The 60,948-nt window shown below is 45.7% G+C and overlaps 4 protein-coding genes across 5 annotated transcripts; all 4 read left to right on the forward strand.

The window, feature by feature from the left end:
- Positions 1-14,351: 14,351 nt before the first annotated feature.
- On the forward strand, positions 14,352-23,551 carry LOC149307836 (arylacetamide deacetylase-like 4). The gene is made up of 4 exons (XM_089536958.1): positions 14,352-14,525; positions 18,337-18,553; positions 21,555-21,618; positions 22,771-23,551. The coding sequence occupies exons 1-4, from the start codon at positions 14,352-14,354 to the stop codon at positions 23,549-23,551; spliced, it is 1,236 nt and encodes a 411-aa protein (XP_089393084.1).
- A 10,879-nt stretch (positions 23,552-34,430) lies between these two features.
- LOC149307837 (arylacetamide deacetylase-like 4) lies at positions 34,431-44,220 on the forward strand. Its single transcript, XM_089536959.1, has 4 exons — positions 34,431-34,607; positions 38,888-39,107; positions 41,102-41,165; positions 43,093-44,220. Exons 1-4 carry the CDS (start codon positions 34,431-34,433, stop codon positions 43,862-43,864), a joined length of 1,233 nt encoding a protein of 410 aa, XP_089393085.1. The 3' UTR covers positions 43,865-44,220.
- Positions 44,221-45,639: 1,419 nt separating this feature from the next.
- Positions 45,640-53,267, forward strand: LOC149307838 (arylacetamide deacetylase-like 3). Its single transcript, XM_089536960.1, has 4 exons — positions 45,640-45,906; positions 49,665-49,884; positions 51,007-51,070; positions 52,338-53,267. The coding sequence occupies exons 1-4, from the start codon at positions 45,730-45,732 to the stop codon at positions 53,110-53,112; spliced, it is 1,236 nt and encodes a 411-aa protein (XP_089393086.1). The 5' UTR covers positions 45,640-45,729; the 3' UTR covers positions 53,113-53,267.
- A 1,718-nt stretch (positions 53,268-54,985) lies between these two features.
- Positions 54,986-60,732, forward strand: CFAP107 (cilia and flagella associated protein 107). Of its 2 annotated transcripts, XM_089537011.1 has the most exons (4): positions 54,986-55,253; positions 56,849-56,962; positions 57,701-57,878; positions 60,294-60,732. In XM_089537011.1, the coding sequence occupies exons 1-4, from the start codon at positions 55,143-55,145 to the stop codon at positions 60,497-60,499; spliced, it is 609 nt and encodes a 202-aa protein (XP_089393137.1). In that variant the 5' UTR covers positions 54,986-55,142; the 3' UTR covers positions 60,500-60,732. The 2 variants fall into 2 exon arrangements, with proteins under 2 accessions (XP_089393137.1, XP_089393138.1); XM_089537012.1 differs by lacking the exon at positions 56,849-56,962.
- The last annotated feature ends 216 nt before the right edge of the window (positions 60,733-60,948 follow it).

The following is a 60,948-nucleotide window of genomic DNA, read 5'->3' on the forward strand; positions in this document are numbered from 1 at the left end:
ACGCAATTTGGGAGACTGGAGTATTTTGGATTTAAGATAAGGGAGACTCAACCTTTTCTATTTGTCAAAGAAGGGGATGCTTTGGAGAAAGTGGGCGACGGTGATCGATCTGAATTCTTTTAACAAATTGCACATAGGATACCACTGTAGAGACAGTGACAACCCAATGTACCTGTGAGGCCAAAAGTCGTACTTGGGAGGGAATGGGATAACTCCGAAAAGGATTCGGCCGACATGCGCAAGTTGCATTCCGAATACCAGAGTGATGGAATAACACCGACGCAACGCCTTGTGCAGTCACAAAATGGTATGACCAGCTTGGGTATGTATTACAAATGTGCAAATCGTCCCATTGCTTTAACTTGTTTCTCCCAGAAGCCTCGGCAGTTCCGGCTCATGCTCCGTTTTGTGCTTTGCTGGTGACAAGCTTGTATGACAGTGCCATCTGATAATGCTTATCATTTCCACACGCCTTGGAATGTAAGGAGGAACTTGCACCTGCCACCTGTTAAGGCACATCCTCAACCGATTAGACATAAATATAGATAATCAGTTATCAGAATAACCATTATTAATCAGTTTGCACACAGTAGGCACACGTGCCATTGATCAGAAGTACGTGCCCAACGGATAACAGGTGCTATTGATAGGGACTGCAAGAGATCTTGTGATCCAGAGGGGTTTCTGTCTATTAAAATGTCTATAGAATTGTACTATGAGAGTCTTAAGCTCTGGCATGATGTTGCACATCATTGGCCTGGAGTATCATCTCTGTTCCTACTCTGGGTTCCCAACAACTGAGTGAGACCTGAGTTGCTTTGGAGACTTGTTTAGGATACAGATTGTACAGTGTGCCCGCATCATTTGCAGGCGTGGCATATGCGGCTTCCAGCATATGCTGGAAGCCACACCAGAAGAAATGCAGAAGGAGTAATGGGGCACGCGCCCATTGCGCGTGTGCTCCGCCATGCCGCCGCAAAGCATGACTCCTATTGACTTTAATGGGGCTCGAGTATACACAGAATTTCCTTTATGCGGGGGTCCAGAACGGATCCGCAATGTAAGGGAAGAGACCGCTGTACTTTATTTTTTAAAACATATACAGTGCGCCCATGTTATACGCGGCTTTAAGCATATGCGCAAAGCCATGAGGGAGCGCATGGGGTGCAAGGGGCGGTGCATCCCATTCAGATGAATGGGGCATGCACCAGTGGCATGCGCACTGCCGCGCCGCCGTGCCACCACATGCACGAGCCCCATTCACTTAAATGGGGCTTGAGCACACATGGTATTTGGCTTACACAGGGGGCCAAGGGCGCATTGTATCAAATCGCCTCTGGGCCATGTGTATAAGGCGCATATGAAACACAAATGAATTTTGTGTTGAGTCTGGGGTCCCATCTCCAAGGTGGGATGCATATTATGGACGTACAGTGCACCCACGTCATACGCGGATGCACTATACACGGCTTTCAGCATATGCAGAAATCTGCACCAGAGCGTGTGGGGCGCAAGGGGCGGCACGTCCTATTTACATGAATGGGGCGCACTACGTAGACCAAGGGTGCACTGTATATTTTTATTGTTCATATTATAAAAACAACAGTGCATCATTACATCAGTTCTTATTCTATATGTAATTGATTATTTAAGTTGTGCTGGGGAACCTAGACGTTCCTAGAGGAAACACTTCTCTAGGCATGCGTAGGTCCTCCAGCACGATTCTATGGTCAACCTCTGCCCAGAGGTTGAACATAGAATCGTGCTGGAGGACCTACGCATGCCTAGAGAAGTGTTTCCTTTAGGCACTTCTAGGTTTTCCAGCACAACTCTATGGTCAACTTCTGGCAGAGTTGCATTGGAGGACCTAGCGATTCCTAGAGAGAACATATTAATCAAAACCACAAATAACCAACTGCCAAAGGTTGAACATAGAATCACGTTGGAGGACCTACGCATGCCTAGAGAAGTGTTTCCTCTAGGAGCGTCTAGGTTCCCCAGCACAACTTACAGCTGTCTAAACTCTTGTGATGATTGAATGCATGGTTGGAGTATGATCATTTTGTGTAGCGTCGTATACAACGCTACACAAAATGATCATGCTCCAACCATGCATTCAATCATCTCAAGATGTTTGGCTCTCTCCCTATCTGTCTGCCTTGCATGGTTTTGGTGATGCAGACACAGACAAGACATGAAGCAAGAGACCAAATCCTCTTAACGTACTGTTCCACCCACAACTCATTTGGAGGAACAGTGTGTTAGCATAATGTTTTCAAATCCTGGCCCCAGGTGCATATCCATGTGCATGCAGATTCATGAGCGCACCACTCCCGAATGGTCTGTTGGCAGTTGAGGTGGGGAATGTGCGTGCAATTGAAACGGCACACAAGGGCACCTTTGACTCCCGACGTGTGGTTTCCCACGGCGGACGAAGCATTTTCAGTGACAGCTATGAGAAGGTGAACGCAGTTCCACCTGACCTTCCATGATAAGGCAACATTATTCCAGGTTAAAATGTGATGCTCCAACTGGCCTGAGAGAGTCAGACAGTTTCTGGGTTTGCATTCTTCATTTGTCTCCCGCCGCCGTCCATTTAAAAGCCTGTGTTTCTCCTCCTCGTCTCACGCTGAAGTAAGTGTGCGCTGCCTTGTTGGATAATCTGGAAACAAGGCTTGCAACACCTTCAAATCCGAGCCAAGTGCTGGCTTGGCAAAACCAAAGACATTGCTCAAGCTTACTGTTTTGCATCTATTCAGCTCACAACAAGATTAAAATCTGACAGAGGCGGAAAACGATTAAGGGCAGCGAGAAGTAGTAAGCGAAAGGCAATAAAGTTGAAACACAAACAGATTATGCCATTAAACTTTGAATGGATTTCAAAGCAGTGTGAATGCAGGGGTGTGATCCTGTATCGCATGCATGGAGCATAACAGCTCCATGCATGCAGCTCTGCAGAGCCGCTGTTTGAGTGTTGGACTACAACTCTAGAGACCCAGGTTCAATTCTTTCCTATCAAATCCATTGGGTGCCCTTGGGCAAGAGACACTCTCTCAGCCTCAGGAGATGGCAATGGAAAACCTCCTCTGAACAAATCTTGCCAAGAAAACCTTGTGATAGGGTTTCCATATGTCAGAATTGACTTGAAAGTGCACAGCAACAAGAAATGCGCCTCTATGCCTCTTGCCCCTCTGCATCTGTCAAGGCCCAGGAACCACAGGTTGAATCTTCCTTACCCAGAATGTTTGGGACCAGAGGTGTTTGGGATTTCAGTTTTGTTCAGTTGTTGTTGCATGCCTTCAAGTCATTTCTGACTTATAACAACAAGAAGAATTAATTGGACCATTGCATAAAATGTTTAATGAAGTAATATAGGAAGGGAATCCCACAGTCATGGAAAGGAGCTAACATTGCCCTTATTCCAAAAGAAGAAAAAGATCTGAGCTTATAGCAACCCTAATATGACCCTATCATGGCATTTTCATGGCAAGATTTGTTCAGAGGTTTGCCATTGCCTTCCCCTGAGGCTGAGAGAGTGTGACTTCCCCAATGGTCACCGGCTGGGTTTCACGGCCAAGCTGAGATTCGAACCCTGGTCTCCCGAGTCATAATCCAACACTCAAACCACTCCACCACACTAGCTCTCTTGGTTTTGGATATCGGAATACCTGTATTGCATATACGTCCATAAGGTACATTTGCACCTATGTTCATAATGCATTGGCATATTCGTCCATAATATGCATCCAACCTTGGAGATGGGACCCCAGTCTCAACATTTGCGTTTCATATGCACCTTATACGCATGACCCGGAGGCGATTGGATACAACATCGTAAACAATTTGGTGCATGAAAGAAGTTTGTGTCCATTGAACCATCGGAAAGGAAAGGTGTCACCATCTCAACCAGCTGTCAGAAATGTCTTGGGTTTTGGAATATTTAGGATATCAGAATTCCAGATAAGGGAGATTCGACCTCTATTGCTACAGCTCTTAGATGGCTGGGGATAGGAAAGGGATTGCCGTATCTCTCTCATGTTCCAACCAGGTATATCTGTGAAGAAAGACAATGAGAGAAAAGTGTCTTCCCAGAGATCTCAAAACACGGACTCGTTCATATGGCAGAATACCTGCAGAGAAGGCAATCCCTGTTGCTGAAAGTGTTGGTTATTTTCAACCACGGTTAATAACTGCAAACCACTCTTGCAAGTTAAGTGACTGTGGTTGCAATCCATGCGGATAAGGTTATTGTACTATGAGGTTGTCGTTTGTATTGCACTTTAGGATACTACTGTATCATTTCCCTTTTGTGGTCAGGATTTCTGCTCTTCATTATGCCTCCTTATGTTCACCCAGTTCAGGGCTGGCACCTGAAACCACCAAGGAAGGCATGCCACTATTTCCAAGGCCTGACAGTGTCTATGGACAGAAGATGGTCTCTGCTATAGAAAATCACCCATAACGCAAAGGTGCACAATCATAAGTCGGATGCAAGAGTGTGAACCTAATGCGTTCATACTTGCCCTCTGGCCTTCCATGTTGTGTAACCAAGTTATAGAATATATATTACAGGGCTGTAGTAGCAGTCTTGTTTTGTGCTAGTTAAGTCATGGGCTGCATCTGCACTGCAGAAATAATGCAGTTTGATGCGGCTCAATGGTATATAATTTTGTGAGATATTTAGCCTTCTCTGTCAGAAACCTCGGGTGGAAACCACAGGAAGCTACCATTTCCACAATTGCATAGAATGGCATCAAAATGCATTATTCATAGAATCATAGAGTTGGAAGATACCCCAAGAAGGGCCATCCAGTCTGACCCTATTCTGCCATGCAGGAACTCTCCATCAAAGCATCCCCATTGACAGATGGCCATCCAGCCTCTGCTTAAAGACGTCCAAAGAAAGAGTACTCCGAGGAAGGAGTGTGTTCCACTGTCGAACAGCCCTTACTCTCAGGAAGGTCCTCCTAATGTTGAGCTGGAACCTCTTTTCCTGGAGCTTGCATCCATTGCTCCATTGTCTCCTATTCTCTGGAGCAGCAGAAAACAAGCTTGCTCCCTCCTCAATATGACATCCCTTCAAGTATTTAAACAGGGCTCTCATATCACCTCTGAACCTTCTCTTCTCCAGGCTAAACATCCCCATGGAGATCATGTTCCGAAGATGAACACAAGGAGGCATGGCAGAGACAAGGAATGCTGGAACCGGAAAGGCATGCATTCTTAGGAGTCACCGTAGGTGTCACCTAGTCACCTGAAAGGCATACGCTGGGATACTCTCTGATCGGCTCAAATTGCAGCTAATGCATAATGATAGGCTGCCTGAGCAATGCTTCTCAGAAGTAGCATCTTTGGGTGAGTTGTCCAGCATGATCGCTATAGGCAATTGTGGTTATCCACAACCCACGCTTCTCTGTTCGATACAGGACCAATTAGATCCTCTGACGGATGCAGGGACAGGATGTGAGGAGGTGGCAATGGCGCAGTGGGAGAGCAGGGTTCGAATCCCCACTGGGCCATGGGTGACACTCTCTCAGCCTTAGAGGAAGGCTTCGGCAAGCAGCCTCTCAACAAACCTCGCCAAGGAAACCCTGCAATGGGTTTGCCATAGAGTCGCCATAAGTCGGAAATGACTTGAAGGCATGCAACGGCAACAAAAGCTTTACAGTGAGCTTTATCACACTAGCGAGATCCCGCCAGAAAACGGGAGTTAAACGAGAGTTAAGTGAATTTCGAATTTAAACAGAACTGGCACATTTGAAGTGTTTATCACACTGAATTGCCGCTAAAACGAAACGCCGCGAAGTTCATCCGCAGTGAAAGCGGAGGAAACCAGCAGCTTTTTCAGTTCGGTTTGTTCCAAATCGGTTTCCTCCGCTTCAACTGCAGATTAACTTCACGTTAACTGCGACGTCGTGTGATAAACTTTGGGCATTTCAGGGTTATTCTCGCGTTTTATTGTATTTAACTCCTGTTTTCCCACGGGATCTCGCTAGTGTGATAAAACCCAATCTTAAGTAGACATGAACAAACAAAAACTGCTGATCCTGCATGAGAAACAGCATTTAATAATATGATAAGTGGGGCAACACCTGATTCAATGCTGACATAAAATAGGAATACAGTGGGCCTGCCGCATGCACTGGATTTAGGAGCACTTTCCCATGAAAGTGGGAAAGCCATAAATAAAAAACCACTACTTTTTAAATCTGAGAGAATACCTCTCTAGGAATCACCATGTCCTCCAATGCAGCTCTATTGTCAGCATCTGCCAGAGGATGAGCATAGAATTGGTCTGGAGGACCTACAAATGCCTAGAGAAGTGTTTTCGCTTGTATTCTGCTGCATTCTCCCCTCCTACTTGGATATATAGAGGATATACGTCTCCATTGGAGTAGAAAGTATATACAGTTGTCCCTCCATATTCGCTAGGGTTAGGAGAACAAGACCCCCGTGGATATGGAAAAACCGCAAATAACAAAAACACTGTTTTTACCTGAGAGGACACCTCTCTAGGAATCTCTAGGTCCTCCGGTGCAACTCTGTGGTCAATGTCCAACATACACTGACCATAGACTGGTACTGGAGTAGCTACAAAGGCCTAGTGGAGTGTCCTCTCTAGGAATCTCTAGGTCCTCCAGTGCAACTCTGTGGTAAATGTCCAACATACACTGATCATAGACTGGCACTGGAGTAGCTACAAAGGCCTAGTGGAGTGTCCTCTCTAGGAATCTCTAGGTCCTCCAGTGCAACTCTGTGGTCAATGTCCAACATACACTGACCATAGACTGGCACTGGAGTAGCTACAAATGGTCTTTCAGTGCAACTTTTAGTTGAAGTTGACCACAGAGTTTCACTGGAGGACCTAGACAGTCCTAGAGAGAACAGATTAATGAAATCCGTGAATAATCAAATCCGCAAATATCAAAGCCGCAAATATGGAGGTATGACTGTATAGTTGTGCTGCAGCAGTACACCTGATGTTACATGTTTTGGAATGTTGCTATATTTTGGTGCTGGCCATGCACCGTAATAATAAATGCATTCATTCATTCAGTGTTCTCCAAACCCTCTAGTGCAGTGGTTCCCAACCTTCCTAATGCCGCGACCCCTTAATACAGTTCCTCATGTTGTAGTGACCCAAACCCATGAAATTATTTTCATTGCTACTTCATAACTGTAATTAAATAGGCGTTTTCCAATGGTCTTAGGCGACCCCCATGAAAGGGTCATTCGATCCCCAAAGGGGTCCCGACCCACAGGTTGGGAACCACTGCTCTAGCGCAACATCTGGTGGACATTGACCATAAAGTTGTGCTGGAAGATCTAGAGATTCCTAGAGAGAACATATTAATAAAATCCATGACCAATCAAATCCGCAAAAGTCAAAGTCACAAATGTGGAGGGCCGACTGTAATAATAATAATAAAGATACATAAGCGTTACTGATCGCCATCCAAAGGAAGTACAAAATGGACATTGGGCAGAGAAAATGTTCAGGATGTAGTACCTGGGCGACAACTGCCAAGCCTTACAACTAGTGTACAAAGGCAACCACCTTGGGCTTTATCATACGAGGTTTCCAAAGCGGAATTACAGCAGGATAGTAGCATCTGTGGCTGTACCTCATTACATGATGTTGTATCTGTCCAGTAGCTGGTGTGTAGTTCATCCATTTCAGGGGTGCTCCTTCTCACGGATGGGCAAAACCCGCCAATGCATCCCAGTTGCGTTGCTTTTCGGCTGTTGGTTCATGTGTGATAAGTTCCTCCTGCTGCAGTTCCAATAGGCAGGCAATTGCTTGGTTCCTCTCCTTCTCTCCTCTCTCCTCCTTGCTATTCCCAATTTCTTTTCTCTCCTTTTTCCTTGGCCCCATTCCCACTTACTGATAAACCAGTGTGCAATCCGAATCGATGAATCGATTCAATAGCGGAGCGCGTTTCCCACTACATTTTCCCCTATCGCATTTTTCCCCTCCAAAATTATCCACTTGTGGTTCCCATTCACAAACGAATCGATTCAAAACGATTCGGTTCCAGCCGGCCGAAGGGGAAATTTGAATCGATTCCGATCCCCATGTTGTTCACACTTGCACAGATTTGAAGCAGAAAAAAACAGCGTCAAACAGACGCAGGTTAAATGAGTCTAGCGCATGGCTCCCGCTCTTGAAATCGCTTCAGCGATTCGGATTAAGTGGAAACCAGGGTTGTTGAACCAGTGCAAACCAATTCATGCTGGAATACACAAAAACTAGACTGGTCACTACTTCCCACAAAGCATTTACAGCCATGGCCCAAAAAGTATGGAATAACTTACCGGAGGAGATCCGTCTTATTACCACACTAGAAGCCTTTAAGAAGGCATTAAAGACAGATCTCTTCCAGCAGGCATATCCACCCGACCTGCTATAGTTGAATATTCCCACTCCGATTTGATAATACGGAAAACAGACGACGAGTTGGATGTGTTAATTCTCCTACAGCAACACTGTATCTGAAGGGATGCCATATTGATGAGGGAGCAAGCTTGTTTTCTGCTGCTCCAGAGACTAGGACCCAATGGAGCAATGGATGCAAGCTACAGGAAAAGAGATTCCAGCTCAACATTAGGAGGAACTTCCTGAGAGTAAGGGCTGTTCGACTGTGGAACAAACTCCTTCCTTGGAGATTGTAATGGAGTCTCCTTCCTTGGAGGTCTTTAAACAGAGGCTGGATGGCCATCTGTCAATGGGGATGCTTTGATTGTGATTTCCTGCATGGCAGAATGGGGTTGGACTGGAAGGCTCTTGTGGTCTCTTCCAACTCTATTATTCTATGATTCTATGAACACTGCTGGTTGATTAGTATTGTATTGTATTGTTAAATAATGCTGTTTTTATCCTATTGTGCACTTTGTGATTTGTATTGCTCATACTGTTGTGATCCCGCCTCGATCCGCAGGGAGAGGTGGGAAATAGAAATAAAATTATTATTATTATTATTATTATTATTATTATTATTATTATTAATATCCAGTTTAAAAGGTAGTGGGATGAGGCCTTAATAAATTGTTATGAGTACACAATTGAAAGTAATAATAAAAAATGCAGACCATATGGCAAGAAAGCTGGCATGCAGAAGGCAGGAGCCGGGACTGTAGCCGAACCATGCCACTTTTGAACAGTTGTACCAAAATGACTGTCCCTAAATGTTTGGGTTTCCTATGCGAATGTGGTTGTTGGCATCTTAGTAGCCTGGTGTGATGAAGTCCCTTGTTTCAGATCCAACAGAGCGATGACAGATAGGATTTCTCCTTTTCGTAACGCATTTGGAATTCAGGTGGTTCCTCCTGGATTTGCAATCCTCTCCTTTCTGGCAGTATGTTTTATCGCGGCTTCCAATTTCTTTATTTCAGTTTTCTTTTTGGGGGCGGTGATGTTGGCTCCTTCTTCAGTTTCGCTGCCCACAAATAGCATGGCAAAGGTCAAGAGACAATGAAACATGGCCTGACCGTGGCTTTTGCAGGAGTGATTCCTGCGGGGTTGTAACCTGTGATTAAAGAACCAGATGTGCCCACGATCATCGAACAAAGGCCTGAAGGTCATAAACAGTAATTAAGTGTAACCTGGAGTCTGTTAGAAAGTTGAACCGGCACAGATCCTTTGGATGACTGGTAATACATCTATATTATTATTATTATTATTATTATTATTATTATTATTATTATTTCTTACCTTCCTCTCTCCAAGGCTTGAGGTGAGGTACAACACACAAAACCATTTAAACATGTGGGTTAAAAAAGCTATCAAATCTCTCCCGGTCGGTCATTCGACAATCTAGGGATGTGAAGTCGAAGGCTTTCATGGCTGGCATCCATCGGTTTTTGGGGGTTTGGGGACTCTGTGGCCATGTTCTAGAAGGGTTTATTCCTGACGTTTCGCCAGCATCAGTGGCTGCCATCTTCAGAGAATGCTGGCATGAAAGATACCCAGCTCTCTTCCATGCCAGCAGTCTCTGAAGATGCCAGCCACAGATGCTGGCGCAACGTCAGGAATAAACTCTTCTAGAGCATGGCCTCATAACCCCCGAAACCCATAAGTATCCAAGTCTGCAATTTTGCAATATTGTCCCAAGGAAGATGGGATTCAGAAAACTTGGCATGTAAGAGGTGGAGAAAGATGGGGCATAAATAAACTAAAGCCAGTAGTAAATGAATATGTGGTTTTCATAGTTTTTTGTGGGTTTGGGGGGCTCTGTGGCCATGTTCTAGAAGAGTTTATTCCTGACGTTTCATCAGCATCTGTGGCTGGCATCTTCAGAGAAGATGGCGAAACGTCAGGAATAAAATCCACATATTAAGAAATATACACCGTATTTATATTACAATACGGAGAATGATAATCCCAGCAGCCTTTTGGGCTTTCTTTTTTAACACTATATACAGCATCTGAGACACTACAGCAGAGGCGATGGAGCATAAAACAATGGAGCTATGTTGCTGACATGGTATGCAACCATGTTATTGACTTGTGATGATGCACAGTGGGGCAATGTGCAAGATGTACAGCAGGACACGTTCCACATCAGGGCATGTTCTGTATGTTTTGTATCCGGAACAATGTGCAATGGGGCATTTGTGTATCAGGACCTGTTGTGCATTGGTAACATTGCACAACCGTCATCCTGATGGCTTTTTTTATTCACTGGTCCTGATGGGATGTGTATGTCTCCATTCTCCACCTGACGTTACAAACTTTGCCCAATGGCGTAATTTAATTTCATGAGATCATAAGTCCATTTACAATGATGTAATTTCCCAATGAGATACCAGCCAGTGTTCCTAGTGCTGGTAGTGTCTGTAGCAGTTAACATACATGGCGGACTGAGAAATCTTACCATCCTTTGCCCATCTCATATCCTGCAGGGATCATGCCAACCGGGCAAAAGGTGAATTGCCCGTTCCTTGTTTCCAATCTGGCATTGTCCTATTAGAAATGAGGCATGCTTGTGAAATTCAGCCTTTCCAAATCCGGAAATGTGCCAACCTGCCTTGCCCTAATGTAAGGTCAGGGATAGGGCATTACCAGCCCAGTGCAATGCAGATCCCTTGCCAATCGCCAGACAAAGAGGCAGGAATCTTGCTTTGCTGGCAGGAAGGAAGGAAATGACAGGCTATTTATCACACGAGGCGATAAAAGAGGGATTTTAACAGGATAAAAGCATCTTCGGATGGTACTTATTACATGACACCATGTCTGTCCTGCTGCTGCCTTGCATTTTTGTGCACCTTTTCATTGACGGGCAAAACCCATCAATAGGCTCTCAATCTTGGTATTATTATCCCACAACTGTTTTTATGCGATAGGTCCCTTCTGCTGCTGTTCCACTTTTCATGCATTCATCTGGTGTGAACAGCCATGATTCTATTTTCCTCTCCTTCTGCCCCTTCCTCCTTGTAGCAACTGTGGCGAACAACACCTTCCCAAAGCCGGCTGCTAAAAGGTTCTCCACCACTGTTCTAGAACATAGCCACATAGCCTGAAAAACCAACAGAACCCCCCCCCCCTTAATTCTTTGCCATCCCATTTCCTCAGCTGTTTTCTTCTTCTTGTCGGTTGCTGCAAACTGAACCCAAAGTCATTTAATTCAGTAGAAGGGAAAGGAGAGGGGGAAATCTTTCCCTTCCCAGGAGGCTCAGGCAAAAGCAAACTGCCACAGACTCTCTTAGTTGGTGTCTCTTGTTTTCTCAGTGTCTGGCCCCACCAAATATACAGGCAGAGGGTGAAAAAGGTTGCCCAGATATGTGCCATCCATCCTGGCTGTAGGCATGATTTGGAAATGAAGGGCTGTAAAAGTACCTCCAAGTCATTTTTGACTTAAGGCGACCCTGTCACAGGCTTTCCTTGGCAAGCTTCTTCAGAGGGGGTTTGCCATTCCCATCCTCTGAGGCTGAGAGAGTGTGACTTAACAAAAGTCACCCAGTGGGCTTTCACCCTCAATCAGAGCTTTGAACCTGGTCTCCAAAGAGGAGGGTTGGAGGTGAGTTTCTGTTGTCCCTCGCATTTGGATGCCGGATCCAAAATACATATGACATCTAGGACACATTACCACCACCACCCCACCCCTACACACACCTCTTATCAATTGCCAGCCTTGGATATTGGATATGATACAACTGTCAACCTTGCCATTAGAGGATGATGTGACGGCCTAGATTGTAAATCATGTGAAGCAGTGAGCTAATGGGTTGTCATTACCCGCTGAAGCCGTCTCTCATTACCTGTCGTGACGTAGCCCTGTGCCGTTCATGCAGGAGGTTTATACAAATTAGCCTTACATAAACTTAGCACCGCACAGCTCCATGGCATTCCTTGTGATGGGATTATTTACTCATGGGGTTTAGTCACTAGCGAGTGTGCTCAGAATGGCGCTGCAACCTTAAAGTATCCTTGCTAGGAGGCTTGTCCCAAAACCTTTTCCTTTCGCTGGTATGTGAGATTTTTTACCTTGTTGCTGTTGTCATTTGCTGCCTTCGAGTCGACTTCGACCCACCAGTGAGAGACCTCCAAGTTATCCGATCCTCAGCAGGTCTTCTCTGTGTCTTCTCTGGTTGATGGGGCATCTACACGGTAGAAGTAATGCACTTTGTCACCACTTTAAGTACCATGGCTCCATTTTACAGAACCTTGGGACCTGTAGCGTAGCACCATCAAGGCTACAGACCTTGCAAAACTACAAACCCTAATATTCCATAGGATGGAGCTACAGCACTTAAAGTGGTGTCAAACTGCATTGTTTCTAGGGTGTAAATGTACTTTGAGTCGATCCACTTGGAATGTGGTCTTCCTCTTTCCCTACCACCTTCTACATATTCTCCATCTGGAGCAGCGATTCCCAAACCTTGTTCCTCCAGATGTTTTGGACTTCAGTTTCCAGAAGCCCCAACAGTAAGGAATTCTGGGAGCTGAAGTCCAAAACATCTGGAGCAACAAGGTTTGGGAACCAGTGATCTATAGGGCATGGAGCAATGGATTCCAACTACAGGAAAAGAGATGCCACCTCAACATTAGGAAGAACCTAAGAGTTGTTGGATAGTGGAAGACTTTGCCTTGCAGCGTGGAGGAGTTTCCTCCTTTGGAGGTTTTGAAACCGATGCTAGATGGTCCTTGGTCAGGAAGGCTTTGGCGATGTCTTCTTGAACGGCTAAATGGGGTTGGACTGGGTGTCCTTTGGGGTCTCTTCCAATTCTTGGAGTCTATTCATAGTAAGGGGTTGGATTGGGTGGCCCTTGGGGTCACTTCCAGCTCTATGAGTCTGTGATTCTTAAGACGGATAAATAGATAGACATACAGATAGATAGATAAATAGGACTCTGGAGAATGGGGATCGATTACCTGCTTGGCCATGGAAACCCACTATGTGACACCCTCTCAGTCCCCCCCCCCAAAAAAAAACCTTAATAGGTTTGCTTTAGGGTTGCCATATGTCAGAAAAGACTTGAAGGCCCACAACAATGTCTATCTATCAATCTATAGACAGACAGATAGGCAGGACTCTGGAGAATGGGGTACGATTACCTGTTGGCCATGGAAACCCATTAGATGTCCTTGGGGAAGTTACACCCTCTCAGCCCCCAATAAACCCATTATAGGTTTACTTTAGGATCATCGTACGTCAGAAAAGACTTGAAGGCACATAACAATATCTATCTATCTATCTATCTATCTATCTATCTAGGACCCTGGAGAATGGGGTTCAATTACCTACTTGGTCATGGAAACCTATTAGGTGACTTTTGGTGAGTCACACCCTCTCAGCCCCCCTCCCCAAAAAACCATGATAGGTTTGCTTTAGGGTCACCATATTTTGGGAAAGACTTGAAGGCACACAACAATCGATACTTATCTGTAGATAGACAGACTGTAGATAGATAGATAGATAGATAGATAGATAGATAGATAGATAGATAGATGAGGGAAGTCCACAAAACAATTAAACAGCGATAGTAATTATTTTTAATTAATTAATTTAAGATGCACCAGCCTCTTCCCATGACCCTGCCCCATAATTGGGTATCTTCTCTCTTAATCTCTCCCCACATGTTTGTGTCATTCCCGGCTGCTCCTTATCTCCATGTGGGCGTTCCCGTGATGGGCGGAGGATAGGCAGCGTATCCTTATCAGATATGCACATATATATCCCTACACCTTTGGCAGCATGGCAGCACTGGCAAAAGCAGTTGTGGCAGCTGGGAAGCCCTGTCTCTAGCCACCTGCAGGACAAAGAGGGCATTGGCACCAGAGGAGAACCAAGTCCAAGGAGAGCGTTGAGTCAAAGTCAACCTTGGGTTGGTTCTGCCCAAGGCAAAGAGGGATGGTGATCTTTCTCAGGCCCATTGCAGGTGCTCTAGTCACGCTTGTCGTCTACCCAGTGTTGTTCCTGATCTCCCTGGGCATCCAATATGCCCGGTCCGTGCTGCCACCTGGCATCGACCAGCCTTTGAAACTCCGCTTCTACCATGCGACATTCATCTCCGTGTTCCTCTGGGTAAGTTGCCATGATTTCCAACTTTTTTTTTGGGGGGGGGGTGATATTTCAAAAGTCGAGAAGGTGGACTGATGGGGACAACAGGAGGAAAGATGAGGAAATCATCATCATCATCATCATCATCATCATCATCATCATCATATTTATTTTGTTGTTGTGTGCCTTCAAGTCGTTTCCGACTTATAGCGACGCCAAGGTGGACCTATCATTTAGGTGTTGCGTTGTTCTTCGCTTTCCTGGACGCCAAGCCAGACAGTTTTTGTTAGTGCAATAATCTGTATTGTAGTTATCTGCTGTTGTCATTGTGACCCTAAAACTGGGGTTTCCGTGGCAAGGTTTTTCAGAGGAGGTTTGCCATGTCCTTCTCCTGAGTCTGAGAGAGTGCGACTCACCCAAGGGAGCCCAGTGGGTTTCCATGGCCAAGCTGGGAATCGAACCCTGTTCTCCAGACTTGTGGTCCAATGCTCAAACCACTAGACCCTAAAATAAAAAGTATAATGACTTTAATTTTAATACGGCCAATGCTTCTCCCCCAATACACACTAGAGCTTTAACTTATTTCATTGCATATTGATTGATCTTGTTTCATTTGGTCGTCATTGTTAGATCCGTTTTCGGAGAGCGGAAAGGGAGGAAACAAATCAAATGCAAACCGCACTCATCCATGAATTTTTGCGAAGACTTAAGGTCAAAGGTGTACATTCATTCTAAAAACCAAAAATGAAAATGAAACGAACAAGTTCCAAAATAGAAAAGAATAGACACACAGACACACAAAAGAAACAAAGCAGTATTGCCCCACTTCGACTGCCATGGCCCTAGCCTACAGAATGCTGGGATGGTGAGATATAGGAGATCTCTAACAGACCAGGACAAACTACAAATCCCAGGATTCCACAGGACGGTGCCATGACAGTTAAAGTAGTCTCAAACTGTTTTATCTCTGTGACGTGGAAGAACCAAAAGTAAATTGAAAAATAAACACATGGGAAATGTCCTCTCCAAAAGAATTCTACTTTACGATCCTGGTTTTGCATTAGTTTCCATCCCTTTTCCATTGTTTTGCAAATGAACGATGAAAAGACGACCTTAGGTCTTTGCAAAAACGATCAATTCATTGATTGGTATGGCCTCCACTTGGTACGGTTTGCATTTGATACATTGCCTGGGACTCCAAACCAATGAAAAATTGATGCATAGGAACAAGCCATGTAGTTTAGATGGCAGTTGGGTGAATTTTTTACCCCGTGCGGCAATCAAATAGCGAGCCTCTGCGTGAAAATGGTGCAAATGAAAGGCAAAAAGATGGATTTTGCATTTGCGCGCTTCTAACCATGCATATTACTTGCTTTCTTAGATCCAGCCAAAGATTAGGAACCCCGTTGTTCTGTTTCACAGAGTAGCCTTAGGGAAATTCATCATGCGTCTGTGACATTGCTTGCATTTTTTGGCCAAGCATGAATGGTACATTGCTTCTGCATGTGGAGGCTCCGTTGGGCCTGTTAACACCCAAACAATGCAACCAGAAACTTGTGATAGTGAATTTGCAGCATTAATTATGACATGCATGAAGACATTGTCGCTGCTGCTTTGGATGATCTCAAATTGTGGTTATTTCTGATCTTCTGTTTGGATGATCTCCAGTTCTGGTTATTGAGCATGGCTCTTCTTCTAGAATACTTCTTGTCTAAGCCAGTCAAGAGTGGCATAGCGATTTGAGTGTTGGACTAGGACTCTGTAAACCAGGGTTCGAATCCCGGCTTGGACATGTAAATTCATTGAGTGACATGCTCTCAGCCTCAGGGGAAACCAATGGCAAAAAACCCTCTGAACAAATCTTGTCAAGGAAAACCCAGGATAGGTTTGCCTTTGGGTCGCCATAATTTGGGAAATGACTCGAAGGCACGCAACAGACTGTAGCGCACCAAAGGCCTGTTGCTTCTTCGTACGCCGCACCAATTGCATACTTTCAACTGTCACAGATGAAAAACGGGGACACATGTGTGCCAAGCAACCTCAGAATGCGGTCAAGATGGCAAAGGTTAATAATGGTGAAGAACATACAAGCTAGGAGAGGCTGCAGCAGTTTGCTTTTGCCTCAACCTACTAGGAAGGACAAGAATTAATTGCCGGAGTAATTGGCTTCGGATTCAGTTTGCAGTGAAGGAATTAAGTTGAAGGAAAAGAGGGAAAGTGGAAGGAGGAGAGAGAAACCGGGACATTTTAAAAGCAGCTGGAAAAGTGGGACAGCAGAGGGTTAACTGGGATTGTCCCTGAAAAACTGGGACAACTGGGCAGTATGTGACAGGGTCCCATTTTCTTTTGAGTAGGATCCCCTGCTTTGCGCTTTGCTCTGTGTTGCTTACATTGGTTTAAAGTAAGGACAAAAACCCCCTCTGGCTACCGTTTAAGTTAAGTGCACTGATCTGCCTCCTCTGCTCCCAACTAGATAATGCATTTAATGTATTGCTTAAATATATATATTTTAAAGTATTGCACTTTTATTTTGTATGGAAAATGCAGCATTCTTTCATTTTTCACAAAACAAGCAGTGTATCCCCCCCTTAACTAGAAATTAATTGCAAGTCACTTGTGACTGTAACAAATGACTTCCAAGCTGTGTCCGTTTCCCCAAACTTTTTGCAGAGGACAACATAGAGTTTTTAATTAGTTTTATTAATCTAGTCCTTAATTAGGCAAGTGCATTGCTTAGTTGATAGATCCCATCTCTAAATTCTGGGTTGTCGTTGCTTAATGGATCAAAATTCCCAAAATGGATGGACCTGTCTTTTGTCTTGTTCCGAACTGAAATTTCTTTCTGTCCCATTTGCAAATAGTGGTAATTTCTAGGGAGACGCAAATGGAATGTACTAGCTGCATTTAAGAGACACCACTGTTTCTAATAAGCTGCTATGAAGACGATGATGCTATCTTTATCATTGTACTTGTGATAAATAAGAAAATGTTCAGAATTGTTTTTCTTGGCCCTCACCTTCGTCTGAGGCTGAGAGAGTGTGACTTGCCCAAGGTTGCCCAATGGGTTTCTGTGGCTCCAGAATTATAGTCCTCCAGAGTCATAGCCCAATGCTCAAACACTATTATTATTATTATTATTATTATTATTATTATTAACCTTTATTTATGAAGCGCTGTAAATTTACACAGCGCTGTACATGCAATCTTTTTAGTTAGACGGTTCCCTGCCCTCGGGCTTACAATCTAAAAAGACATGACACAGAAGGAGAAGGGAGTGGTGGAGGGAGAGGGTAAGAGGTCCAGCAGTTCCTCTCTACCTCCGAGGCCTGGACCAAGGCAGATGGACTGGAGGGAGGGCTTGGCTTCAAAATGGAAGGTTAATCTTCATCCAGGGAAAATATATACTCTCAAGTAGGATAATACAAATACAATAGATAGCAATACAGGAAATGGTTTGATAAACAGGCACTAAAAGAACATCAGATGGTAAGCGACAATTATGCAATAATATACAGTGAGCCCGCATTATACGTGGCTTTGAGTGTATGTGCTAAAGCCGCGTAGGAGCATGCGGGGCGCAAGGGGCGGTGCGCCACATTTGGATGAATGGGGCCCACGCTTGTGGTGTGCATCCGCCACTGTGCCACTGCACGCACAAACCCCATTCACTTGAATGGGGCTCAAGCATAGGCGGAATTCACCTTATGCAGGGGTGGGGGGGTTGGAACGGATCCCCTGCATAAGGTGAGGTTCCACTGTACATGTTTATATATGCCTAGGACTGACTCCTTCCAACTAATTTCTCATCCGTTGCTCCCTTCCCGTTTGCAAACAGGGATCGGTTTTGGAGAAGCTGCACCTGTACAAATTTCTCAATGTCCTGCGACTTGTGACCAACGGACTCCCACCTTTTAGGGATCCGTCGCTTCTCATCCAGAACAAGAAATTCGGTGACGTGGCAGTAAAGATCTACCAGCCTAAGAAAGCATCAACGACAAAAAGGAAAGGGCTCCTTTACTTCCACGGAGGGGCTGGTACCTACGGAAGTGTTGGTAAGAATGAATAATTGTGTAAATAACCCTTTAGCGCAAGATTGGCAGAAGGCATGTGGCCTCCTAATAGGGTCCATTTTTGCTCCTCAAAATGCACCCCAGTATCCTCTAGTTCACCCCAGTATCCTCTAAGGCTAGGCAACCTTTTTGAGCTGGGGGCTGGGTTGCTGTCCCTCAGACAACTGGGGGGCCGAACTCAAAATGGCACCGGGAGCGGCGCAGAAGCTGCAGCGGGAGCAGCAATCAGCGGCAGGACCAGGCTGGGGCCGGTCACAAGGCCTTGCCGGGCCGGATCCAGCCCGTGGGCCGTAGGTTGCCAACCCCTGCTCTAGTGGATAGAGAAGCAAAATCACCATGCTTTGTTGTTGAGTGCCTTCAAGTCACTTCCGACTTATGGCAGCCCTGAGGGGTTTTCTTGGCAAGTTGCTTCAGAGGGCATTTGCATTGGCCATCCTCTGAGTCCGAGAGAGTGTGATTTGCCCAAGATCACCCAATGGGTTTACATGGCCAAGCCGAGATTTGAACCCTGGCCTCCAGGGTCATAATCTAATGCTCAAACCACGACACCACGCTGGCTCTTTCCAGATTATTTTAGTCCCAGGAGAGGATACCTTATCCTTTCCTGGGTTTAAAGCAGCCCACAGGGAGCAACATCACGATAAAAGTGGTCCTTCCCACAACCCTAGGAGATGCATGTTGTTCTTGTTGTTGTCATTGCTGTGTGCTTTTAAGTTGTTTCCAACTTATGGTGACCTTAAGTTAAACGTATCACAATGTTTTCTTGGCAGGATTTGTTCAGAGGAGGTTTGCTATTCCCTTCCCCTGAGGTTGAGAGAGTGTCCCTTGCCCAGGGTCACCCAATGGGTTTCATGGCCAAACTGGGATTTGAACCCTGGTCTCCAGAGTCATAGTCCAATACTCAAACCACTTTGCCGCAAGAAAAAAAAATGATCATATCTATTGGAGTAGACCCACTGAATCAATGAGATTGACTTATGTATTGACTCGCCCTTCAATGATGGATTGAATGAGTCTAGTTGTGACTCATCAAGAGGATTGCAGCCCTAAAACCAGACTCTGAATCTTGCGGTTAGTTCCAACTGTTAGTAGACTCATCGGATAAGCGGGCTTGAACCCATGTGTTCATTCGTCATTCAATAAAGGATTCAACAGGTTTACTCGAGTTGGGACCAAACACCAAAATTCAGAACCAAGTTGGGAGTTATGGATGTGAACCAGTCTCTCGATCTTTGCTAGTTGCCATCTCTGGTGTAAACCGTGAATTTGCAAGACCTGAGCAAAGCTGTTGGATCTCTTGGAGGTTTCTCATTCATAGGATCCCCATACATCAAGGGGGACCTACTGGCCAACAACAATAACAATAGGGAAATACAGTGCACCCTTGGTTAAGGGGGAACCGTTCCAGACTCCCCCGCGTAAAGCAAATACCGCACATACTCAAACCCCATTCAAGTGAATGGCGCTCGTGCATGCTGTGGCGCAGTGGCACGGTGGCATGCGCGCACCACAGGAGCACGCTCCATTAATTAGAATGGGACATGCTGCCCCTTGCGCCCCGCATGTTCCCGCGCAGCTTTCAGCGCATGCGTATGACGCGGGCGCACTGTACATAAATGGAAAGTCTTATAGTCTTTGAATTTAGAAAACTCTATCAATTGAGATTTATGAACTGCAATCCCGCATCCATGCTCTCTTTTGTCAAAAGACTTCCTGCTACAATCCTAATATTAATCATCAACCAATCCTGATATAATTTGAATATTTTTAATGTACATGTTGGAGGGAAAGACCCATTTAATGTGAGGGTCTGAGGGTCTGGATCCTATTGATTATTTCCATCTAGAATAGATCCATCGGCTCCTTTCTTCAACAGTAAGCAAATCCCATTGGTTTACTTACTCCAGCTCTACTCTGGTTGGAATAACAGTAGGATTTGTACCTATATGTATAAGTTAATTTATTGACTGCACCTCTTCAGATAATAAAGGAGACTCAACCTTACATATTTACAAGAGATGCATTGAAATCAACCGGGATGTAAATTAGTCATGGCTGACTTGCATCCGATTCATTTCTATGGGCATCTCCAACCATGACTAAGTTTGGGTCCTACTCACAGTGAGCAAGGCTCCTACAACGGTAATCAGTTTGCAATTAACATTTTCTCCCCTACATGGCTTTATGTGTCACGGATCTATCTCTTTATGTGTCACATATCTCTGTCTGTGTAACTCACCCATTTTTGGGATTGCTACAATTGTCATGCGGAGTGGTTTCAGTGCCATCGTTTTGTCCTTGTCGGGTTTAAACAGCCTAGGGACCTTTGCATGGAAGTTGCTGAATTGTGGCGCCGGCGTCACAACGAACTCCAAATCCATGGATTTCATAGCATGGAGCCGTGACAGTTATAGCAATGTCAAACTGCATTAATTCTGCCGTGTGGCAGCAGCTGGAGACCAAGTCCAGTACTGAAACCCAGCCCTATGTCTCTGTGAGAACGGAAACTTCAACGATGTTATCCTTGCCATGCAAGAAGCCAAACGCTTTGGTGAATTTTTTGGATCATTCTTTGTACTTCTGAGGCTCTGCAATGATGTCTAGAGCACACAAAAAACGTTTTTCTATGCAAAACAACCATGTGCGAATTTTGTGCAGAATTTCAACACTCAGAAAACACATTTTTGGACCATTTTCTCAGCATTCCCAAATATTCTTCCCATCCCTACTCTACATCGCTTTCAGTATAAATACGATAACAATTTGGCCAACAGAAACCGTTCCTACTCCTTCATTACACCCCAAATCCACTGCTTGAGGCGGCTGCCTCGTTTTGCCTGTTGGTAAGGCTGGCATTGGAGAAGTGATATATTTTCTAATGCTTGTCTGCAGAGAGCAAACCCAGTGGCTCAAGAGTTATCAGCTTTGTTTGCTTGTTTGCCTGGATTTCTATGCATCCTAACTGACTTGGGCTCACTTTCAGACTCCTATGAGAGAATATTGCGGTACATTTGCAAAGAAGCCGACGCAGTTGTTGTGGCTGTCAAGTAAGTGTCGCCCCTCTTTTGCAATTTGTTGTCGCCGTTTTGCTGTTAAACTTGGATATCTTTTCCGTAGCTTTGCTTATTTTGTTCTGGCATGCAAGAAGAAATAACCTCTTGACTACTTCTCTCTACTCAGTGAAATTGCAGGATTTTATTTTGCAAGTTTTCATGTCTATATTTGGAATTGGGGACTCTTTTTAAACCTAAAAAATTGCTTATGCAAGAACCGTGGATTTTGGTGTGTGCAAAGGCTCACTCTGTTGCATAGAAAGCAATGTCCTTTGTGCAAAATATGCTGTCTGAGATTAAGGAGACGGAACGATAACTTTATGCTCATGGAGTTATGCAGCGGTTGCATGACGCCATCTCCTTAGTGAATTGTGACATTTCCCAACATTGTGCAGGGTGTATCATTCAATGTGCAATGCAGATGTGCACAATGCACAACATGCTCAAAATCCACTTCCCCAGTGTGAAACTAGTTACGGTAATTCAGCATTGGACAAAAATATTCAGCCACTTCCATTGGGAAACTTTGCATGCGTAAGCCACCAAAGGAACAAAAAGTTGGGGTTTGGTTTGGTTTGGTTGCCTAAACACAAAGGCTTTTGAGCATGGGAACATCTTGCCCCAAAGACCAGAAATGTGCAAAATGGCGGTTGACCATTTTATCTCTGTGTTGTTGAGACTCCATGGTTCCCTGTTACTTTTGGGGGGGGGGCATTGGGGTTTTTGCCATTTCTAGGTACCCTTGACATAGTACTATGTATTACAAAACCTTCTTACCCACAGATGGAGGTTTCTAAGGCCCAAAATAGTGGGGTTTATTGCAGAAATCAGGGATTTGGGGGGGATGGAGGGAGCCTGTGGATCACAGTAGACCCCATGGATATCTTGATCCCCAATCCTGGTTTGAAGCAGGGTAGTTAGAGGTCTTCAAACAGAGGCTGGATGGCCATCTGTCAATGGCGATGCTTTGATTGAGATTTCCTGCATGGCAGAATGGGGTTGGACTGGATGGCCCTTGAGGTCCCTAACCCCAGTGAATGTGTGGGGGGTCCTCTGTATTTAGAAAGAAAGGAGAAGAAAAGTTAGCCGTAGATGCGTTATCCAGCACATGCCCTCAAAGGTGACATTGTTGTTTCCTTTCTTTAGGTATGGGCTGGGGCCTGAGAATCCCTTCCCCAACCAATACGTCGAGTGCGAGAAGGCTGCCGTCCATTTTATGAAGCACGCAGAGGATTTCAACGTGGATGCATCCCGAATCGCCATCGCAGGGGATAGCTGCGGGGCAAACTTTGTGGTGCGGATTTGTCAGCTCCTGGTCAGCCGGGACGACCTTCCCAAAGTCCATGCCCAGGTCTTGCTCTACCCAGGGCTGCAGGGGATGGACTTCTATTTGCCTTCCTACCAACAGAACAGCCGGGTGCCCATCATGTGGCGGGAAACCGTCATCTATTTCTGTTGCCTCTACCTCAACAAGACCACGTCCCTCATCAACGACGTCCTGGAAAGCTGCCACGTTCCAGCGGCTATCCGGCAGAAGTACCGGAAATGGGTGCATGCGGATCTCATCCCCGACAAATTCAAAGTCAGGGGCTACAAACCCCAAGACCCTGCCTTATATAAATTTAAACCCGAGGTCTATGAAGAAATGAAAGACATCTTGGAAGAAACCTTTTCGCCCCTTTTCGCCAGTGACGACGTCGTCCGCAAGCTCCCACAGACGTTCCTTTTGACCTGCGAGTTTGACGTCCTTCGGGACGATGGACTCTTGTACAAGAAGCGGCTGGAAGACAACGGGGTGCCGGTGACGTGGGTCCATGCAGAGAACGCCATCCATGGCGTCGCGATCCTGTTCGGTTATGGGATCTTCTCGTTCCCGTCGGCAAAACGGATTGTGCACGAGACCACGAAATTTATCAAGAACCTATGAAGTTCACAGCAAAAACAAGAGGCCAAAAAGGAAGCCGAGAGAAGGGCTGAGCTGAAGCTTTACAGAGGTCATTCTTTTTCTTGACCCTTTAGGGGAAAAGACCACTACACATCCCTGTCCCCAAAATAGACCCCTTAAATTGGTGTCTGCTGCGTTTTGCTTCCAGAACCCCTTGCGGATACCAAAATCCATGGATGCTCAAGTCCCATCTAATACAATGACATAGTAGAACGGTGTCCCTTGTATAAAATGACAAAAATCAAGGTTTGCTTTTTGGAATTTTGGGGGGGGGGGGGTTGTTGTTGTTGAGTATTTTCAAGCTATGGACGATGAAACATATGTTAATATTTGTTGCACCCCCCTTCGATCTTTGGGAAGAGGTGGGCCAGAAATAAGAATATTTATTATTATTATTGTTGTTGTTGTTGTTGTTGTTGTTGTTATTTATTAGTTTCATGTGAAATATTGCAAACTCGCATGTAACAATTAAAGTAGCAAGAAATGCAGAAATGAGAACTGAACATAAAGTAGAAAATTATCATCATCATCATCATCGTTGTCCCAATGCTCCTCTCTTGTCTTGTCACTTCCTTCGTATTAAGCGGCAATAGCGTTTGGTTAAGTACCAATTGGGTCATCATCTCTTGGAAGAATTGGCTTTGGACGTTATCAGGCAATGGAAATTGGAAGTATAATCCAATGGCAATCCAAACGCAATCGTGGGGTTTCACGTTATTGCGTGATAGACTACCACACGCAATTTCAGGCAATGGGAAGTCAATCCAAACGCAATCATGGGGTTTCACATTATTGCATGAGAGGTGATCACACGCAATTTCAGGCAATGGCAAGCTATTTTCGGGCAATGGGAAGTCAGTGCGAACGCAATTCGAATTCACGTAAATTCGCTGAACTAGCGAATTCACATGAATGTGTTCTGGCCCCACTTTCTTTTCATTTGAAATTAAGAGAAATTCCTCCCATGTAATAAACTCCTTTCTCAGACTCTTGGGTATCTTTCCAAACCGTACCCAAGGATGGAGACGTTTGGAAGGTCATTTCACTGCATTGTACGTTTGCCTGTGAACTGACATAATCCTCTCTATACTGAAGAAACTAGGTATAACTTTACACTCACAAAACCCCTCTGGTTCCAGTCGTACCGATGTTAATTTCACTGCAAGGCAACCCAATTTGTACTGAGACCGCTTGAAACATTTAAGCGCATGTAGAAGGAGTAGGGCTTGTGCTCCTACAAGTCCCTACAAGTTGTGCCTCTCGAAGCCACCAGAGGGCAGAATTGTCATTCGAGGCAAGGTGCTTCCCAGACATGACAAAAGGGACCGTCTCATCCAGTGGTTCCCAAACGTCGGCCCTCCAGATGTTTTGGACTTCAGTTCCCAGTAGCCCCAAAAAGTTTGGCCGACGGTAAGGAATTCTGAGAGCTGAAGTCCAAAACATCCGGAGGACCGAAGTTTTGGAACCAATCTCATCCAATTTCAGGTCTGGAAATAGGTCTTGAGAAGGTAAAACGGCCACCAGACCTTCTGAAATGTCCCACCCAGTAATAGGTCCTCATGGGGCAAATAGTAGTGGGGTGTGTATGCGAAATGGGTGAGTCTCATTTGCACAATGCAGGCGGGGATGATGTCAAATGACAGGAGAGGTTATGATATTTGTTTGTTTGTTTGTTTGTTTGCAAGCCTCGCCTTGTAGGTTAGAGGAGGTCACACCAAACCCACTTTAACAGCCAGCAGCTTTATCAAGCCAAGGAGGTCTGTTCTTCTGGTACGAAGAACGCCAAAGGATGATGTTTTCAGACTCCAAGCTCTTCTGCAATTAGGAGTTGATACAGGGCTCCTGCTTCAGTTTGTTGTAATGGGGGTCATGGAGAGCGGAAACGTCAGGCCTTCATTGCTGGACAAAGCTGCTGGCTATCAAGATGAATTTGGGGAGTCAAGGGGTCCGGAGATGAGATCTGGGTGCATCTACACTATAGAAACAATGCAGTTTTGGCACCACTTTAAGTGTTGCTGCACCATCCTATGGAGTCCTGCATGGCAGAATGGGGTTGGACTAGATGGCCCTTGTGGTCCCTTCCAACTCTATGATTCTATTATTCTATCGGTCCTGGGATTTGTAGTTTTACAAGGCCTTTAGCTTCCTCTGCCAAAGAGTCCTGGTGCCTCACAACAAACCCCAAGATTCTGTAGGATGGAGCCATGGAAGTTAAAGTGGTGTTGTTGCATTATTTCTACACTGTAGATGCACCCATCGTTATGCGCATATAACTATATCTCTGGGGCCCTAAGGTCTGCATGCATCCGCCAAGGTTTTACTTTCCTCATCCGTTCCTTATTTCATTCAATGAAGGTGGGGCCGAAAGTGTTTAAATTCAGGCGCTATGCGTCATGGAGAATGTAGCTGTCCCTTGAAAAATATGATGCTGCGTTTTCCAGCCATGTACATGATGCGCCTCCCATGATTTCCTTACGCATTATATATGCAAATGGGAGGATGCCTTGTTGCCTATGTATGCTTACTGAATGCTGGTGATTAATGATTTAAATAAATACATGACAAGATGTCCAATGTGTTTTGTTTATGAATCGCACAGGCAAAAACGAATGTCGAAACATGCCTCTAAATATAGCTTGTCTTCCCAATGTCTTTCTTCTGAGTTGTCATGTCTTTGGTCTAATTTTAACGCTTCCGTCTTTATCAGACTCCATGCCCTTCCTACTCACCCAATACCTGAGATGCTGCCCTCTCATCTCACCATCTTATGGTCATAATGCCAGAACATGGCCTTCTTATTTAACCAATGCCTGAGACGTTGCACAGCAAGGATATTCCATGGATTCCCCATGTTTCAACTATGTATTATTTCCCCTGACAAAGGAAGCTGGACAAGAGCTCTTCCGCTTCCTTCTCATCCTTCTCCTTCCCCTTCTACTTCCATGTTCCATCTCTCCTCCTCCTTCTCCTTCTCCTCCCTCCCCTTCTCCTCCCCCTTCCCTTTCTCCTTCTTCTCCATCTCCTATTTCTTCCCCTTCTCCTACTCATTTCTCTTTCCCTTCCTCCCTCTTCTCCTTCCCTTCTTTTTCCTCTTCTCTTACTCATTTCCCTTTCCCTTCCTCCCTCTTCCCCTTCCTCTTCCCTTCCTCTTCTTCTTCTCCTATTCATTTCCCCTTCCTTCCTCTTCCCCTTCCTCTTCCTCTTCTTATTCCCTTCTCCTTCCTCTTCTCCTACTCATTTCCCTTTTCCTTCCTTCCTCTTCCCCTTCCTCTTCCTTTCCTCTTCCTCTTTGTCTATTCATTTCCCTTTCCCTTACCTCCTCTTCCCCTTCCTCATCTCCTTCTCTCCTTCTTCCCCTTCTCTTTCCCCTTCTCCTTCCGCTTCTCCTACTCATTTCCCTTTCGTTTCCTTCCTCTTCCCTTCTTCTTCCTCTTCTCCTACTCATTTCCCTTTCCCTTCCTCGCCCCTTCCTCTTCCTCTTCTTCTTCCTTCCTCCTTCCTCCTCGCCTACTCATTTCCCTTTCCCTTCCTTCCTCTTCCCCTTCCTCTTCTTCTTCCCTTCTCCTTCTTCTTCTACTACTCATTTCCCTTTCCCTTCCTTCCTCTTCCCCTTCCTCATCTCCTTCTCTTCTTCTTCCACTTCTCTTTCCCCTTCTCCTTCCTCTACTCCTATTCATTTCCCTTTCCCTTCCTTCCTCTTACCCTTCCTCATCTTCTTCTCACCTTCTTCCCCTTCCCCTTCTCTTTCCCCTTCCTCTTCCTCTCCCTCTTCCTCTTCTCCTGTTCATTTCCCTTTCCCTTCCTTCCTCTTCCCCTTCCTCGTCTCCTTCTCCCCCATCTCCTTCCTCTTCCTCTTCTTCTTCCTTTCTCCTTCTCTCCTACTCATTTCCCTTTCCCTTCCTTCCTCTTTCCCTTCCTCTTCCTCTTCTTCTTCTCTTTTCTCTTCTCCTACTCATTTCTCTTTCCCTTCCTTCCCCTTCCCCTTCCTCGTCCCCTTCTCTCCTTCTTCGCCATCTCCTTCCCCTTCCTCTTCCTCTTCTCCTGTTCATTTCCCTTTCCCTTCCTTCCTCTTCCCCTTCCTCGTCTCCTTCTCTCCTTCTTTCCCATCTCCTTCCTCTTCCTCTTCTTCTTCCTTTCTCCTTCTCTCCTACTCATTTCCCTTTCCCTTCCTTCCTCTTTCCCTTCCTCTTCCTCTTCTTCTTCTCCTTTCTCTTCTCCTACTCATTTCCCTTTCCCTTCCTTCCTCTTCCACTTCCTCTTCCCTTCTTCTTCCTCTTCTCCTGTTCATTTCCCTTCCCCTTCCTTCCCCTTCCTCGTCTCCTTCTCTCCTTCTACCCCATCTCCTTCCCCTTCCTCTTCCTCTTCTCCTGTTCATTTCCCTTTCCCTTCCTTCCTCTTCCCCTTCCTCGTCTCCTTCTCTCCTTCTTCCCCATCTCCTTCCCCTTCCTCTTCCTCTTCTCCTGTTCATTTCCCTTTCCCTTCCTTCCTCTTCCCCTTCCTCGTCTCCTTCTCTCCTTCTTCCCCATCTCCTTCCTCTTCCTCTTCTTCTTCCTTTCTCCTTCTCTCCTACTCATTTCCCTTTCCCTTCCTTCCTCTTTCCCTTCCTCTTCCTCTTCTTCTTCTCCTTTTTTTTCCTACTCATTTCCCTTTCCCTTCCTTCCCCTTCCCCTTCCCCTTCCTCGTCCCCTTCTCTCCTTCTTCCCCATCTCCTTCCCCTTCCTCTTCCTCTTCTCCTGTTCATTTCCCTTTCCCTTCCTTCCTCTTCCCCTTCCTCGTCTCCTTCTCTCCTTCTTTCCCATCTCCTTCCTCTTCCTCTTCTTCTTCCTTTCTCCTTCTCTCCTACTCATTTCCCTTTCCCTTCCTTCCTCTTTCCCTTCCTCTTCCTCTTCTTCTTCTCCTTTCTCTTCTCCTACTCATTTCCCTTTCCCTTCCTTCCTCTTCCACTTCCTCTTCCCTTCTTCTTCCTCTTCTCCTGTTCATTTCCCTTTCCCTTCCTTCCCCTTCCTCGTCTCCTTCTCTCCTTCTTCCCCATCTCCTTCCCCTTCCTCTTCCTCTTCTCCTGTTCATTTCCCTTTCCCTTCCTTCCTCTTCCCCTTCCTCGTCTCCTTCTCTCCTTCTTCCCCATCTCCTTCCTTTTCCTCTTCTTCTTCCTTTCTCCTTCTCTCCTACTCATTTCCCTTCCCCTTTCTTCCTCTTTCCCTTCCTCTTCCTCTTCTTCTTCTCCTTTCTCTTCTCCTACTCATTTCCCTTTCCCTTCCTTCCTCTTCCACTTCCTCGTCTCCTTCTCTCCTTCTTCCCCATCTCCTTCTCCTTCCTCTTCCTCTTCTCCTGTTCATTTCCCCTTCCCCTTCCCCTTCATATCCTCAATAGGAGGCCTTGAGAAGCCAAGACAACCAAGCCAAGAAAATGGCAGACTGTGCAATTTGTGTGCGTTTCTGCAAAAACATTATTTGGACAAAATATTTGTTTTTGAGGTATTTTGGGTTGTCATATTTTTTGGTTCTGGTTTTAAAAAGAGGGAAAATATTTTGCACCTAAAATAATGTGGAAGAGAGTTTTGTGCAACACCCCATTTTCTGCATAGAAGACTATATATATATATATATATATATATATATATATATATATATATAGTGTGTGTATATATATATATATATATATATGGAGCAAAGTTTATTCTTTGAAACTGGATTTCCTCTCTATCTGCTCCTGGCAGAGGCAATAGGTTTGAAATGTTTCGTCTCTACATAAAAGAATTAAACAAGCCCAGATTTCCCTCCCTGCAAGCTATAAATGGGGATCTTAGATAAGGAACCAAGGGGTGATCCCAGTAAAAGATAACAGCCTGTTATCCAAGTTTGTCTCTAAATGTAACACACAGCTTCAGACCGAGACTAACTTTGCATCACTTTCATATCCATGAGAATTGAAAATATTCTTGTTAAAATGATTTTTAAAAAGCGTATTTCTGAGCATTGAGAAACCCTGATGCGAGGGATCCTGGACGGGTGAGAATCTTCACAATTCAGCGCTTAAACGGCACAGTTTTTGCGTGTGGTTATTTTGCACAGAAAACAGCGTTTTGGGCACAGGAAAGAGCATTTGCGGCACAAAAAGTCATATTTATATGCAGAAATATTATTATTATTTCTTTTGTGAAGAATAACCTTCGCAGGGTATTATTTCCTGCACAGAAAAATGCTACAGTTAGGACATTCCATGCAAAATTCGGACATAGTGGAGTTGCATCAAAAATAGGGTTCTGGGCCCAGGAAACAGCTTTTTCTGCATGGAAAATAATATTCCTGCTTGGAAATACTACTTTCCATGTAGAAAGTGGAAGAAATGCTAAAAACAGGCTGTTACACAGAGGTGGCCCAAGAAATGTTGCTGCCCGAGTCGAAGCATTAAGCACTTTGGCACCACTTTAACTGCCATGGCGCTGTCCGATGCAATCCTGGGATCTGTAGTTTGTTGCGGCACCGGAGCTCTCTGACAGAGAAGGCTGAGCACCTTCCCGAATGACAAATCCCACAGTTCCATAGCACTGACCTATGGAACCGAGTTCGAGTGGTACCAAAGTGCATTATTTCTGCAGTGCCCAAGTTAAGAGCAGCAAAAGCATTTTGCTAAATGAGGCTGAAAATCCCCAAAGTGCCTCTCTCTACTGGTCTGATTACAAAAGTACAACAAAACAAGAAGGAAGGAAGGAAGGAAGGAAGGAAGGAAGGAAGGAAGGAAGGAGGAACAATTTGTTTTCCTTTGACGCCCTGAGAATCCGGACTGCTTTTGCAAAATTGTGCAATGGTAGTATTGTGCAAAATTGTGCAATGATAGCATTGAGATTATATTTCGGATGTTACAAGAAGTGTGTTGGACGAAAAGTGACACGCATGCGCACCTGCCATGACTGCAGCCTTTGTGGAAACAAGGGCAATAAAACGGATGCGGTTGGCTTTTTCTATTTGGAGCGGCAAAGTAACTTGCAACGTAACTTCAAAGCGACTGTGCAAAGTTATATCCAAAAACCCAGTACAGAATTAATGCATTTTGACGCTGCTTTAACTGACGTTGTCTCCATGCTATGAAATCCTGAGTAGTTTTGTGTGGTATTTAGCCATCTCTCTAGTGCCGCAACAACCCAGTGTGGCAGAAGCCCAGGAATGGTTGATTCTGTTCTTCCCTTTTCATTTGCTGTTGTTGTGCGTCTATATGTTGTTTCCCAACTTATGGCGATAACTTATAGGGTTATCATGGGGTTTTCTTGGCAAGTTTCTTCAGAGGGTGGTTGCCATTGCCATGGCATTTTGGATGTTACAAGAAGTGTGTTAGGCGAAAAGTGACACGCATGCGCACCTGCCATGACTGCAACCTTTGTGGAAACAAGGGCAATAAAGAGAGAGTGTGACTTCCCTAAGGTCACCCAATGGGTTTACATGGCAGAGCCAGGATTCAGATCATCCACATGAAGCCACTGCTTGGCGCAATTGGAGACAACCAGCTGGTGTTTGCTTGGAGGTGACCGAGTTCATGCCCTGCCTCACCTGAGTTCATTCCCGACACCCCACGCCACCCAGATGGGCATTGCCAGGGCACACCTTTTTTACTACAAGCCAACGATTGGACCAGGAGGGATGTGGTGGCACTTGAAAGGAAGCCAGTTAAGCCAAGGTATGTAAGAAAAGCGCCCACAAGTCTGACTCAGGATCGCCATGCAATACATGCCATGACTAAAGACCTACTGATGAACACCAGGGAGGTTCACCTAAGGATGTGCGGGGATGGATTTTATCCTTCTTGTTGCTTTTTTGCAAGCTCATAGAATCATAGAGTCATAGAGTCATAGAATCATAAAGTCATAGAATCATAGCATCGTAGAGTCCAACCCCATTCTTCTGCCATGCAGGAACTCTCAATCAAAGCATCCCTAACAGATGGCCATCCAGTCTATGTTTAAAGACCTCTAAGGAGGGAGATTCCACCAAAATCTCTGAGGAAGGAGTGTGTTCCTCTGTCGAACAGCCCTTACTCTCAGGAAGTTCCTCCAAATGTTGAGCTGGAATCTCTTTTCCTGCAGTTTGCATCCATTGCTCCATTGGGTCCTGTTCTCTGGAGCAGCAGAAAACAAGCTTGCTCCCTCCTCAATATAACATCCATTCAAGTATTTAAACAGGGCTATCATATCACCTCTGAACCGTCTTCTCCAGGCTAAACATCCCCAGTTCCCTAAGGCATTCCTCATAGGGCTTCATGGTTTCCAGACCCTTTACCATTTTAGTCGTCCTCCTTTGGACACATGGCTCCACTTTCTCAATGTCCTTTTTAAACTGTGGTGCCCAGAACTGGACACAATATTCCAGGTGGGGCCTGATCAGAGCAGAATAGAGTGTCACTATTACTTCTCTTGATCTAGACACTATACTTCTACTGATGCAGCTTAAAATTGCATTGGCCTTTTTAGCTGCCACATCACACTGTTGACTCATGTTCAATTTGAGGTCTACTTGGCCTCCCAGATCCTTTCACACGGATAAGTCTCTCGTTCAGCCTGGTGTCCCCCATCCTACATCTTCTCTTATTTAAGGCTCATGTAACTTGGCCTCGAGTCGTGGGGAAAAAATACTGTATATACTCATGTATAAGTCTAGAAATTTAGGTCAAAAAATTGACCCAAAACACCTGAGTTGACGTATCCATGGGTCAATGTAAGTACTGTATCTTAACTCTTATTTATAAGAAGGAACCATTCCCTGGTGAAAAGCAAGAGTATAATATGTGAAGCACCGACCCCCTCTACTCTCTCACCAACCCAGTCTTAAGAGTGGGCACAAGGAGTTATGTCTGCTGGGATTTTGTAAGTTCTTAGACATTGTTTTGCTTCGCTTCATCCTTCAGATCCTTTGCTACATGCCCCTAAGTTTTACCCTCGACTTATCCACGGTTCATAGCAAAATCCATAGTTCTGGCCACAAAACTTGCCCTCGATTTACACATCAGGTCGACGTATAGAGTATGTATGAATCTTGAGTCATGAAAAAATATACTCTTATCTTCTTTGGCATCGTGGTTTGAGTGTCGGATTATGACTCTGAAGACCTGGGTTCGATTCCCCGGTCGGCCACGAAACCCCATGATACTTTTGCCTTAACATCACCATAAGTTGGAAAGCATGGCATAGGCAGGATACAGTCTGCCCAAAAAGGGTGGTCTGCCGCTGCCTCCTTTTCCGCCGGTGGGAAGCCGCAGCGGATAAACCGCATGGCTTCTCGCCAGCAGAAAAAGAACCCACAAAAAGCAAGCATGATGCAACGTGCGGACACTATGCGTCCGTCACGTCGTAATGGCGGCACCCATGTAGACAGGGCACCGCCATTTTGACGCTGGCACGACGTGCTAGAGTTGTGGGGCATGCAGTGGTGCCGCCCTCACGCAACCCTAGCACAAATCCAGGCCAGCACAAAGCGCCAGTCTGAATAGCACCATAGTTAGGTTTTTGTGGGTTTTCCGGGCTCTGTGACCATGTTCTAGAAGAGTTTTAATCCTGACATTTCGCCACCATCTGTGGCTGGCATCTTCAGAGATCTTCCGTCCTGCACCCTCAGAACATCTGGGCAGCAACTACTTAGGGTTCCCGGGGCGAGACTTGTCTCTACTACCAGGAGGACTTTTTCCATCGCCACCCCGGCCCTTTGGAACACGCTGCCCACAGAGCTCCGCTCAGCTACCTCCCTGGCCCAATTCAGACGGGATCTTAAGACCTTCCTGTTCAGGACTGCATTCCCTGAATAAGGTCCTATAGGCCTCCCCCCGCCGCACTGGCAACGGGATTGGCTAACCTGGGGCCTTTTGTTTTTATGTCCTGTAATATTGTCATGATGTACGATTTTAACATGTATGTTTATTGTGTTTTAATTGCTGTGAACCGCCCTGATCTGATGGAAGGGCGGTATACAAATAAAAATTTTATTTATTTATTTATTATTATCTTCAGATTTCACTGAAGATGCCAGCCACAGATGTTGACAAAACATCAGGAAGAAACTCTTCTAGAACATGGCCACATAGCCTAAACACCCCACAAAAAACTATGGATGCCGGCCATGAAAGCCTTCAACTTCACATGGCATAGTTGTTTGACCATGGGACTATGACTTTGGGGACCAGGGTTTGATTCCCCGTTTGGTCATGAAACCCACTGGGCAAGACACACACTCTCTTGCCAAGAAAACCCAGTGATATTAGGGTCGCCATAAGTCAGAAGCCAGACAACAACAGTCTTCTTTGGCAGATGACGAGAAGAACGAAGGAGATGCGGATGAGCTTTTGCTAATATTCAGTCCAAGGTAGTAATAATAATCCAGCTTTCCAGCTGCAAAGGCAATGCCATGGTTATGCATCGGAGTAGTAATTTGCCCCACCTCTCTGCATCTTTATCATGCCTTTGCAATGAGTAACCTGGGATAACCTGTGTCAAACCAGGTTTCCCTGCACCACTGCCATTGGCACAGGATGTTGGCATTTGCACCTTCTCGCTAGTAAACAAACATCCGTGCATGGATCTGGAGACACACGGCCAAAAATAAAGCAATCACATGACCCAAGGTCTCCTTCAGTTACTACTCTCTCGACAGCCCCGGCTATATTGACTTTGTTCCCCAATCTTAGGAAAGATCTTGCTTAGTCAACATCTCTTTATCAAACTCCATCTGGCTTCCTGTTGCAACAAGACGCTGCAACCGGCTCAGACATCATCAAGGGCTCTCCGGTTTCCAACAATGTGCTTCTGGACTCGCTAGAAAACTTGCAGCCACGGGAGAAAACACAGATCCGGACCTTCCAGCCAGGTGCTTTCGAGAGAATCATGGAGCTCAGCTATACTTTCTTCATGATCCTTTTAGAAATACTCGTCCTGCCCTTCGCTCTGCTGCTAGCTTGGGCCATTTATTGTGACCTCTCCAAGTCAGAGATCCCTCCTGGGATTGATCAACCCATGAAGCTCCGTGTTCTTCACTGGCTTCTCATCCTCTCTTCAGCTCTGGTGAGTTCATCACATTTGTCCCCTCTCCTTGCATTTTATGCATTTTATAGCACACCAGGGTTTTATATTGTGCGAAAGGAATCGTTTGCAATGCAAGTCAATGGGAAAGAAGAGCAACAAAGAGCGTATTTGTTCGTCTGTTGGAAAGGTGGAATCATGCTTTAGATCAGAGTTTTAGGTTACCTCCTGGAACACCTGGGGATTCTGGGAGCTGCAGTCCACAAAAGGAGCTTCCCAAAGCTGTGGTATAGATGTAGGTGGGAAATGGGAGATGCATTTGGTTTGCTTAAAAGAATGTACACTTTAATATTCAGTGGGCCCTTGGTATCCAATGGGGTTCAGTTCCAGGACCCCTCCATAGATATCAAAATCCATGGATGCTCCAGTCGCATTAAATACAATGGCATAATGAAATGGCAAGATCAAGATTTTCCTTTGGGAATAGCAAGCTGTGGATGTTTGAATCTGTAGATATGGATATGTGTGTGTGTATATATATATGGATATATGGACATATGGACATATATACACTTTCCTTTATAAAAAGAACAAGGTGCAGAATGCTGGTGTAAGTGTATTTGTGAAAATAATTGCTAAGCAAGCGAATGTTTGTAAGGGTAATCCAGAGTGTTACTCCAGTGCAGGGGACTTTACCCCTCTGCCCTCTCGCCCAAATCCCTTGTTATTTGCACTGGGAGGAATGATTCCATGTGTATCCATAGGGACCAAAAGTATCTCAAAGCCTGCGTTCCCCTACAGAAGCCATTGAACATTTTTGACCAGCGTTGGAATGTCCATGTTCAATTCAAGATTTCCAAAGGAGAAGGTTGAGCCTTCGGTGTCAGAGAGCTCCGGTGTCAAACTGTCACCAGCAAAACCCGGCCTTCGAAAATGGTATTTGGAAGCCACACCAAAAGCTGCTCCAAAGCAAAGCAAGATGTTTCGAACAGCGTCTAAAATGAATACAACTAGACGATACCAAAATACTCCTTTACCCTTGTTGTTTGTCTTCATGTCTTTCCTGACATACGGCAACCCCAAAGTGACCTATTGTAGGGCTTTCCTGGCAAGTTTCTTCAGAAGGTGGTTGCCACTGGCATCTTCTGAGGCTGAGAGAGTGTGACTTCCCCAAGGCCCTGTCTGCTTGGGCCAAATAAAATGGCCTCCCACTGTCCTTTTAGCAAGGAGTCCAGATGACACAGGGCCCAATCCTGGAGTCTGGTGTAAACGTCCCAGATGACTCCAGGTCCATTCAGCACCAAACCCAGGGTAAACCTCTCTTGAAAGAGAGTAAAATAAGTCCCTGCTTGCTCTGGCTATTCCTGGAAGATCTGGAGTCCTCTATTCTGATGCCAAACAGCCCAGTGTGGTGCCCACTTTGGCCACGATGGCAGCGCATTATTTTCTCTGAGGTCAGAATGAGGTGCCCAGCCAAGTAACCAATGTGGGACTCCTCATTCTGACCCCAGAAGCGAATGACACAGTGCCACCATAATGGGAAGTCATAGTGCCACTCTATTCTGCTCTGGCCAGGCCCCACTTGGAATGCTGTGTCCAGTTCTGGGCACCACAATTCAAAAGGGATGTTGAGAAACTGGAGCCATGTGTCCAAAGGAGGGCAACTGAAATGGTGAAGGGTCTGGAAACCATGAAGCCTTATGAGGAAAGACTCAGGGAGCTGGGGATGTTTAGCCTGGAGAAGAGAAGGTTAAGAGATGATATGAGAGCCCTGTTTAAATACTTGAAGGGATGCCATATTGAGGAGGGAGCAAGCTTGTTTTCTGCTGCTCCAGAGAACAGGATCCAGAGCAATGGATGCAAACTACAGGAAAAGAGATTCCAGCTCAACATTCGGAGGAACTTCCTGAGAGTAAGGGCTGTTTTGACAGTGGAACACACTCCTTCCTCTGAGATTTTGGTGGAGTCTCCTTCCTTGGAGGTCTTTAAGCAGAGGCTGGATGGCCATCTGTCAATGGGGATGCTTGGATTGGGAGTTCCTGCATGGCAGAAGATGGTTAGACTGGATGGCCCTTGCGGTCTCTTCCAACTCTAGGATTCTATGATTCTATGATTCTACGTGTGCAAACAGCTGCCTGGCATCAGAATGGAGGGCCTAGGTCGTGGGAGGTGGTTAAGGCAGCTCCGAGACCAAGGTATCTGGAGTATCCTGGCCCATGCAGACATCACCCAAGACTACTTTTTGCATCACCACAGAGAAGCGGGACAGATCCCCGGGGGACTGAAAGATATGGGAAAACATTTGCATGTGCTACTTGATCTAAAACTGGGAAAATTGAAATGCAGCAATTGAAAACAAGATTAAGCATTTCAAAGAAGGAATGCCGGGGGTAGTAATTTGCATCAAAGTTAAGTTCGGAAGCACCCCTACTTTGCATGGTGTGTCTAGAGGCAGGCTCCGACAGGCCTCCCTGAGCGGGTGTTCGGCATGTTCTCTACTCTTGCATACTGTTCCTACAGATGTATCGATTTTCCCAGTTGTTTACAAGCCCATTGGCAATACCTGGCATGCATAGAGAGAGATGCTGATTTCAAAGGGCATGGATGTGCAAGCAGATCATAATGAGAAATGTCACGTGTGGTTCATCCCCGTGTCTTGGAATCAGAAGTTTCCCATGCTATTTGTTGGATTCCATCAGGGATAATCCAGAGCTCACTCACCTACGCAACAAGACTGGTGTCAAGGATTGTGAAAGAACATGGAAGGTTGGCTAGGAAGCTCGGTTGGTTCTTCTTATGAACTGAACCAGTGGGCAACTCCTGCCCCTCCAGATGTTTCTCATCTTCTTCTCATGTTGCTCAAAATCACCCAGTGAGTTTCCATGGTGGAGCGAGGATTTGAACCCTGGTCTCCCAGTGTCCTGGTCCAACACTCAAACCACGACACCATGCTGGCTTACAAAACGTCTCTCATTTGTTGTAGTGGTGGAGGTGGTGGTTACATTCCTTCAAGTCAACCCTGGCTTTTGGCAACCCAACTGTATGATTTCTATTACCAGGATTTATTCAGACATTTGCCATTGCTTTCCTTTTAGATTGAGACAGTTAAGCTTGTCGCACGGCACTTAGAGGAACAAGAACGGAACGGAACGGAACGGAACGGAACGGGGGGAAACATATGTTACCGCATGGAAGAATGCTGTCAATGCTGCTGGGGGTTCCCAAGTCATTCCCCAGGTGTTCCTGGCAGCCAATTCTGAAGGGCAATTTTGAACTATTCTTCAAAATCGGCTGCCATGGAACAGCCGGGGAACGGCTTGGGAGCTCCTGGCAGCATTGACGGCATTCCCCCATGCGGTAATACACATTTCCCCCCGTTCTGTTCCCTTCTGTTCATGTTCCTCCAAATGCTGTGTGATAAACTTAAGTGAATTAGGACCCTATTGCATGGGGTTAAAACCCCGGCTCACCATTCCCAAATTCAGTGCTAATTCGGGAGGCAGCTGGGTCCTATCAGACAGAAATCGCTGCCGAATCGTCGCCGGATCCATCTGTAAGCCACTTCGGTGGCCATTTTTAGAAGCCGGAAGCGTCCATCTTGAAAATGAGGCCAGCTGGACACGGCTTCAACACAAGCTGCATTGGGGCTTGATCTGGGTGGTGAGTTTGGTGGACCATCGCCTCCCCAAAATAGTATTCTACGGTGAACTCGCCACGGGTCAAGAGCGTAAGAGGGGCGCCCCAAAGAAGAGATACAAGGACTCCCTGAAACAACATCTCAGGCTTGGCCAGATAGATCACCAACAATGGTCCTCCCTGGCCTCGCATCGGGAGGCATGGAGACGCACTATCCATGACGCTGCAGCCTTCTTCGAAAGCTCACGCCGAACGAGCCTCAAAGAGAAACGACAACGCAGAAAGAACCATAACCTGGAAACATCACCCAAGGAGACTTTCTGCTGTGCTTTCTGCAACCGGAACTGTTTATCCCGAATTGGCCTTTTTAGTCACCAACGCGCTGCTTGTACAAAACGTGGGATGAGTCCTTCCTGAATCTTCATTCGCGAAGCAAAGCCAGAGAGATGTATGATAGGACCTGGCTCCCTCCCGAATTAGCACTGAATGTGGGAATGGTAAGCCAAGGTAAGATAAGTTCCTTACTCAAAGTCACCCAGTTGGTTTCCATGGCTGAGTGTCCTGGAGTTTAACATTCAAATTGCTACACCATGCTGACTCTCTAAGCATGATATAGGCTCTTGAATTGCCTACATCAGGCTCTAAATGGATTGACGTCTCCCTCCCTTTTCTTTTTGTATATGCAGGGAAAGATTCTGGAAAACCTTTGCCTCTGCTCTGAGATACACTTCATCCGCTACACCCAAGAAGGGAAGAAAATGGGGGAAGATCCCAAACTCAGCATCCAAGACCTCACTTTTGAAGACATCCCTGTGAGGGTTTACCAGCCAAGAGGAGCAACCGGGGACCAAAGGAGGAGAGGAGTCATCTTCTTCCATGGAGGAGGATGGATGTTTGGGAGCATCAGTAAGTCACAAATTATGCGGTCGTGGATATATGGATATATGGATATATATACACTTTCCTTTATAAAAAGAACAAGGTGCAGAATGCCGGTGTAAGCGTATCTGTGAAAATAACTGCTAAGGAAACGAATGTTTGTAAGGGAAATCCAGAGTGTTACTCCAGTGCAGGGGACTTTACCCCTCTGCCCTCTCACCCAAATCCCTTGTTATTTGCACTGGGAGGAATGATGCCATTTGCATCCATAGGGACAGAAAGTATCTCAAAGCCTGCGTTCCCATATGGAAGCCATCAGTAAGTCATTTTTACAAAACCAGGTAGATGCTTTATATAAGGAGTTGAAAGCTTATGAATGCTCTGGTAGGGATGGGGAAAATGACATTTCCTACACGGACAATGCAGTTTCCTGTGTCGAAAATGCTGTGATGGGCCACTCTGTTTGCACCAGAAACATGTGAGTTTATCGCACAGGCCCTGGAAGGGGCTTGTCACATTACGAAAGGGAGTGGGATGGGAACGGGAGGCGGCATAGAACGCATCTTACCACACAGGAGAACGCTTCCGCCACAGGAAATTCCCATTCCGTTCTAGATGTATTCCCCAGGGGCTGATTTTCGGGAACGGTTTAGAAGCGTTCCCAAAAACTAGCCCCTGGGGAACGCATCCAGAACGGAATGGAAACTTCTGGCAGCGGTGGTGACATTCTCCTGTGCCGTAAGATGCGTTCTATGCCACCTCCCGTTCCCATCCTACTCCATTCCGCCCCCTTCCCACCCCCTTCCATTCTGTGCCAAGCCCCTTCCCCAGGTCCCACAGTTATATTTACACTCACCTAGGACTTTGCTGTAAAAGAGATGTGAAAGCCATGTAATCATAGAATCGTAGAGTTGGGAGAGACCCCAAGGGCCGTCCAGTCCAGCCCCCTTCTGCCATGCAGGAACTCTCAATCCAAGGTTTTTTGTGTGTTTTTCAGGCTATGTGGCCATGTTCTAGCAGAAAGAAACTCTGCTAGAACATGGCCACATAGCCCGAAAAACTCACAAAAAACTATGGATGCCGGCCATGAAAGCCTTCGACTTTACATTCTCAATCCAAGGATCCCCATTGACAGATGGCCATGGCGGAATAGAACAGGGATACCACCCATTTTACTGCATACGGGGAACACTGCGAGAATGCCACCAATGCCACCGGAGGTCCCCATTCCATTCCGCATCCGTCCCACAGAGGCCGATTTTCAAGAACTGTTCAGAACAGAATAGGGACTTCCAGCAGCATCAGCGGCATTCTCACAGTGTTCTCCCATGCGGTAAAATGGGTGATATCCCCGTCCCAGTCCCTTCCTGCCCCCTTCCATTCTGTTCCATGCTGGGCCCGTTCCCTCGGTCCCATGCATTAAGTTCCCGGGTCCAGTAGTGCTTATTCCCTACCAAATGGGTTTAGGATTGATGTGACCCTAACCTAAACATCTGGTGCCTATAGCCATCCTTTTGTGCTAACATGTCCAACGGAGAGATGTGCATTTTCTTGTGAAGATTTGGCCAGTTCTCAGAACTGGACAGTGACCTGTATTTTTCTCTTTAATGGGGGTAGAGATGGGGGGAAATACAGAGGAAAAAAGACACAATGAAACTCGCCATTTCTTACCATTGATGCACACAGCCCCTTCCCAGGATGCTTCCTCAGCATTTCGTCTCAGACACAGTCAGCCTTCCATACCTATGGATTTTTTATCCACAGATTCAAACATCTATGGATTGAAAACATTCCGATAAATATACATTCCAAAAAGCAAACCGTGATTTTTCCATTTTATATAAGGGACACCATTTTGTGATGCCATTGTCTTTAATGGGACTTGAGCATCCACGGGTTTTGGTGTCCATGCGGAGTCCTGGAACTAAACCTCAGAGGATACCAAGGGCCCGCTGTATGTCCATCTAGCCTTTCTGGTAATATGTTATATTCTTCTAACATGACCACGCATACCTTTTCAGATTCCTATGATCATGTTTGCCGGTACATCGCCAAAGAAAGTGATTCAGTGATTGTGTCCGTTGGGTAAGTAAACAGAGCCTAAGGCCATGTCTGCATGGACCAAATAACATGGCATTCTCTCATCTTCATCATGAACAGTCTGGACGACATAGGACCCAATCCCCGATTCTGGTGCAAACTGTTCAGATGATGTACAGCCAGTTGAGCACCAAACCCATAGTATACCACCCTTAACATGGATTAAATAGACTCACCTTTTGCTCCAGATCTTCCCTGAAGATCCAGAGCCCTCCAGAGTGACACTGGGTGGCTATTTGCAAAGCATGCCACTGTGCCACCTGCCACCACTGTCACTGGCATGAATTGTACCCTCTTGCTTTTATTTCTTTAATTTTTTAATGGTATTTTATCTTTTTTTAAAGAGTAGTTTGAATGCATTCATCTTAGGTATATTTTGGTTGCATTGTGGTTTTTTTAAAACAGTAAGCAGCCTTGAGATAGATAGATAGATAGATAGATAGATAGATAGATAGATAGATAGATAGAGGTTTTGTGGTCTCTAGAGGTCATTGGTTGCATGCAATCTACTCTCAATGTAGTTGGCATGGTGTCCTTTGCTCCATGCTCAAAAGATCCATTTCTGGCAGCATTCTTGGCTTGGAAGCCAAGCTGTTGTGGCAGATAATCAAATGGTTTCCAACAGCAATGTGGAGCATGCCAAGCCCTAACCCTTGTGTAAGTGGGTTTGTTTTCATGCTTGGCTCACTCCTTCTCTTTGACTCGCAGCAGCTGTTTCTCAAGAGCTAGGATCAAGTGTATTTCATTGCAGGGATGGGTGTGAATTGCATTTCAGTTCCTCTTTGGCAATAGTTTGCCAGAATTTGCAAATTTGGCCCGGATGGATAGCTTGGCAAATCAATCTTGTTCACAGTTACTGCTGCTACGCCAAGTATCCCCCATCCAACAAGTGTGCATTCAGGTTTTGTGGCCTAAATGTAGAGTTGTGCATTTGTCTTATCAGTTTGAATCTTAGGCCTGGGACAGACAGGCCAAAAGAAGTGTGCCGCCACAGATACTAGGGTTCCGGAGCACGCAGCAACCGCATGCTCTGGAACCCTAGCATGGCGGCGGCCATCTTGACGTAAGCAACGCACAGCATACAGACGTTGCTGCACATTGCTTATGTCACTGGCGTGCCAATGGTGCACTCATGAAGTTCGCCAGGCGGCACAAAAAGAACCCAATATTTCCGGGTTCATTTTACTCCGGAGGGACGCCGCATGGTTTGGCTGCTGTGGTGATCCTCCGGAAGGAAAACCGGCACTTCCAGCTCACAGTTTCAGGGTGGTATGTACCACATTTTAATGATGAGACCAAGCAATGCTTGAAGAACCGCATGCTGAACTTTGGACAGAAAAGATCTGATTTTGTCTGAAGGACAAGAATACACGATTGCCTGAATCCTATTGCTGATCCCAATTAATGGAGAAGATCCACTGGATTAATGGGATTTACCTATGTGTTAACTAAGCTTTCAAACTTTGTTTAAGGGGGCCACTCTAGTTGAGGTTAATGAACAGTGTTAAGGATTTTCATGGTTACATGGCTTTCAAAGGGACATCAGGCTTAAAGAGAATGCCCAATAATATGGGGGCCACTACAGAAAAGACTCTGTCTTTAGTCCCTATTAAAAACCAGGTGACCTGGAGAAACATCCCATGAATGGCTTTTTGTGGGTGTTTTGGGCTATGTGACCATGTTCTACAAGAGTTTATTCCTGACGTTTCGCCAGCATCTTCTGAAGATGCCATCCACAGATGCTTGTGAAATGTCAGGAATAAACTCTTCTAGAACATGGCCACAGAGCCCGAAAAACCCACAAAAAACTATGGATGCCGGCCATGAAAGCCTTCGACTTCACATCCCATGAATGGGTGGGAAGGTTCATCTAGGAGGGTTATTCATTGGCGTCTCCCTTTCGATATTCCAGATATCATTTGGCACCTGAGCAGAAGTATCCATCCCAATTTAAGGACTGCCTGACGGCCACCGTGCATTTTATGAAGACCGCAGAAGACTATGGCGTGGATCCTGCCCACATTGTAATCAGCGGCGACAGCGTCGGAGGGAACTTAGCGGCGTCCGTTTGCCAGAATTTAGCCAACAGATCTGATTTCACAAAGCCCTTTGCTCAGATTTTGATCTACCCCGGCCTCCAGGCGATCGACTTCAACTTGCCTTCCTACCAGCAAAACCGCTCTGTCCCCATCTTGTACCGGGAGCACGTCGTCACCACCGCCTTGAAATATCTCAACAAGGACCTGTCTGTGACGGAAAGCGTTATGCGGGGATGCCACGTCCCCAGCGACGTCAAAAGGAGATTCGGGAAATGGATCAACTCGGAGAACATCCCCAAGGAATTTAAGGTCAGAGGCTACAAACCGTATTCCACCTCCTCATTCTTGGATGATGTCTATGAAGTGGTGAAGCAAGCCTTGGAGACGACCTTCTCGCCACTTATGGCGGAAGACGCTGTGGTTTCTCAGCTCCCCACGACGTGCATCATAACCTGCGAGTACGACGTTCTCAGGGATGATGGCATTCTTTACAAGAAGCGCCTAGAGGACAACGGAGTCCCCGTCACATGGTGCCATATTGAAAATGGCTTCCACGGGGTGATAAACCTGTTTGATGGGTTGTTGGCGTTTCCTTCAGGCAAAAAGGGAATGGACAGCATTGTAACATTTCTAAAAGGTTTATGAGAATCTTTGGGGTGTTGTGTTATTGTGATACCAATACCTTTTTGTCTTCTTGCAAGTCCACCATATATGAAAAAAGAAGCCTTCCATATCTTGACAACCCCAACATTGGTTTGAAACATCTGGGACATTTTGGGCAGCTTATTTGGAGTTAGACACCATCCGTGCATCATCAGGTTTACTTTTAAATCGCTGCACAATGTAAATTTCAGACCACATACCCCCCCTCTCCATTACATCCATATGAACATTATGCCCAAAATTTAGGGCCCACCTTATCATATACTCTTTTACAGGCTCAACTTCTGTCTCTAGTTTCAGAAGCCATTCATACCCTTTTTAAAAAACATGTTCGCCATCTTTACACGACTCTAAATAAAACTCATTTTCTCTAACCTCTAAGGCTGCATTTCTCTTGTCTGGATTAAATGTGTCCGTGGTGTTTATCGCATGCGTTTTTCAGCCCAATCCGGGCACGGGACAATATTGGGCCAGAATGGGGGAAACCAGGTTTTACCGCGCATGAAATTGATGCTGCATTGCTGCCCGACCATCACCCAATAAAACCCGTTTCCCCCTGTTCCAGCCCAATAGCATCCGGTGCCCGGATCGGGCTGAAAAGTGCATGCGATAAACTCCCTTAAGTTGCTTTAAAGCAAATCAGTTCAGATCTTTGCCTTCCATAAAAAGACTCTGACCAGGCTTGTCCAGCTTCTCTCTTCACAGAACTGGGTAAAGCAAAAAATGAAATACACAGATATAAGGTAGGTAACACCTGACATGACAATAATACATGAGAAAGAGATCTGGGGGTCTGAAGCTGTGGTCCAAATACTTGTGGTCCAAGTACCAGGTCCATGGAGGGACTCTGAGGGTTGAAAGGCATGGAGAACGGAAAGGTCCCAAGGAGGACAGAGGTTTCATCACAACCTCTCCAGCACCCAAATGTAGAACTGGATGCAATTTGCAATCTAAATCCATACATTTTTTCAGTCCATGGGCAGATGTGTACAAAAATCCAGTCACTCGAAAAATGCATACCCAGAAAGCATTTGACAGTTTAAGCAGAACTGCCTTGGGGTGCATCTGCACTGCAGAAATAACACAGCTTGGCACTGCTTTAATTGCCATGGGCCAATGCTATGGAATCCTGGGATTTGTAGTTTGGGGAGGGACCAGGGCTTCTCATCTGGAGAGCTCTAGTCCACTGCCCTGAGCTGCAGCTCACAAATTGCCATGAGAAAAATGACATATTAGGTCCAAATACTGGGAAGTGTAGTTTACAGCAGCGAGGCAAAGCCCTCCAGGACTGCATCTGCACTACAGAAATAATGTGGTTTGCACCGTTTAACTGCTTGTGACTCAGTGCTAAGGAATCTTGGGATTTGTAACTTGTTGTTGCACCAAAGCTCTCTGACAGAGAAGGCCAAATCTCTCACAAGAACAACACATTCCAATCATTCCGTAGCATTGAGCCACGGTGGTTAAAGTGGTATCAAGCTGCATTATTTCTGCAGTGCAGCCGCAAGCTGGGAATCTGGAAACGTTTGTGAGCTCAGGCCTGCAGTTCCATGGCAAGCCTCTGCCTATTGAACAACTCGGCCACCAAGGGCATAAGGATCTTAGAGGTAATTTGATATCTGCATAGGCAACGCCTCTCTGTGTTATGACTTATGAGGCATGGCTAAGTGTCGGTTTAAGATCCCCATAAGTCAGTGTGGTTTTTCACCAGCCTGTGGGAGGAGATTAGGGAAAGGTTTCTCGCATGTGCTGGCAACCTGGATTCCACCGTCGCCTGAGACAAACAGGAAATAAAATCAATCCAGGAGCCAAGGGCAGAAAGAGACCTTCTTCCAAACCGCAGCGAAATGGGGTTCCTCTACGTCTTCCTGGCCTTAGTCTTGGCTGCCTTCCTTGCAGCTGTGGTCTTGCTAGTGGTGGGAAGCATTTACTTTGACGCCTGCAACTCCGAGGTCCCTCCTGGTGTGGAACAGCCGGCAAAGCTCCGGATTATTCATGCCACTCTGGTTGGGACGTCCATCCTGGTAAGTCGGTTGCACTTCCGTCGGTGCGGAAGTCGGAAATGAAACCCCGGTTACTTTTATCCCAGGATTTTGTTGCACTTCCGTTTTAGCCGGCTCATATGTTGTCATGTGCCTTCATGCCGTTTCCGACTTCGGTATCTCATGGGGTCTTCAGAATCTGTCGGGGATGCTTTGATTGTGAGTTCCTGCATGGCAAAATGGGGTTGGACTGGATGGCCCTTGAGGTCTCTTCCAACTCTACGAGTCTATGATTCTAAATGAGATTGTCTATGCTTCATACAAAAACACTGGCAGTTGGATTGGCAGGAAAAGTTGTTGGCTGAGCAGGCTTCTTTCTGGAGGTTATTGGCTTTGATCACTAAGTCTACATTGACTGTGGAGGAGCTATATGTTTAATTATTCCCTATGTGTTTAATTATTTCTGTTTTTACTATTTGAATTTTAACATGTTGCTTTGGGGATCCGAGAGCAGAAAAGGAAATCCAGTCGCTATCCTCCAGGAGCAAAAATATTTTGCAGCCGAATCCAGCTGCAGTAAAGGAAGTAAAGAGAGGACAAATTGAGGAGAGAAGAGGAGAGGGCATGGTGTTTAAACCTTCTACTCCACATTCCTCCTAATCTCCTCCTCAACACCACCTTGACTAAGTTCCAAGTACATATTTGCTAGACCTGAAATGCAAACACGTTGCAAAGTCCGCAACGATGGGGGGAAATAACTTGGAAACAGTTTCCAGAGTCTTCCTGGTTGTATGAATGGGGATGCCTTCCATCTTCACCTTGTCTGAATCCGGGCTTCACCAAAGGCCCCTTAAATGTGCCAAGCATGTGGGCATCAGGTTAGGTCTCACTGGGGCTAGAATTCACAACTGCAGTCATGAATGCATAACTTAGAGTTATGCGTCTGTAACTGATTCACAGCCACAATGTCAGAGACTGGGACACAGTGCAATGCATTCAAGCTCCAGGAAAAGAGATTCCACCTAAACCAGTGATGTCCAAACTCTGGCCTTCCAGGTGTTTTGGACTTCAGCTCCCAGAATTCCAGACTATTGGCCAAAGGGGCTGGGGCTTCTGGGAGATGAAGTCCAAAACACCTGGAGGACCAGAGTTTGGACATCACCGACCTAACATTAGGAAGAGCGTCCTGATGGTAAGAGCGATTTGATAGTGGAATGCATTTCCTTGGAGTGTGATGGAGTCTCCTTCTTTGGAAGTTTTTAAACACAGGCTGGATGGACATCTGTCACAGGAAATACGAATGGGTTTAGACTGGGTGGCCCTTGGAGTCTCTTCCAACTTTATCATTTATCACACGAAGGAGATGGGGAGTTTATCCCATGGATATCCCAGGAAAATGGCGTAATTACGGGTAACAATTTCATGCAACGTCGCACAAAACCCGCCATTAAAGTGGTCGCAGAGAAGCATTAATGTGCATCTTTTGACATTCAGGATTTCAGCGACAATGCATTTCTGATATCACTGTTATTTGCACAATTGCGTGTGACAGTCACCCGTGCAATTACTCACCATTTCCGCCTTATTTGCGGGATGCTTTAAATGTGCTTTAATCTCTCTTTAATGTTGAAGTTAACCCCAGTGTGATAAACTCCTATGATCCTATGATTCTACATATCTATGACTGCGGCAATGATGTGTAGCAATCACAAAACTGTCCCCATCCTTCCTTCCCAGGCATCAGCCACTGTCAATAACGGCTCTGTTTTCCTGTCGATCAGGATGCAGTTCAGCCATTTATATTTCTATGCGCGTGATCTCTGCTGTCACGAGAAATTGCGATAGGGATCCTGGTTCTGATCGTTGTACCAGAGAAACCTCAATCTATTGAACCCCGATCAACAGGAGAATAGACCTCCATCGCTCACAAAGCCCTGTGAGAAAAGGATGGACCAGGAGACACTTCTTAGTGAAGTATACTTAACTTGGACCAAGATGATAAATAATGCAAACAATGGATGCATGAAGTGCATTGGTCCATGAGCTGAAAGAATGAAAAGCTCTAGCAAATCACATATGCTTGACTTAAATCTAGAACCATGTGGCCTAAATTCTGTTGCTGCTCCCGACTTGAGTAAACCACTGAACCAATGCAGTTCACATGCATACAAACCTAGCCGCTTCCCAATATGGATTCCAAAAGCTGGAAAACAGGGATCCCATTTTTTACTCATGTAGAATCAGCATGGTATAGTGCAGCGGTGGCAAACTTGTGGTACGTGTGCCAGAGAGGGCAGTCAGAGCCCTCTCTGTGGGCACACGTGGCGTTGCGTTCGCCAGAGTTCATTACTAGAAAGCCAGAGAAACGTGGCACTTTGCCATTAATAAGTGGGATTGGGGTTGCAGTTTGGGCACTCGGTTTCTAAAAGGTTAGCCATCACTGGTATAGTGGTTTGAGCATTGGGCTACGACTCTGAAGATGACTCTGGAGATGTTTTGTGGGTTTTGGGGGCTATGTGGCCATGTTCTGGAAGAGTTTCTTCCTGACGTTTCGCCAGCATCAGTAGCTGGCATCTTTCTCTGGAGATGCCCACCAGAGCATGGCCACATAGCCCGAAAAACCCACAAAAAACTATGGATGCCAGCCATGAAAACCTTCAACTTCACATTGACTCTGGAGACCTGGGTTCGATTTCCCATTCAGCCGCTGCAGGCAAAATATGATGCATAGGCTTGTAGCCTTGCAAAGACCCGGAGCAATGGATGCAAACTGCAGGAAAAGAGATTCCACCTCAACATTAGGAGGAACTTCCTGACAGTAAGGGCTGTGCGACAGTGGAACAAACTCCCTTGGAGTGTAGTGGAGTCTCCTTCCTTGGAGGTCTTCAAACGGAGGCTGGATGGCCATCTGTCGGGGATGCTTTGATCTGGTCTCTTCCAACTCTATGATTCTATGATTCTATAATTCTATGATTAAATACAGTCCAGATTTTGAAGGAATTGCCTGTGTTTCCAACAACGGAAGGGAAAAAATTACTGCCTTGTGTAGGTTTTTATTTCTATCCCACTTCTCTGTTACAAACAATCGGAGCAGCTTATACTTAAAATTATAACGATGCATTGTACAGTGAGCCCGCACCATACGCGGATGCACTATATGCGGCTTTCAGCATATGCTGAATGTTGCTAGATAGCCTGCGGGAGCGCATGGGGTGCAAGGGGAAGCGCATCCCATTGAGAATAATGGGGCACGTGCCCATGGTGTGTGTGCGCCGCTGCGCCACCATGCCACCATGCTTCATTATTTTCAATGGATCACCGCATTAAAAAGGGTGCACTGTATAAATGAACCATTCTTCCCTCCTCCCCTTAAAATGAGAATTAAACATTGTTTATTAGACTCTCTAAAAATTAAAAACCATACATTTCCCCCAATTTTCCCATCTTCCCCAAATACCTCCCGGCCAGCGATGGGAAGGTGGCCTTTACCTGCATCAAACCTCCCTCCACCACCATCTTCAATTCAAATCAACGTCCCAAGAAAGATGACCTTCCATCATCACATGTCTTCCTCCAAAATGTATATACGCATCCTTGTCTGATAAATATGACTGTGACTTTCCTGAGCTTGAGTTTCCGGGACTTTTGCTTAGCCTGATCAAACTGTCACGGCAATGTTGGTGTGTGTCTCTCTGTGTGTAGTTTGTGACAAATGTCCCAAATGCATCCTCGGCCATTAGCTAATAAAAACATCAATGTGACTGTTTTTCCCCCCACTTCTCCTCCCTCCAACTCAAAAGGGAAGGATTTTGGAGAACCTACACATCAGTACCCAAATCCGGTTTGTGCGGTTTGTGCGGAACGGATGGAAGCCGAGGAGGAAAGATGCCGTGCTCTTCTTCAAGGATGTGAAGTTTAAGCATGTGCCTGTCCGGATTTATCAGCCCAAAGCACCCTCTGCTGGCCAAAGGAAAGGCGTCCTGTATTTTCACGGTGGCGGCTTTGTGTTCGGAAGCATCCGTGAGTTGCATCAGATCTTAATCTCCTTCATAATCTTCCTGACCTGTCAAGCATAATCCTTCCCTTTGTCCCGGTGCAATTTCATTGGGATTGCCATGGTTTTAAAAATAACAACTGGCATCCTTTTAGTCAACTACAACTTTGTAAGCGAGACTTAGGACATTTGTGTTCTCGCTTCCAATGCTGGCACCATTGCTATGTCTGCAAATGACCCCTGGCAGGTTGAGTAATGTAGGATTACATGACCATCTCCCTCCTGCCAGTGAGGGACACTTTGAGAGGGGAAAATTAGGATTCCTGGCCTATTCCGATCATTGGTTGGAGGGGACTGACCGCTTCATTCTGCAGCACAGACTTCCATCATTCCAGATGTTGATGTTGATGTGTGCCTTCATGTAGTTTCTGACTTATGGAGACCCTAAGGCAAACCTCTCATGGGGTTTTCTTGGCAAGATTTGTCCAAAGGAGGCTTGCCATTGCCTTCCTCGGAGTGTAGTTGAGTCTCTTTCCTTGGACGTCTTTAAACAGAGGACGGCCATCTGTCAGTGGTGTTGCTTTGATTGAGAGTTCCTGCATGGCAGAAGGGGTTGGGCTGGATGGCCCTTGCGGTCTCGTCTAACTCTGTGATTCTATAGCAGGGTACAGACCGCCCAAACAGGGTGGTCTGCCCGTGCCTTGTTTTGCTGCACGAGGAAGCTGCAGTGGACAAACTATGCGGCTTCCTTGCGCACACTCGTGACATCACAATGGCATTGTGACATGACGCTAAGCTTCTGTTGCATCATAATGGGCGCATCTGTACAGGGCACTGCCATTTTCACGCCCTCGTCACATGCGAGGGGCGAGGGGCGTCTGGCAGCGCCACCCCTCACATGTGACAACAGCGCCCATTGCACCCATCTGTCCCAGGCCTAAGATAACATACGATCTGCTGAAGGTCATCCAATGGGTTTCATGGTCGAGCAGAGAATCAAACCTGGGTCTCCAGACCCAACACTCAACCCACTACGCCACATTGGAGAGGTATGGGGTCAGATTTTAAAAGGTGCACATACCCCAATCTCCTCTCGTTCGTTCCCTCCATTCATTGATAACACAGCTCTGGATATGTTTATGTTTCAGGAACCCACGAAAATATCTGCCGCTACATTGCCCGAGAAAGTGAATCGGTGGTTGTGTCTGTGGAGTAAGTCGTACCAAACGCCTTTCGAAGTTTTGCAACGCTTCATTTCTCAGACCTTGGCAGGTGCAGCTTGGCGTCAGTTCCCTTGCCAGTCATACAAAGCGGACTCAGAGACCCGAATCCTGTCGCTCGTCTCAACAGGAGTAGACTCATTGAATCCATGTGATTTCAATACGTTTTGAATAGAAAAGGGAAGAATATTCATAGGTTGAAAAAATGGATTTCTTGGCAGTCAGAAACCCAGTTGGGAAGAATAACAGACCAGTGAGAGTGTTATATTTGATCCCGGTATTCAAACATATCGCACAGTCTAGAGGATGAATTATTCTGTAGAGAAAACACACATTGCCTGGCATTCTGCTTGGGACTTACATCTTCCAAAATGGCCTTACATGCATGCAAAATTTCAACCAAGTAGTTTTTTCAGTGTGGTGTAGTAGTTTGAGGCCTGGACTAGATTCTGGAGATCAGGGTCTGATTCCCCGCTCAGCCACTGGATTACCGAGTTGCATACTCTCAGCCCCAGAAAACTCTGTGATACGTTTCCCAGTGATCCGCCTCTGAACCCCATCTAAAAGTACTTATATGCAAGTAAGCTGCACTGATGAGCCAATGTGTTGTAGCAGTTTGAGCATTGTGCGCATGTCCAGAACTACACTGGATCCTTCCGCCGCTTTGTTTCAGGAGATGGAGAGCAGGGCCTTGTGGCAGCATGCGGTCCCTCTAGGATTGCTACCACACTGTAGAATTAATGCAGTTCGCCACTGCTCTAACTGCTATGTCTCAGTGCTACGAATCTTGGTATTTGTAGTTTGTTGTGGCACAGGAGGTCCCTGAAAGAGAAGGCTAAGTATCTCACAAAGCTACAAATGGCAGAATCCCATAGCCTTGAGCCATGGCAGTTGAAGCAGTGTAAAGGTGCATTCATTCTGTAGCGTACATGCATCCCACGACTCTGGAAGACCAGGATTCACATCCCTACTCAGACATGAAAACTCACATCTGTGTCCTTGGGCAAGTTATGCTCTCCCGGCCTCAACAGGAGGCAATGGCAAACCCTCTCTGAACACATCTTGCCAAGAAAAGCCCAGGATAGGGTCGCCATAAGTCAGGAAAAGACTTGAAGGTACCCAACAACAAAGATGCATGGGCGCATTTGTAAATCACTAACAGCCTGTTGGCCCAAGAGAATGTAACATGCAAAGGTGGAAGATAATATGGTGTCAGGTTGTGTTTCTACTTTTCACTGGTATTTTCTTTTTGGTTTTAGGTACCGCTTAGCGCCTGAGCACACCTATCCGGCCCCGCTGAACGACTGCCTTGCAGCTGCCACTCACTTCCTCAAGGCGGCCGACGACTATGGTGTGGATCGTACCCGCATCATTGTTGCTGGCGACAGTGCCGGGGGTCACCTTGCTGCCATGGTTTGCCAAACCTTAGCGGTTAGGCCAGGCCTCCCCAAAGTCCGAGCTCAGATCCTCCTCTATCCGGGTCTCCAGGCTGTGGATTTCAACCTACCTTCCTACCAGCAGAACCGAGCCGTCCCCATTTTGTTCCGGGAACGATCCGCCTTTTACATGTTGCAACACCTGAACGGAAACGCTGCCCATCTGGAAGAGGTGCTGGAAGGTTCTCACGTTCCTGTGGGCTTAAGGTTAAAGTACCGACAATGGCTGAGCGCGGACAATATTCCCAAAGAGTTTAAGACCAGGGGCTACAAGCCTTTTGTTCCCATTGGCTGCGAAGATGATGTCTATGAGGCTCTGAAGATCCTGAGCTCCCCTGAATGCTCACCACTCCTAGCAGAAGATGCGCTCCTTCGCCGTCTCCCAGAGACATTCATTTTAACCTGTGAATATGATGTCCTGAGGGATGATGGGTTGCTCTACAAGAAAAGACTGGAGGACAATGGCATCACAGTCACTTGGCACCACCTTTCCAATGGATTCCATGGAGTTTTAAGCTTCTTTGATGGACTCTGGTTGCATTTCCCCTCTGGGAAAAAAGGGATGGATGCGATCGTCAACTTCGTCCGAAATTTATAGCAAAGGAAGGCCATAATCCTTCATAGAGGCTGTGATGATGCGTAACTTTACAACTGGGCTGCATCGCTGACATGCTACACAACCATGTCAGTGAACTGCAGCAATGTGCAATAGGCTGAACCCATTAAAATGTGATGTTTAAACATTACAGTAGAAAGTGGAATCAACAAATATTCGAGAGTGGTGTGCAGCTAAGTTGTTTCATGCTAATGGCAGCACGATTTTCTGTTGATGGTTTAAGTAATGTAGAAGATGAAAGGGCATCCTTAACAAACTAATCCTAAGAATGTGAAGTCGGAGGCTTTCGTGGCTGGCATCCATAGGTTTTTGAGGGTTTTTCGGGGTCTGTGGCCATGTTCTGGAAGAGTTTATTCCTGATGCTTCACCAGCATCTTCTCTGAAGATGCCAAAGCCACAGATGCCGGCAAAACGTCAGAAATAAACTCTTCTAGAACATGGTCACAGAGCCCAAAAAACCCCACAAAAACTATAATCCTAAGAACCCCAAGGGCCTGAACTCCAGAATTGCAAAAGTAAAAGTAAAATGTAATGAAAATAAAAAAGCATAGAACAGGGAGGCAGGTTTCAGGAGGAATGCAAAAGGAACCAAGATGGCCGAAGCAGTTGCATTATTGCGGAGATGCTGCAAATAACAGCTGTTCTCAAAACGGTATGTTCCATTTGTATTAACGAATGCAATTGGGGTGAGAAATTAAATAAAGCACATAAATAAATAAATAAATACCACATTTAAAAATGAGAGGCCCAGAAGATGACTAGTCCATGCTAGAAGCACCTCTAAAAGTCCTCTGGAGATCTCTGCAGATGGTGCCATTGCTGTGCATGTGAAGGTAGACACTATCTAGATGCGTTCTCCAAAGATGCCAGCCACAGATGTTAGTGAAGCGTCAGGAATAAACTCTTCTAGAACATGGCCACAGAGCCCCCAAAACCCACAACAAACTATAGATAGACATTTGTCTGCCACCCCCCCTTCAAGGTCTGAAAGTGAGAAAAGATGGGTTCTGAAGAGGGACATTGCATGGTCAGTAGAGAATACCAGCCTTTGGATGGACCAACATGCTATGGCTTAAGTCCAGCATCGTATCCCATTAACAAGTAAGTTTATTGCATGGGGCTTGGGAAACGGGGCAGAACGGAAGGGAATGAAAACAGAACGGGGGGAAACGCATATTATCGCACGGGAGAACGCTGCCGATAATGCCAGGAGTCCCCGATCCGTTCCCCATCGGCCCCACAGCAGCCGATGTTAAATCGGTTCAAACCGATTTGCGACCCGGTTTAAAACGTAGTGGGAATGAGGTCACAGAGATTTCTGTCCGAACACATTTGTATTGTCATGGTTTGACAGTTTGGGTGTGAGCGCATGAGGTTTTGGATGGCGCACAAGGAACGGGTGAACCATTTCCTTTCACACCATTCCAAAGAAGACATCGGCACATGAGTTCCTGAGTTGCGCATGTGTATGTCACCAACAGGATTCCAGCCCTATCTGTTACTCAATGGCTCTAGCCACTGTGAGCCTCACCTTCTTCTGTTTCTGTCCACTAGCAAAGGTTTTGCTACTATAGTCCGCCCTTGGCTTATGCGGGGATCCGTTCCAGACCCCTCCCTCTGCGTAAGCCAAATGCTGCACATGCCCAAGCCCCATTCAAGTGGATAGGGCTTGTGCATGTGGCAGCGCGATGGCACACATGAACCATGGGTGTGCACCCCATTCATCCGAATGGGACGCGCCAGCCTTGCACCTCCCACACTCCCGTGCGGACTTTCAGCATATGTATAGCGGGCACACTGTATTCAGTGGAATAGTAGCATTGGTTTCATCGGGGTAGAATCCCTTGTTGCCTGGAGGGTTGCCACGGGGATGGCCAACAATAGAGAACCTGAGACCAAAGGGACGTCAGAGGACAAATGTCCTGCTCAGCACACACACAGAGATGGACGCCTTTTGAGCTTGCGCTTTGCCAAAGAATGTGAAAAGAAGAAGAAGAAAGAAAGGGAGAGCCATGTTTACTACATGCAGGGATTCCCAGGAATGGTTCCTTCCCAGCTGGAGGATCGAGCCCAGATATTCGACTAAAGTACTTGTTGGAAACTGGGTGGAAGAAAGGAAAAAGGTACGTTTGTTTGGGGAGGAAAAGAGAGGAAGCAAGAGCGGAGGGCCGGGGAGGGGAGCATGGGTGCATTTGAAAGAGCGTGGCAAGAAGCATTGCCCTAAAATATATAAATGGGCAAACGAAGGTGACGTACTGATCCAGGCTGCAGAAATAAAGTGGTTTGACTCTGTTTTGACTTCCATGGCTTAATGCATTTGGAGATTTGTAGTTTGATGGGATGCTAGAGCTCTCTGACAGGGAAGGCTCAACATTTTACAAAACTAAAAATCCCAGAATGCCATAGCATTGAGCCATGGCAGTTAAAGTGGTGTCAAACTGCTTTGTTTCTGCAGTGCGGCAGCAGTCCCCAATTCAAATGCCTCTAAGGTCGTTTTCAGTTATACTTTGAAGGTCTTGTATTCCCATAAAGCTCTATAGGGTTTAAGACTTGAGCACCAGAGACCAGCGTCTGCATGCAGAAGGTCTTGGGTTTAATCTCTAGGTTGGTTTGGGGGGGAAATCTCTATCCAGAAAACCCAAAGATAGACTAGACAGCCAAGAAAGACAGGACTAAACTGGGAGGACTAAAACTGTGGCCCATTATAAGACAGCTTTGAATATTCTGCATAAGGCTCTTTTATCTCAGACCTCGGACCTAAGTCTCAAAGCCTTTACCTTCTTCTCTAATCTCTAGGCCAAAGGAAAAAATCTCAGGATGAGAGCGCCATCTTTAAAATGCATGTGCATTTGTATTGTCCTTTCCGTGATATAGCCATGCTAGTCTGGAATATCTATATGCAAAGGGATTTTGTAGCACTTCTGAGACTAATTTTGTAGAAGAAGCTTTCTTAGACCCCATTCCCACTTACAGATAAATCGGTGCACAATCCGAATTGATAGATCGATTCGATAGCGGAGTGTGGTTCCCGCTACATTTGCTCCGATCACATTTTCCCCTCCAAAATAATCCACTTTTTGTTCCCATTCACAAATGAATCGATTCAAAATGATTCGGTTCCAGACGGCCAAAGGGAAGTTTGAATCGATTCCGATCCGCATTTAGTTCATACTTAACCAGAATCGATTTATCGAAAAAGAAGCGAGGAAAATCAGCGTCAAAAAGGCGCGGGTTAAATGGGTCTAGCACATGGCCCCCCTCTTGGAATCGCTTCAGCGATTCGGATTAAGTGGGAACCAGGTTCATTTGAACCAGATCGAACCGATTCACAATCCGGTTTAAACATTAGTGGGAATGAGGCCATAGACTTGGTCTACTTCCTCAGATGCAGGAATGCAGATCAAACCCAAAATACTTGCTCCTCTTTTTTGCTTGCTCTACCTTGACTGCAATGAAATGCTCTGCAAGGCGAGGAGTTTATTGGACCTAGAATTATGGAGCTGGAAGAGACCAAGAGGAGTATTGGCTGTTCCACCTTGTCTGGAGCCATCTCCAAATTTGATAAGCATGCCCTCCATTCTGTCCTCCAAGTCATGGATAAAGATGTTGAATAGCCCTGGGTCCAAACCCTTGGCGGAGTTTAACCTCAAACGAATATCAGGTTGGGTTGGCGTCTCCCATTGCAGTGAGTGACTGCCATTTGTTTGGTTTGCCTTAGTTCATAAGAGATCAGAGAGGAACCGGCAGAAGCTGCTATGAACGGGACTTCGTTCGATTTCCAACTGAGATACCGGACCGAACAGTGTTGAGAAGGATGAAGAAGAAAATGGATGTAAGTCGGGGAACGAGGAGTTTTGGATCTAAGGCTGTCATTGCAAACCTGCAAAAGCAGAATGCACAACCCTTCCCTAGAAGAAAGAGATGCAAGAGGGGTGTCTGGTGCAATAGTAACCCAACTTTATCCAAGTTGTTACAAATCAAGGCTTCCAGGGGGAAGGAGGGTAGCAAAAATTACCATTTTTAAAATCAAATCAAATAGTCCCACTTTTTAGAATGTTTAAAATGAAATAAAATAGTCCAGTTTTGGCTTAGAGTTGTTCTTGTTGACGAAATTACAAAGGAAAAAAGCAGGAGCACCTCATACGATCCGCAGAAAACAAGAGACACTTCTCAATATGCTCAATGGATGATTGATTGATTGATTGATTGATTGATTGACTGATTGATTGATAAAATCCCAATGCATTTTGGAGTGTACAGTCCACCCTTCTCTTATGCGGGGAATCCATTCCGCCCCCGCCCCCCACGTAAGGGAAAAAACGTGGATGCTCAAGCCCCATTCGAACAAATGGGGCTCATGCCCGCAGCGGTGTGGCAGTGGTGTGCAAGGCACACACCACAGGAGCGTGCCCCATTCATGCGAATGGGACGCACCGCCCCTTGCACCGCTTGCACTCCCACACGACTTTGAGCATATAGCACACCCACGTATAACGCGGGCGCACTGTATATTCCCTCAGAGGCCTGTTAAATGCCACGTCTGTTAAGGTCTATGTATTTTACGTTTTAGGGTCTCCCAAAGAAGTATATATTGACCCATCATGACGAACCAAGGCACCAACACTTAGTGACACAGTACGATGATCAATACAACCGGCACGGCTACAATCCGATCCTGCCTCCGCTTCGCAAATGGAACCGACACAAATTGGCATGGATCCCAGAGAAATCGGACTACCCGCTTCTTGGTACGTAAAGAGGTAACCCTTCACTACCTTTCTTCCCCCAAAAAAGTTATTATTATTATTATTATTATTATTATTATTATTATATTTTCCACTTCTCCCAAGGATCAAAGCCGGATTACATCAATAAAAATACAATACTAATACAGATGCAAACTGTAAAATGCTAATACTGAATTACAACATTCCTATTAGTTCCTATTAGAGTGTAGTTTGAGCAATTTTCTTCCCGTTGCTGGAAAGTCTTCAAAAACCATACAGTTTTCAAAGCTTATTTTCAATCTGGGGTTTCTTCTGTGCGAATTTTGCGTGTGTTTTATTGCACAGCAAAGAAAGTTTTCGGTTCAGAAACCATTTCGGCACAGAAATGCCGAAATATGCCAAATGTACTCTTTGCCCCACGTACAATAATGTTTTCAGCCTGTGTGTGTGTGTGTGTGTATGTGTGTGTGTGTGTGTGTGTGTGTGTGTATATATATATATATATATGAATTTTGCACAGAATAAGTCCTGAGCTTTGCAAATTTTCATCAGCCCAGGTTTCTTCACAGCAGTTTCTCAACACTTGACAAACATGAGTTTTTAAAACTATATATATATATATATATATATATATATATATATATATGCTGAACAAAACACAAGAATAGAGAGGGAACTAAATATACCCAATAGCAGATGATTCCTGATTAAGACAGTAATTGGTTTTGGCTTTATCTTTTATTGATGTTTAACATTTTAATATGGAAGTGGCTTAAGCCCCCGTGGAGACGCTCTTAATCCGTCCGCTGTTTGTCTGCGTCCATTAAAACGTTTATTCATTCCAAAGTGAATTCCATTAAGATGTATTTGTTCTGTTTTGGAAAGGGATTATACAAAGTTGTCTTTGCATTCAACGCAGCTCTTTGTTTGCCCTTCTTATTTTTGGCTACACAATAATTTCTGGATCTCATACTTTTCTGCCTGGATTTCAGCAGCCGTATAGATGAGAAAGGTATGGCGAGTCCCACTAGAGTAGATGCATTGAATCAAGGGCATTTACGTAAGTGTTGACCTACCACGGACTAATGGAGTCAATGGGTCTACTCTGGGTGAAACTATCAATAGGAATAGACATACAGTGCACCCTTTTTTTACACAGGGGATCCGTTCCGGACCCCCCCTGCGTAAAAAAAATGCATATGCTCAAGTCCCATTGAAAGTAATGGGGCTCGTGCATGTGGCAGCAGCGGCACAGCGGCATGGCGGTGCAGTGGCGCACATGCACCATGGGCACGTGCCCCATTAATCTAAATAGGACGCGCATATGCTGAAAGCCACGTATAGTGCGTCCATGTATGACGTGGGCACACTGTATTCTCCTTATATTATTTTTCCTTGAAACTACCTCTTCTGCACAACCATGAAAGGTACAAGTAATGTCTTGAGTTTCCAACCTGGCAACTAAATGCTGCAGTTAGTCCTGACTATAGTAGAACCATTGAATAAATGTGTTGACTTACCTATGTGTTGACTCACCATTCAACAAATGATACAATGGGTATACTCCAGCTAGAACTAGCTAATAGGATTCCAACCTTGGTCCACTCGGATGTGTGCTGTGCACCTTCAAGTCATTTCCGACTTATGGCAACCTGGCCATGGGTTTTAATTCACAAGATTTGTTTGGAGGAGGTTTGCCATTGCCTTTTCCTGAGGCTGAGAGAGTGTGAATTACCCAAGGACACCAAGTGGGTTTCATGACTGAGCTGGGAATCGAACCTTGGTCTCCGGAGTCATGGTCCAATGCTCAAACCAGTCCCATCTTGTCCATGAAACCACGTGGCCAAGTCCCATGCTCTCAGGCTCAGAAGAAAGCAACGGCAAACCTCCTCTGCACAAACCATGCCAAGAAAATGCCATGATAGGGTGGTTGTAAATTGGAAATGACTAGGAGACACAACCACAACAGCGGGCGGAGGAAGCCCCAAATCAGGTATAGGTGATGTGAAAGTTTGTACCCAATTTGGGGGTTTGAAGGACACAGCAAGCCCAGAGGACACAGGGTGAGACGCCCATGTAGACAAGGCTTTAGTTAAGTATTGTTGCTGTTGTTGTTGTTGTGTGCCTTCAAGTCATTTCTGTCTTATGGTGGCCCTAAGGCCACCTATCATGGGGTTTTCATGGCAAGATTTGCTCAAAGGAGCTTTGCCATTGCCTTCCCTTGAGGCTGAGAGAGTGTCAGTTACCCAAGGACACCAAGTGGGTTTCATGGTTGAGCCGAGAATCGAACCCTGGTCTCCAGAGTTGTAGTCCAATGGTCAAATCACTGCGCTGGCTCTCTTCCGTAACCTAATTCCAATATGGAATATGCTAAGTATAATCTAACCTTCCCTTTCTCTGTGATCTCATGACCTTTCCAATCATTTTCCACTTTAGAGCCTCCGACCAACTATGGGCTCTTTGAGCATCTTGTGAAAAAATGGACTCGCAAAGAGAATGGCGTGATGAGCAGCGTCTACACTGTATCCTACCAAAAGCCTCCGGTTGCGTCGTACGCCGTGCGCCGACGGCCCATCACCACGCACATCCTGAAGGCCAACCAGGAGCAGTGGTTGCCCCGAAGCAATGACCCGTATATGTGAAAGAACATTGTATTTCCACGTATTGCTGGATTTCAATACTACACCATTTATCCAAGCAGCACCAATACATTTAGCCCCCTTAGTTTGGCTGCAAATATTGGGCACATGCTCATTTGCAAGCGCACATAGGAAGAAAGATGTGGGTCTCCGTTGGCGGCAGACCAGGCTGTATTATCAATTTGCCATAAATGCTCCAAGTATCCTTAGTAGCTCAAAGCTCCACGTTGTTGGTAGTGTTGCCCATAAACATGAATGCAAGTTACTTGGATTGTGATGTTGGTTGCAATTACTATATTTGCATTTACTACATACTCCGATGCCATTTCCAAGCTGTGGAGTCGGGGGAAGAGGCTGATGGTGCTTTTGCTATGATGATGATGCTTCACCAAGGTCCCACATCAGAGATGTATCTACACTGCGGTTTGACACTGCTTTAACTGCCATTTATT

The sequence above is a fragment of the Sceloporus occidentalis genome, unplaced genomic scaffold (assembly GCF_023333645.1).
Source record: "Sceloporus occidentalis isolate IW3139 unplaced genomic scaffold, rSceOcc1.0.p SCAF_8, whole genome shotgun sequence".
Lineage (NCBI taxonomy): Eukaryota > Metazoa > Chordata > Lepidosauria > Squamata > Phrynosomatidae > Sceloporus > Sceloporus occidentalis.

What these genes read in the sequence shown, in the direction of transcription:
- CFAP107 (XM_089537011.1), top strand. Translation starts at nt 55,143, where the DNA reads ATGTTTACTACATGCAGGGATTCCCAGGAATGGTTCCTTCCCAGCTGG. An exon ending in GGGTGGAAGAAAGGAAAAAG is followed by an intron (nt 55,254 to 56,848) that starts GTACGTTTGTTT and finishes GGTTTGCCTTAG; the next exon opens with TTCATAAGAGATCAGAGAGG. An exon ending in ATCGGACTACCCGCTTCTTG is followed by an intron (nt 57,879 to 60,293) that starts GTACGTAAAGAG and finishes TTTCCACTTTAG; the next exon opens with AGCCTCCGACCAACTATGGG.
- LOC149307838 (XM_089536960.1), top strand. Translation starts at nt 45,730, where the DNA reads ATGGGGTTCCTCTACGTCTTCCTGGCCTTAGTCTTGGCTGCCTTCCTT. An exon ending in TGGTTGGGACGTCCATCCTG is followed by an intron (nt 45,907 to 49,664) that starts GTAAGTCGGTTG and finishes CCAACTCAAAAG; the next exon opens with GGAAGGATTTTGGAGAACCT. An exon ending in TCGGTGGTTGTGTCTGTGGA is followed by an intron (nt 51,071 to 52,337) that starts GTAAGTCGTACC and finishes TTTTGGTTTTAG; the next exon opens with GTACCGCTTAGCGCCTGAGC.
- LOC149307837 (XM_089536959.1), top strand. Translation starts at nt 34,431, where the DNA reads ATGGAGCTCAGCTATACTTTCTTCATGATCCTTTTAGAAATACTCGTC. An exon ending in ATGGATGTTTGGGAGCATCA is followed by an intron (nt 39,108 to 41,101) that starts GTAAGTCACAAA and finishes ATACCTTTTCAG; the next exon opens with ATTCCTATGATCATGTTTGC. An exon ending in TCAGTGATTGTGTCCGTTGG is followed by an intron (nt 41,166 to 43,092) that starts GTAAGTAAACAG and finishes TCGATATTCCAG; the next exon opens with ATATCATTTGGCACCTGAGC.
- LOC149307836 (XM_089536958.1), top strand. Translation starts at nt 14,352, where the DNA reads ATGGTGATCTTTCTCAGGCCCATTGCAGGTGCTCTAGTCACGCTTGTC. An exon ending in TCATCTCCGTGTTCCTCTGG is followed by an intron (nt 14,526 to 18,336) that starts GTAAGTTGCCAT and finishes GTTTGCAAACAG; the next exon opens with GGATCGGTTTTGGAGAAGCT. An exon ending in GCAGTTGTTGTGGCTGTCAA is followed by an intron (nt 21,619 to 22,770) that starts GTAAGTGTCGCC and finishes TCCTTTCTTTAG; the next exon opens with GTATGGGCTGGGGCCTGAGA.